Raw genomic sequence first — 53,569 nt, forward strand, 5'->3', positions numbered from 1 at the left:
TTTAGGTCTTTTAATGAAAATTCTATATATGAATGGAATCTAGATACATTGTCCGAATATCAAATTCTTAGCTTATGTAAACAAATGGTTATGGTATCAAATATTTACAAAGAAAGAGCAGGGTTAACAGATGAAGATGCTGCTAAAAATCTTATATTAGGATCCAATGGACAATTGAAAGGTGGTGGGATAATACTATAACACCTGAAGCCAAAAATCAAATTCTTTCTAGTGTTAAAAAAGATCAAGAAGGAAATATCATTAATAATGATGAAGGGAGACCCATTTCTAATGCAATATCTTCTCTAATATATACAATTATTATTTATTTTATAGAAAATCCTCAAATATATCAAGAAAGGAATACAAAATTTTTACAAAATTTAAAATGTAGAAAACTCCATGATTTTAGATGGTATAAAGATGTCTTCTTGTCCAAAATCTATGAAAGAAATGATGCAGATAGTTACTTTTGGAAAGAAAAATTTATTTCGGGATTACCTAAATCATTTGCAGAAAAAGTTCGTGAAAAAATCAAAGAAAAATACGAAAATATTGCATCCCTTTCTTATGGGGAAATTATAAATCATGTTAATTTAGTAGGATTACAATTGTGTAATGATTTTACCCTAAAAGCCCAATTGAAGAAACAAAATCTCACAACTAAAAAAGAATTAGGAAGTTGGTGTGAACAATTTGGATTTCAAAAAATAAGGTCACCATCATCTTCATCAAAGCCAAAAATTATAACAATCATAGACATAGAACAACAAAGAAAACTCCTTTTAAATCTACTAATAAACCCTTTTCTAAACCGAATTTCCAAAAGAAAAGGTATTCTAGTGTCCCTAACTCAGTCATATGTCATAAGTGCCAAAAACCAGGTCATTATGCCAGTAGTTGTAGAATGAGAAAGAAAATTTATGAATTAAGTTTAGGAGAAGAAGTAACAAATCAATTATTAAGAATTCTAGATGAAGAAGACTTAAAAATATTTGAAATTGATAATTCTAGCCTAGAAGAACAACTAGATCAAATTCAAACAGATGAAGGATATTCCTCAGAAGAAGAAGAATCCCAAAACTCTAATTCAGAAAACAATAATGAATGTACCAGTTCTTCACCAGAATTATGTCTTTGTAATAAACAAATAGCTACCTTAACTAACCAATTTTCCTTAATCTTAGACCTTATTGATAAAATCCAAAATCCGGAAGATAAAGAAATTTACCTCCATAAACTTCAAGAATTAATCTCAAACGACAATCCACAGAAAATAAAACCCCCTCCCAAAACAGATTTCTCAGAAATTATGAATATGTTTGATTCTTCCAATTCTAAAGTTTCAATATCTGACCTTAAACATGAAGTTAGACAATTAAAAAAGGAAGTTAAGACTTTAAAAGAAAACCATGATCAATTACAACAGGAAATTTTAATCATAAAACTCCAAAATCAAATTTCCAAAGAAAATTCTAATAAAATATCTCCATCTAAAGTTTCTGAAGAAGAAGAAACATTCGTTAATACAATATCCAGGATTGCTTATCAGAAATGGTATGTAAAAATTAATTTAGTTATTGAAGATTTTAAATTAAATGCTATAGCTTTAATGGATTCAGGAGCAGACATGAATTGTATTCAAGAAGGATTAATCCCCACTAAATATTTTGAAAAAACTAAAGAAAAACTCTCAGCTGCTAATTCAGCTAGTCTTAAAATTAACTTCAAGCTTTCCAAAGCCCATGTGTGCAATGACGGAATTTGTTTCAAAAATAGTTTTGTGTTAGTAAAAGATCTTAATACTCCAATAATTTTAGGAAATCCTTTTCTCCAAATGCTCTATCCAATTAATGTAAGTTCTGAAGGGATTAGAACTAAATCCATGGGAAAAGATATTCTATTTCAATTCCAATTCCCTGTAACCCAAAGAGATATTAAAGTAGTACAAGATACTTTTATATTTCAAGAAATTCAGTAATAAAGAAAAACAAATTCTCTTCCTAAAAGATGAAATTTCTCATAAAAAAATCGAAGAACAAATTTCTGCACCTTTCATTCAAAAGAAAATTCTTGAATTTCAAAATCAAATCCAAAAACAAATCTGTTCAGAACTGCCAAATGCATTTTGGGAAAGAAAAAAACATGTTATTACTCTGCCTTATGAAACAGATTTTGATGAAAGACAAATCCCTACTAAAGCTAGGCCAATACAAATGAACCAAGAATTATTAGAATATTGCAAAAAAGAAATTCAAGATCTTCTTAATAAAAAATTAATTCGCCCCTCAAAGTCCCCTTGGTCTTGTCCAGCTTTTTATGTTCAGAAAAATGCAGAATTGGAAAGAGGGACGCCTAGACTGGTTATAAATTATAAATCCTTGAATAAAGCATTAAGATGGATTAGGTATCCTATACCTAATAAAACAGATCTTCTTAAAAGATTATATAATGCAAAAATATTTTCTAAATTTGATATGAAATCTAGATTCTGGCAAATTCAAATTAATGAAAAAGATAGATATAAAACAGCCTTCACTCTCCCTTTTGGTCAATTTGAGTGGAATGTTATGCCATTTGGGTTAAAAAATGCTCCTTCAGAATTCCAAAAAATTATGAATGATATTTTCACTCCATATACTTCATTTACCATTGTTTATATTGATGATGTTTTAGTCTTCAGTGAAAATATAAAAAAACACTGGAAACATTTACAAATATTTCTTAAACTTATTAAAGACAATGGCTTAGTTGTATCAGCCCCTAAAATAAAACTCTTCCAAACTAATATCAGATTTTTAGGACACCAAATCCATCAGGGAACCATTGTCCCAATTCAAAGATCTCTAACTTTTGGAGAAAATTTCCCAGATCAAATCTTAGACAAAACTCAATTACAAAGATTCTTAGGAAGTCTAAATTATGTTTCAGATTTTTATCAAAATCTTAGACAAATATGTAAACCATTATATGAGAGATTAAAAACTCCACCACCTCCTTGGACCCAAGCCCACACAGATTTAGTGAAAAAATTAAAAATAGAAATTAAAGAAATTCCTTGTTTAAGTATATGTCATCCAAATGCACCAAAAATTGTACAAACAGATGCATCCGAACTAGGATATGGAGGTATTCTTAGTCAAATTATTAACAATAAAGAAACAATAATAAGATATTATTCTGGAGTTTGGAAAACTACAGCTCAGAAAAATTATCCTACAATAAAAAAAAGAAATATTATCTATTGTATTGTGCATTTCTAAATTCCAAGACGATTTGTTAAATCAAAAATTTCTTCTAAAAATTGATTGTCGAGCCGCAAAAGATGTACTTACAAAAGATGTTAAAAATCTAGTTTCAAAATAAATTTTTGCAAGATGGCAAGCTTTACTATCTGTATTTGATTTTAATATTGAATATATTAAAGGAGTTCATAATCACATTCCTGACTACTTGACAAGAGAGTTTTTTGCAGGGATGTCGAAATCAGGAGAAGATTCAAAGCTAAAGGTAAGTCCTTTAGCAAAAACCAACACCCAAATTCTCAAATTATAATACCCTTCTCTAACACCAGAGAAGACCCAATTGAGACCCCAAAATCTTCAAATTTCAAAGCCACAAAACCCACAAAATCCAAAACCATTACGAATTTTACCCCCATCTCTCCAACCAAAAACACAAAGTCTTGCTCAAACAACCCAAAAAACACAAACTGCCATTCAAATTGTCAACAGATTTACCCCGTTAGGAAAGCCAATTCCTTTGGCACCTTCCAAACTTACTCAAACCTATAAAGACATAGCAGGTACTTCTACTGCTAGGCCTATCAGTTCCCAATCAAATTCACCAATTTCCCCATATTTTGAGAAAACAGATTTCCACCTCGATTGCATAATTGAGGATGAGTGGATAAATGACCAAACCCAAGACAATCCTGTTTTAATGGCAACAATGATTCTTGATGAAGATCACAACAGAATTTATGAAGATCCTCAAAAAACCCAACAATTCTATGAAGACATTCTTGTATCTACCAAATCCATCTTTATTCAAAATATGCCTCCCAAAGGAGCCCCAGCCAACTCCTCACAAATTGGCTACCGAAAAATTTTCATAAACTCCATCCTTTCTTTGACAGATTGGGGAAAAAGTCCCTATGAGCTCAAAAACATACCAAATAAAAAATATCCTTTGATATCTTATTGGGACTATATTAAAGCCTTCCAACATTTCCTTTTAAAACAAAATGAGAAAAATACCATGTCCTTTTATTTCCTATTTGGCACCAAAATTTCTCCCGGAAAAATTCCAAACTGGTTTGTCAGATGGTGGTACTATTTTGGCCCAGAACCACATATTCTTCCTAAACCAGTCCAAGATGCATTCCAATTCTTCAAAGAAAATCTCAAAACCAGTATGTTTCCAGGAAAACATCTCCCCAATTTACTCAAGTTCTTTGTCCAATTTAATCTGACCTGGATTCTGAAAATTGAGCCCCAATTCAAGCACATTCAAATTGATGAAGATACAATCATATTTTCCTTAGGGAAAAAATGTTGTGTAAAATGGTGGGACAAAATGAACACAGAAACCTTTGAACAAACAGCAATATTGGAGTGGTTCAAGCAAAATCCTACGATGTGCAAAACTACAACAATTCTTGGTAAAGAATTCAATTCAGAGCAGGAACAATTTTTATTGAAGAAAAACAATTTGTCCGCAAGAATTGCAAAAGCAACAACAACTGAAGAAATGCAAAAAATTCTTGAGGAAATTCAAAGTGACAAGGAAGATTCACCACCACCAATTCACCTTGGAGATGAAAATGAAGATGACTGTTTCGGCATTTTTAGTCCAATTCCGTAAAAGTTCAGTTTAATGTAAAAATTATTATTGTTGTAATAAATTGTTGTAACAACTTTCATTTAGAAAATGATGTAATCATGATGTAAAAAAAAAATCAAAAATCCGAAAATTCATATCAGCTTTTCCAGCCAACTTGCAGCATTATGGAGGTTTGATAGACAGCCACAAACAACAATAATTCAACTATATGATGAAGGCCAAGCATTTCTATAAATGGAGGCATTTGTGGGAAGAAGGATACAACTCATTCTGGAGAACCATTCTCACACTCTTTCTAGCATTTGCTTCATTCAAGTTCTCTCTTGTTCTTCATCTCTTCTTTCAAGTTCTTTCTATCGTACTTCATCTATTTCCTCTTCATTCACTTCTTACAAAATATGATGTCTTGGATGATTAGTATCTTTGTACATCCAACAAAGTTTCTATAGATTCTTTGTAAACAAATTCGGATATCCAAGTAAGTTTTTTTGAACTCATAATTGCCTTAATTTTTACTTCATAAATTTATTCTGTTGTTGTATAATTTCTTACTTTATATAATTTATTGTTATAATTCAATCTTTTTGGATCTTTATATTTCCTTACATAGTTTCAAATATGGTTGTTATATATATATATATATATATATATATATATAATAAAAGGTAGGTGGGGCGGTGGGTGATGGCTCACCCCCAATTTCATTCTTTTCTTTTTTTTTAATTTAATTTAAACTTTTTTAAAATAACCATTACGTTCTTTCTAATTTTCTTAATTAATATAATTCGCTCATAAATATTATAACGAACTTCAATTTAATCTGTTCAAGTTTTAATATTTTTTAATTTCAACCTATAATTTATTTACTAATTAACTAAGTTTCATAAAGATTTATCAATTTATTTTATAATTATGTATCATAATCTTTGGGCCGTCACACATGAATATGATTCCCTTGCTTCTTTGACTTTACAACCAAGTCATCAATGTAATATTCAACATTATTGTGAAGCATGTCATCGAAGATTTTTCGATTAATCATTAATATGTGGTGCCAACGTTCAAGTTCAAAAGGCATAACTCTATAACATTTATGTCTGTAGGAGTATCAGATGTTGTCAATTCTTTATCTGCTGGTGCCGTATGTAATTGGTTATATTTGGATGATCCATATATAAAAATAAGGCTTCATAACTTGTAGTGGTATCTATCATTCATTCAACAATTGGTGATGGGAAGTCATCCTTGGGGCATGAATTATTCAAGTCCCTGAAGTCAACACATGCGTGAATTTGCTCGTTCTTCTTTTTGACAAGGATGATATTGGAAATCCACATAGGATACTTGACCTCTCGAATGAAACTGACTTCGATGAGTTTGTTTTCTTTATCTTCAACCAATGGGATCAACTCAGCTCGAAATCTACATTAGGCTTATTTGATAGGACGATTCCTTTCTTTACTAATAGGTGGTGCACAACTACTTTTGTTTAGTCGAGGCATTTCTTTGTGGGACCATGCAAACATATCTTTAAACTCATGTAGTAGTACAATGTAAGCTTCTTCTTCTTCTAGGGCTAGCGAGCCACTTGTGTAAGTTGGTCAAGGGTTTTCAGTATCACCTAGATTGATTTCCTTCAACTCATTGATGGTGGCCCCCTCAAGTTCTAAAGGAGTTTCTTCGGCATCTCTTCTTCAATCTCGCCATTTTTAATTAAAGCGATATGGTAAGCTTGAACAACATCTTCTTCAACACATTGCTAATATAATCAGACGATGCTATACTTTTCTATCATACTGATTGTCAAATTGAGCTTGCATGAAGATCGTGGTTTGTCCTTTAGCCCTCAAGACTCTGCCACATGATATAATTAAAGTCATGTGGCGTCTCATTCTGGAATGGATCAAGCTTCTAAGCTTTTGTGTACAGAAAGACCTTGTTGTTTTTCTTTGAACGTACGGTCATCTTAAACAAGCCTTTCTTTTGCTACAACCCTCTTATACATGGACCCTATATATGGAAGATAATTGATTGTTGGTCGCCCCATGCACTACTCTTCAATGTGGATCAAGTCTACTCAAGAGAATTCTTCAATGATATGATTATTGTTTGCCCTCCTTATCACGGTATAGATAGGCTTAGGAGGGGTAAAACTGAGGCCTACTCAAGAATCTTGAATTGCATGTTCCTTTTCCTTCAACACCACTTAGGTAGCATTGAGTTGATATAGCTTCTTGCCAGTGGCTTCAGGAGTAAGTTTCCCAAAACTTAATTTCCTTGTGGGTTATACCCATCTTTGACAAGTAGATTAAAGGCTTTGGGATCATATTATTTTCTATCTATGGATAATACCTCACGATCTCTATCTTCTTCTTGGGTTGAGGGTCCAAACCCTTCGATTGGACGTTTACATGATTGCTTCATGTTGATACAGTCAATGGTGCACTTAGATTCTTCAATAATTTACCTTCAATGGTAGATGACTCATTCTTCCTCATGCTTTGATTGTCGTGTCACTTTAGTTTTATCAACAGTGGAACTTCTTTTCATTTTTTAGCATCTTCGATATAGTACTTAGCATTGGTAAAATGCAACTCGACTTCAATAAAAGGTTTGTTGTCACCAAGCATCTTTTCACTATACCATCCTGGCAATATTTAAAGTATTGATGCCATGTAGAGGTGACCACGGAATTTTCACGTAAATATAGAGAGTCGAGAAGCATGTTATAAGAAGTTCTTGAAAGCAAGTGAATCGACCCGGGAATGCGGCGAAAGTTGGGTAAAGCATAAATGAAATAAATTAAACTCGCCAAAGAGGTGTACCCTTAAACATTTCAGGGCAATCGGTGTACAAAATCGTAAAGATACAAAAAAGCTAGATATACGATCTAGACTATGAAAAAAGTAAAAGAAAAAATCGAAAGCATAATAGTAAAATTACCTTTATCAGTTTCCCTTCCGATCAGCTATATGCATTGATTTTCTCTCCAGCGCTCGTCCATGCAAGTTCCATCATAAAAAGCCCTCTAACACCGTCCATACCACACTGAAATATGGAATTTATTCTTGTCCTAGCAAGGAACAAATTCGAAAAGATGGATCCAATAACCACGCTATTGCTTAGTGTATTTTTCAATCTACCTTGTTCTTGACTTGGTTCTAAACCAAGAAGAATTTGAGAGATGAGAGGGACAAACAAGAAAATTTTCAGCCTTTTTGGGAGTGAAAAAGACCTGAGTTAAGGTTTTTGAGTGTTGGAAGAGTTGGAATAAAGTTGGGAGCAAAGGGGAGAAAACCTAATCAACTAGATCACTTTCCTATCTCCACCAACTTTCCATAAACACTCCACTCAAATTTGAATTTTAGCCATAAAATCGAACCCTAGCAGCTGATTTTTACTTTCCAAACAAGGTAAGTTGACCTAAACATGGTCAACATGGACTATGGCTTGTATGAAATTGTTCAGCAAAATAATTGAGTCCAGTAACTTATTCTATTAGGCTCAATTTTTAATCCAATTAAATAAAATATCCAAAAAAGAAAGTCCAAGTGCATATTTAATCCAATTAAATATTCACAAGTCAAAAATGCACTTAATTAATTAAATGCATCAAATCTACTTAATTAGTTAAGCCCAATCAGACATAATTAGTCCAACTAATTATTTCTTGCCCAATTCTAATTAATGAATCCAATCAACAAATTAGACAAGTCCATTTACTACATAGTTATTGAATCCAATCCACTAGTTAATTAGTCCAAGCCTCTTAAATTAATTCAATTAATTTAAAGGCCAAATTCAAAATTCAATTAATCTAATTAACTAAGTTGTGGATCATTCATCCAATGGATGACTCCACTTAAATGGTCCAATCATTTATGCTTTTCAAAGATTAATCTAATCCAATTAAATTAATTCTCCTCTTCTGAATTAATTCCATCACTTTTCAGTGATTTATGTGTGGCTCTAGCAGAATCCTATGTTGAAGAAGGCTTTGTCTTCTTCCCATGGTAGGCTAAACCGGAAAGAGGTGGACTGATAAATCTATTCACTTCTTCTTCTCGAATAAAGGATTTGGAATAAGGGAGGCGCTGACCAATACAATTAATTAAATCAAATTTAATTAATTATTTCTGATTAACCAATAACTAGAAATAGCCCATTAAAATGGATGGCCGTCTAGCAATAGTTCATGGCACTAGAGACTAGGTAAACAGTGATGTAAACATTTAGAGTCTGATTTCTGTACGAGCAAGATTTGTTGCTGCAGTATCCTCTTCAATTGCATAAGTTTGTCCTTCATTATAAAACAGTCTTGTATTCATTATCCAACTAAGCGATGTTATTTGCAGTATTTTGGATCATCCATTCGGCTTCTTCAGGTTACTTCATTTCAAGCAAGTCTATAAGGTTAGCTTCCAACAAGTCATTAAATATCCAGGAGACATCAGAATCAATGAACAGATGTTGTTTGCTTCCATTTTCCTCAAATTTAATTTTGTTTTTGGTTTCTCATGAGCATTATTCTTTGGGATAATATTTTTTTTTACTGTGCTCCTAAGCGTGAAGGCGTGCTACATTTACTACCATTGATTCCTTGCTCGGGCTTTTGAAAAAAGGGTTGCCCCCTTTTTTGCTTCTTGCTTTTCCTTGATTTTGCAAAGTTCCTAAATAGATGGTTCCTCAACTCTACTTGTCATCATACTTAACTCGATAGCATGTGCTCTTATGGTAATTCTTCAACGGATTTGGGTAAGATTCCTTAGAGAATGCATTGAAGTCCCCAATGCATCCTTTGAATGCATATCTCAGTGGCGAAAGCTTCAGATAATCTATCCTTGCAATTGAGGCTCAGATTTCTTCATCTATTGATGACATGCTCGTCTTTTCATTGACGAGAATATATAAGCTAAATCATGCTGACAGTTTGTCTAGTGCTATAAAAGTGATTGAGAAATTCTTGCTCTACTTGTTCCCATTTGTCGACTTAACCATCCTCTACGTCAGTATATCATTCAAACGCATTGCCTTTCACTGATCGGACAAGCCGCTAAACTAGATAATGCCCATATGTTCCACCATTTTTGCACATTTCGATGAAGTGAGCCACATGCTACATAGGATTGCCCTTGCAATCAAATTATTGAAAATATGGTGGTTGATAACCTATTGGTATCATTAAGCTATCAATCCTTCAAGTGTGGGGCTTGGAGTAAATACGGGATGACTTTGAACTTCCCTCAATCTTGCTTTTAACGGATTCTTCAATGTACTCTTTTAGTTGATGCACAGGAATTAAACCACCAAATTAAACCTCTAGCTCTTTTGCAAATTTATCCTTCTCAGTATATTGTTGCTTTGGAGATGCCTCTGTTTCATCATGCTCCTCAACTTATTTTCCCATGATATGGCTCATGTCAACATTATTTGTCTTGTTGATGAAACAATTTGAGCATCTTGCTCTTGGACATACTTAGTAAGTCCCTCAATGGCTCTTGTTAGACTCACAATTTACTCTTCTATGGTCGTAGCACTTGTCACCATGACCGGAGCCACATTTACTGTAAAAGAGTAGCTAGAAGCAAGAAGAAGAAGAAGATGGAAGAGATTTATTGTAACACTCCCTATAACGTTATACTTAATTACCACTAATTATCATACATTCCCTTATTAAAACCCCTATTATAAGACATTTTCAGTTATTAATAATATATATATATATATATATGTAAACGTCTAATGAGATGATAGGCATATTCAAAAGATAGTCTTTACTCTCTCCAGACATCCTCGTTTGCAAAATTTCAAAATAAAATAACACAACAACCAGTTGTACAAGATTTTAAATGCAAAGCGGACTAGAGAATAGCATATTTAATATTCTCTTAACAAAGGTCTCGACTTCAGATGTTATGACTGACCCACCTATTCACAAGAACGATACGATTCAAATACCAATGACTAGTCAGTGTGATCTATCTCCTGAAAAGTACGTGACAAGGTGTATGTTACCTACTCACTAAGTATAGCTAAGCAATCTATATATATATATGTTGCAAGTCAAACATAATACAATCATATCAACTAGCTAATATTCGTCAAATAATACCTGCAGAGATAAGAAATCACAAACACTCACCATCATATATCGGTTTCCGACATAATAGTGACATTTTAGTTTATTTCCTTAGGGCTTTGCTTGATTAAACTGGACTGCATCACCACTGGCTTTACCGGCTATCATTCTCATCTCAATCTCAATATTTCTTATTTTTTACTCTGTATCACACAACACATAGCTCGTATGATACCCTATCAACACTGATACCACACAGCACACAATTCGTATGAAATCCCCATCACCAATCATATCACACAACACACTTCTTGTATGATACGTCAAATAATCTCCACTGATTAATGACAGCACACAGCTCGTCATTCACCGTATCATCATAAGCCATTGCAGTATGCCCCCTCCCAGTTAGGTAAGCCATCTTTTACTCCAATTCACAACAACAATATCATTAACTTCATCGTTCAATTCTATTCAATAATTATCTTCTCATCAATAACTTTCCCATGCAATTTCATTCACCAATCAATTATACGATTGGGTAATCATTTATTTCACGTTCATATATTATAACCGCATATAACACATAATAACAATTTCATCGATATCAAGGTAACCAAACAAATAGTCGACGATTAGATATATAAACAATCAATACACTATTTCCACATATAAAGATATAAATCCAAGTTCACAGTCAAATATATAAGCAACTAATATATATAATACTACACATATAAATATATATATATAAATTAATTAGATGTATTTACCTCAAATCTCCAAAATAACTCTATTAGCACAAAGAACTACTCGCCCTTCTATCTTGTCGTCACATCCTATAATAAGGTATTATATGTATAATTAATATATACAGAATATCATAAACTCTAAATAAAATATTATATAATATTCGTATATTTTTCATCAATCCTTTTAAAATTTCATTTATAATGAAATCCAAACCTCTATTCTATTTTTTTTTTTAAATAACTACACTTTCTAAGCTTTTTAAGTACATATTTAATTTATCAACTAATTCATAAAAACTAATAATCAAACCCCTTATATATTTATAACTATCTTTTTTAATAACATCACTAAATTAGATTATCATAAAAAATATTATTTTTCCTCTTTAATGATATAATATTTCTTAAATATAATTTTTGAAATATTTCTACCAATTTATCGTTACTATATAATTTAATTAAATATCAATACACAGAATCACATATTTGATTAATAAGCCCGATAAAATTACATAAATTAACTATAGTAATATTTAAATCTAACAAACTTAATAGTTTAACCTCTGTTATTTGCCCGGGAGAAGAGTTGCAATTTACCAAATGTGTGTTTGTATACTCAAACACCCACATATATATAATTTAAAAAAAAAAAAAAAAAAAGAGACGGTGGGTGGCACGTGGCTGCTCACTCCTTTTCATATTTTATACATTTTTTAATTAGTTAATTTTTTTTTCAATTATTATTATTATGTTTTTTCTACTTTTCTTAATTAATATAATTTATTCTCAAATATTATAACGAAGTCCAATTTAATTCGTTTAAATTTTATTATATTTAAATTGTGATCTATAATTTATTTATAATTAAATTTAATTTTTTTTAATAATTATCAATTAATTTCTCAATTATGTGTAAAATCATACGAATGTCACATTTATTTCCATTATTTTTACTTTTGTGGCCAGGTAAAACTAGTTCTTCTTTTTTAAGTTTTCTTGACATGCAAGTCATAGTAACACCAACACTCTTGCTGCTAAAACTTAGAAGATTTCGATATGGCAAACTTCGAATTCGCCAACATCAAAACTTTTTTCTTGAGTAACCATTTATGTGCTTCAAATCTTGATGAAGGGCAGAGATGTCCTACTAGATGTCAAAATTTGTAAACGCTAATTTTATCGTGTCTATAAATTAAAATATAAGAAAATTATAGCAAATAGAATATATAAATTCAAAAGAATTTAAAGGACTACAATGTCACAAATAGAATTCTTCTTTTCATAATAACAATTTGCAGACCTGACAAATCCAATGGAAAATTCTTCACCTAGATCTTCTCTGAATATAAATTTGAATTTGTATAATATTAAGGTAAAAGTATTATTTTAGTCCGTTAAATATGCCAAATTGTTATTTTAGTTCGATAACTATGTCCATTTTTGTTTAGGTCCAGTAGCTTACGAAATTGCTTACTTTTAGTCATCTGACAGATTTTCGGACAATTTTACCCCTATGAGTACATATGAACTAAAACTGCCTTTCAAAAGTTGCATAGGGGTAAAATTGTCTGAAAATCTGCTAGAGGACTAAATGTAAGCAATTTCTTAAGTTACTGAACCTAAACAAAAATGCACATAGCTATCGGACTAAAATTAAAATTAGGTATACTTAGCGGACTAAAATAATATTTTTTCCTAATATTAATTTAAAGGCTCACGCCTATAATTCCTGATTAACACTATAATCTTGACTTGCGATTTGAGGATTCAGAAATGGATCTGTCACTTGGATCTTTTTTTAAAATTTATTTAAATATTAATAATATTAATTTGACGTATTAGTGTTTGTAATCCTAAATTAAACCCTATAATTCGAAATCTTATTATAATTTACATGGACACTTTTCTAAAAGCAAAAACTTATAGAAACAGTCTTGAGGTAAAGTACATTAATACCATCTGAGAATGTGTACTCGTAATTTTACCAATACAATTGATCCTTAATTTTTCTTCTTTTTGACAATTTATTTTGTCTAAGACTTTGTTATTGGAATTTGGATGTCGTTGTCCAACTTACCTACCATACATCAATCATCATATTGTGATTGGGTTTAATGTCAATTCCCATCACATCAAACGTCAAACGTTGTACATATTTGAATCAAACGTAGTTGTAATAAATTAATGCCCTCTGTCAATTGCTTTTCACGAAAGAGGGAAATCCACGAAATTTTGTTACATGAATAAATAGTCATACAAGAATGAAGTTGCGATACTTTATATATTTATAGATGAATAGCAATTTATTTCTATAATATTGAAAATAAGTATATAACTATTTTATAAAAAAAAAATAGCAATTTATCTTCTTACACTTTTTAAAATGAAGCAATTTACCTCCTTATACAGGGAGTTAAATTGCTTCATTTTAAAAAACATAGAGAGATAAATTATTTTATTTTAAAAATTACAGAAAAGTAGATCGTTATTTTTTTTTTTTTTTGGCATAAGGGGATAATTTGCTCATTTGCGATATCATAAAAGGGTTGCTTGCATTTTTCCCTATATTTACGTATACGCAAGCATTCATAATTGTCTTTAATTTTAAATTTTATTTCTTGAATTCACATTTCCAAGCTCCCCCTTTTTTTTTTTTATTTTGGTAAAATGTTATTGGATCCAAATCTTAAATCAAAATTAATTAAGGTGTGATGATGAATTCTGAAAGCTTAATTCAATTTATCCTCGTGTGTATATTATAGATGAGTTAATTATCTCACTATAATAAAAAGAAATAGCAATTTATCTCCATATAATTTTTAAAATGAAGCAACATACATTGTTTAAGGAGGTAAATTGCTTCATTTGAAAAAATACAAAGGAGTAAGTTGCTGCATATTAAAAAATAGAGGAAGGTAAACTTTTTTTTTTTTCATATAATAGTAATTTGCTCATTTACAATATCACATATAGGTTGCTTTTATTTTTTCTATTTTGAATATAAATATAACTAACATATTCGGACGAAGTTTCTAAAATTTCATGCCTCATATTGATTATTTGTCCGATCCACTCATTTATATAAATGGAGTCGATTGTGATATATCAACTGTAATATTAAAAAAATTAAAATACTCCCATAAAATCGAAATACCCATGCTGGATAATGATCGCGCCTTAATCGGCACGACCCATGGATCCAAGACTAGGGTTGTGGATCATCTCATACGAAGGAGTTTGAATTCATGCGACGTGGACTCCTATAAGTAGTACAGACACTTAATTCTATAAATACTTCATAATTATTTTGGCTACTGTATATCAGTATTACTTTCACCCCAACATTCTTGATTTCTCTTCCGACCCCACGAACTGATCTAAATATCGAAGGATTTTTTTATCTTTTTTCCCCCCATATTGCCAAACACTTGGGAATCGAACTACCTTTAAGACAACCTTAATTCCTAACCCAAATCAATAATATATTTATCTTACATAATTATGTACTTTTTATTTTTTTTATTACAAGATAAAATAAATACAACTCACACCGTACACATATCACGCGTTTGGGACAATATAAAGGATAAAAATTAAAATCTTAGACAATCCCTAGGGAGCAAAAAGGACCATTTGATGGAAAGAATTTAAATTTATGGGTCCTCTACCTTATCTTTTATTTTATATTTTATTTTTCAAATGTTTAATTGAATTTTCAAGAAAGTATTGAATGTTTGTTGAATGAGAGGGATATATACATAGAATGGGTCCAAAATTAGGCACCGTTTTTGCTGACATGCAGACAAATATGTCTTCTGTCTCTTTTTAGTTGCATGTAAAGTTAGTTCGGTTTGTTTGTGTGTGTGTAGGCTCAATTATTTTAATATTATTAAGAAAATATTCTAAAAATAATTACAAAAAAAATCTTCTTTATTTTACTTTTTACTTTGTAATTTTATAAAATTCATTATTTAGTAATTTGATAATTCAGAATATTTAATTATTCAATTACAAATATATAAAATATTTTTCTTAATTACAATATCGTATAATATTAGGTATTCTTTGTTATATAAACTTTGTGAAGAGATTACTTTTTAAATCTTTATTTAATTAATATATTTTCTAAATATATTTTAGTTTATTTTATTTTTCCTTCTTAAGACTTATTAGTAGAAAATTAGAAACACTAATTATGAAAGGTGAGAAACGAAAGACAAAAAACAATATATATATATATATATATATATATATATATTTACAACATTAACATATATTTTAAATCCAACAATCAAATTATATTTTTATGTACAAATATTAAAAAAAAAACTTCACCTGCGATCCTGAAATATAATCAATATTATTGATAAACTTTATTATTTTATTTTTTACGATCTCGTCTTATCACATTGGTGGAGTTCTTAAAATATGTCGATTGACATCATACAATTTTTTTTTTCCAGTAAAATTAGTATTTATTTTTCTTTTAAACCATTTATACTTCTTTTTATTATTATTCTCACTTTAATTTTATTTAGCGATAGGAAAATAACGAATAGTTGAAATACATTTCTTAACTTTTGTAATTGATAAATTTATATCCATTTATCTTTAGATTCCATTAGAATTTAACAGTAAGAATCATAGTAAGACATATTAAAAAAATAAGGGATTATTTAAAGAATAAAGGACAAAATTATTAGATAAAAAGTAATTAATACGTACGGGGGACTAATATGTATAGGACTTTATTGTATAATTAATTACAACAAATTGCAATAATTAAATGCAATAAATGGTTGGGGAGATGAAAGCACCTTTTTCTGTGAAAGTTTTGCTACTCAAATTCGAGAAGTACTTATATTATGGTACCAAATCCAACTTTTTTCACGAAAATGTACCACATGAAATTCCAAAGTTATGACTTAAAAAGTTAGGTATATCAGTACATTCACACTTAAATATCAATAAATTAAAGGTGAATTACAGCCACACACCTTCTTTTAAGGTTTGTCGTAGCTACAAATACATTATATTTTAATATATGTTTAACAGCGACCCCCATTCCGTTAATCGTTGTTTGATTTTCATCCAAATTTTAAGATGAACGGATCAAAATGACATTTTAATTATATATTATAATTATATATATTTTTCAGAACTTTCTGAAGTATATTACGAAATAAATACGACCATATGGATTATTTATTTTACACATCCTTAAATTTTTTTTTTTTACCTCACCGTCTAGGGGCTACATAATTATTTTTTATTTGAATTGGGTGATTGTAAATTTTCAAATAATGAGAATAATTTTATAATTATGATAAATTTTAAGATTTGTGGCTGTGATTTATCCATAAGTTAAAGATAATTAAACCCTAAACATGTATGTAGTACGTACAATACTCTCTTCTTTTAATTTTCGCAACTCCTAATTAATTAATTAATTAGAACATACTTACATCGTCCTTTTCCAAAAGTTAATTAATTGTTGTTGCTATTATTATAATATTATTTAACATCTATAAATAATATGTTTTATTTTTTTAAAGGAATAATTCCTTTCCCAAAAGTACCATTTTAATTTTCATCTCCTTTCCATTAATATGTGAATTCAACGTCACTACTAGCTAAGAACTATTTTTTAAAATTATCAGTCAATTTAAAGTTCAAATTCCAGATTATAAACGAGCAACAATACTTTTTTAGTCCCACAAAATAGGGATCGAATTTTTTTTGGTACCACAATTATGACAGATATGGCTTCTAGTTCAATAAAATTCATAGTCACGCATTTTTAGTCCTAAAAAATCATGTACATTATGATTTTGAAACTAAAAAGGTGCTTGAGACTAAAAGGCATTGTGGTTTTGGGACTAAAAAGTTCAACAATCACAATTTTTAAAACTTAAAAGGCGTGATTTTAAGCTTTATTGGACTAAAAGCGTCACCTGACATAATTATGGTACAAAAATATTTTTTAGTATTATTTTATTTGAAAAATCACTAATTAACATATCATTTCAGGTCTGACAGCCGCTTCCATGAATGCATCAATGCGGTGGTGCGTGGACACTATCCCCACCAGTGGGCATGTTTGAGGCATGTGCCGATAGAGCACCAACATTTTTGGTTCAAATTTATGAAGGTAATATACCTTAATCTCAATTTGGTATTATATTATAATCTAAATTGTTTAATGAATTTTATTAATAGTTTCTTTAATTTTCTTACTGTACATTACCTACTGGTGGGACTGTGATGATGAATCCATATTTTGGGTCTTCTACATGTGGGCCGACAAATACATTTGGAAAGGGTTTGCCATCGCCCGGGCGAGCCTGATCAAGCCACTTTGGCAGGCCAACGAGGTCTGGCTCTAGCTCCAGGCGTATAGGACTAGCAAGGATTTTTAGAAGGAGTCCACAAAAAATAAGGCGAATCGAGCGGCGAACCCCACGGCGTCCTCTAGTGTGTACCGCAAAGGTTAATTACGCTTTTTTTTTTTTAAGTCTTATCATTATTTTATAAATATTATGCTAACTATTTAATTTTTCTACAGGAGGCAAAGCTCGGTCAGTCGCCCGAGTAGATGAAACTTTTTGCTAAATTCTAAAAGAAGAACGTGGACGGCGGCTGGAGCGGGTAGAGGGTGGCTGAGGTGGCGATAAGTTAAGTAGTCATTTTATTTTTATTTTTAAATTATTTTGATGAAAAGTTCTAATAATTTTGTTTGTTTTGTAGGAGACGCTCTAGAAGATGATGGAGGATCATCAGACTCAATCCACGGCCAAAGACCACGATACCTCGACCGAATCAGAGGCTTCAATGACGATGACCAAACATCAGTTGTGGCAGGCTACAATTGCGGGCAAGAACAAGGGCCCTGTACTCGGCCTTAGTTTTGAGGCCCACGCCTCCAGCCGGACCTACACATGACAGTTGCCACCCCACCGGCACAACCAAACCCGATCATGGAGGACCACATCGGCCGGCTAGAGACGATGATGGTCGACATAATGGCCATGAAGAGGAAAATGAGGGCCACCTCGTCGATTGCGGGACCGTCACAGGTGATCGCCTCCACTAGGTCCAGTACAGCCACTGATAGACCTTCCAACATCAAACGACAATAATATTTTTTTCCATAAATTATTCATATTTCATAATATTTATCACATTCCATTATTTGATGTTTATTATATTAATTAAATTTATAAATTTAAATAACTAAAATTTTATTAAATTAAATTTATTATTTATTAAAATATATAAATTTTATAATTTATTAAAATTTATGTAATATATAACTTAAAATATTTACCAAAAAATTTTATATTAATTAAATTACTTAATAAAATTTAATTAAATATATAAATTAAACTATTAACATAAAATTTATTAAAAAATAAAAAATTAGGAATGAGTTTAGTAATTGTAAATAAAATGTTACAAATACTAAAAAAAACCGTTCCTACACATTCCTAAAATAATTTTGAAGAAGTGTTTCTAAATATGCTTGATAATTCCTAAATGTATTGCAACGTAAACTAATTAAAGCACCAAATTGTGTTCCAAAAATAATTCCTAAAATAATTGTAAGAGACTGTTCCAAACAAAAAAGAAAAAAAAAACGTGCCTAAAGGTATTGCGAATCTGAATCACAATACAATCCCAAATACCATTCCAAACTACATCTCTAGGTCAAATACATACCTTTCCGAAAATCAGGCATTAGTATTACTATTGCCGTTCTAAATAGAACCACGATTACGAAACTAGGAACAGTCATTCGCAGTATGTTACAATATCCGTTCCAGTTTGGAAAGGTCCTTCACCAACTGCTCCAAAACCTTTGTAATGCCGTCTATTATGACGGAAGGTGAGCTGTTCCAAATCATTCTAAAATTCAGTTCATTTAATTCCATCAATTCAAAACCGTTCCAAATGCAAAAGAAACCATTCCTAAACTCACCCCCAAATTCCGCTTTTCTTTTGTAGTGTATATAGCAAATAATTAAAATACATGATTTTTTTTAATTAGAAAGATTATTGAAGTGACGAAATTTTCAATGTTAATCCTCATTAGTGGACTGGTCATCCACCTTACGCTAGATTTTATTAAAATTTAATGGTCAGGGACTATAATAAAAAATATTTAAAAAATGAGGAATTTTTGTCATATTTTTGAGATATGAAGGACCGAAATGAGATGAAAAGTAAATACGAGGGATCGTCTTATAATAAAACTTAATTTGCTATATTAGAAGAAATTGCAAATAAATGTAATAAATGGTTGGGACAAATGAATGCACTTTTGCGTGAAAGTTTTGCTTTTAACTTGAGAACTTATGGTCCCAAATATATCTAACTTTCACGAAAATGTACCACTTGAAATTCCTAAATTATTATTAATTACACTTAAAAAAAAATAGGTATCATCATATATAGTACAGACACATAAAATTCAATAAAAAGATATATAGTAAAAAAACCCAAATATGTATATCATCATCATCATCATCATCATCATATTATTATTATTATTATTATTTAACATCCATATATATATAATATTTAATTTTCAAAATTAAGGGATAATTTAATTAGGGATCGATGGTCTAAAAATTCAATTCTGTATTATGATCAAATATTCATATATATATATATATATATATACGCACAATATAATTACAATAGGTGTTATTTGTGTGTGTGTATATATATATATTATAGGTTAAATGCACTTTACCTCCTTTGATATGTGAAAAATAAGCAAATACCCCCTTATGGAAAAAGAATTAGCAAACTATCCACTTGTGTTTCAAAAAGTGAAGTAAATTACTCCCTACCAATGATTTAGATATATAGGGGGTAATTTGCTTTATTTTTCAAAACACCGGAATAATTTATTATTTTATTTTATAAAGGGTTTTTTTGCGCATTTTTCATATCACATGAGATAAATTGTATTTTTTCTATATATTATTAATAATAATGAAAATATATAGAATAGAATATTTACATAAATTTGGATGATAGTCAAAGTAAATAATTGAATTAGGGAGAAATCTCTGCTGCAGACTCCAACCATATATATATATATAAAAGCATGCAGCAGCAGCAGCAGCTCATCTCCCGAGTGTCTCATCATACTTTGTTTTCCTACACAAGTTGTAAAAATATGGATGAGAAAAGTAGGATAAACCGACAGTACAGAAAATCTGCGGTTCCAAGACTTCGATGGACGCCTGAGCTTCATCGTCACTTTGTCCAATCTGTTCACTCTCTTGGTGGCAAGTTTAGTAAGTTCATTGATATATATATATATATGTATGCTTTGTGTTTAATGTTTTTATGTAAAAACACGGCGTCTTACGTCGACTGCAAATGAAAAGTTTGAATGACTTATAAACCCTAAACGATGTGTCTTTTTAGAGCATAATCCGTGAGACTCGTCAAAACGGATAATATCTCATTATTATGCAACAGAGTATCGATCGAATTGCGATTTCATTATATACCTCGACACAATGAGCTACACAAAACTGTCGTCCGAAATTGAGAAATAAGCGTTATATTAAGAAAAAAGACAACGGTTTTTCTTTTTTGTCATATTATTTGATTGTTATATATAAGTATATATATTAGGGTTGACATTAATTTTGATGTTAATTCATATATATATATGTGTGTGTGTGAGGTCAGGAGCTACTCCGAAGAAGATTTTGCAAATGATGGGTGTGAAAGGGCTTAAGATCACTCACGTTAAGAGCCATCTCCAGGTATTCTGTTCTACATTTTTTTAATTTTCCTGATTTTTTTAGTTTTTTTTTTGACTTAGTTCATCCTTCTCGTCAAGTAAATGCATGTGTCTGTCACGTGATATTTTAAAATTTAGGTTTTTGTTCCTATAGGCACATTTCTGATTGTATTTTTGTTCTTTAAATTTCTAGAGCAGTATTTTTGTCCTATATCTTTTTAATTTTCATGAGCTGATCAGTCCTTTTTTTCGTTAGAGTTCATCATTGGAAAACTGCATGTGCCTGTCGTGCGACAGTTTAAAATTTTAGGCTTTTGTTCCTATTGGCTCTTTTCTGTTAGCATTTTTGTCGTTTAATTTTTCAGGGCGGCAGTCTGGTCCTCTATATATGTTAATAATTTTTGCAACTTTCACCGGAGTTCATAGTACCCCTCTCCCTGGTGGACGTGAACTTCAGTGAACAAAAGGACTGAAATCGGAAAAATTTAAGTGACGTAGAAATAGAACAAAAATGCTACCCTAGAAAGTTAAAGGACAAAAACCCTAAATAACTCGAGTTACGAGACCAAAAATATATTTGATCCTTATCTTTTTATTAATTTTCTGAAAATTATTTGGGATAATATTTACTAAGCCAGTTAATTAGTATGATCTTATTGAAGTAATTAATGTTCAATTACATTATTATTAATCAAGAAAAAAATGTTGTCTTCCCTAATAAAAGTAGCCAATAAGTATAGATGTGTGGCTCATGCAACATATATATGTCGGAAAAATTAAGAACAAGTTCCTTAAAAAATTAAATGAATAGACATATATATGTTGCATGAGCCACACATCTATACTTATTGGCTACTTTTATTAGGGAAGACAACATTTTTTTCTTGATTAATAATAATGTATATATATATATATATATTACCTCGGAACATTAATTAATAGTAGGTATCGTATAATGTAATAATGTAAATATTAATTACGTACAAAGCGAGGTAGCTAGGGTTAGTCATTGCCTAACCTATATAAGTGTACAAAATAAAGTTCAAATTAAAGAGCTGCCTATATATACATATATATAAGTACTTTTATTAATGATGTTTTTAATTACGTACTATTTAATTTGTATCCTATATATGTTGTCTTTTCTCAATGCTTAATTTGTTCAGTCCTACCTAATATTATACAAAATGGGCTTTTTAGAATTGCATTAATTAATATTGCCTAATTATTACTATATATATATATATTTTTTAAATAGAACTGATTATTAAATATATATATATATATATGATCATTGAATCAAAATATCAACCAATATACGGCTTACATAGTGTGTGTGTGTATATATATATATATTGAGTTGCATCTTTTCACATTAACTTCATTCCACTGCTCCCTACGATATTATTTATAGGATAATTACACTTTTCTTTTATAAAATTTGGTATAATTACATATAGATTTTCTGTAATTTGAAAAATTATATCTAGCACCTCTGAAATTCGCTTCCATCTAACAAATAAGTCCCCCCGTTAGACAAAGTTCACCGAATTTGTTGATGTTACCAAAAAAATTGAAAACAAAAAAAAATCTATAGTTACCCCTGATTGGCCTCATGTGATTTGAGAAATTATATCTAGTACCCTAAGGTTTGCTTCCATCTAATAAATAAGTCCCTCCATTGGACAAAGTTCACCAAATTTATTGATGTTAATAAATGAATTGAAAAAAAATCTATATTTATCTCGATTGACTTATTACAGGTCAAATAAATCTTTCTATGACCGAATTACCCTCATACGTCTTCACGCGTTAATGCATGTAAAGAGATATATTTCACTGTTATAAGGTTAGTTAAGTCCAAAAAAAATTATTTGACCTACAATAAATCAATAATAAACCAATCGATGGTAAATATTAACTTTCATTCAGTTTTTCTGTTAATATCAACAAATTTAGTGAATTTTGACTAACGAATGGACTTATTTATTAGACAGAAGCAAACCTCAAGCGTGCTAGATGTAACTCAAATGCAAGGGTTGTACGTGTAATTACACCAAACCTCAGGGCAGGATAGTGTGACTATCCCTATTATAAATAACTATAGTTTAAAAAATTCGGAATGAATCAATACTATCTACCACAATAAAATAAAATTATTAATATGAAACTTTAAGTTATTATCTCGCACGATTGATCAATATTTATCATGATTTTAGTTATACCCCAAAAGATTTGCCATGAATTTTTGCCTCATTCGTAAAAGTAACAATTAGTAATTGTTGCGCAGCTGTTATTAAATAGTATTTGCCATAATTTTTTACTTTTAACCATATAAATTAACCATGACTGAGAAGTCATATTTTTTTAACTGATCTTTCAAATCTTGCCCCATCTTTGAATAATTCCCAGTTAAATTTCTTCGTTGGATATTGTACGTACTATTGGATTTAATTGGAATTAATTATTGATGTAAAAAAATCAGTTTTTGATGTAGCAAATGATATAAAAATTGTTTCTATTAGAAAAATTGTTGCACTATTTCTATATTATATATAATTCGAGATGGCTCTTTTCGTATCTAAAATAATTTTGATTTGTTAATTTTTAAAAATAATAAATTAATTAATCATTTTTAATTTTTTGATCTTTCAAAACTATCTTTTAATAATTCTTTTTATGCACTTTTATCTTATATATATAAATTATTAGGTAATTATTTAGCTCCTAAATAAAATAAACAATAAATTTATACAAATATTTTACTATAAATATTATTTAAAAATTATGCACATACAGAGGATGCATCACACTTAGTAGTATATATTTTTTTGTCGCACGCCCAAATTTATCCTTTTATTCATTTCTACCTTCAAAAGAAAAGAACAAATTGGCCGAATTTCAATATTCTTTTATAAATATCACAACTCCATTGTTTCTCTCTCACTTTACTTCGCCGTATTTTTTTTTCTTTCATATTTTTAATAAATTCACAATTATAATTATTTTTTCCTCAGCTCGCTCCACACGTTTTATTCTTGTTATGGACTTTTTCCCGTTCTCATTCTTTCACACCACGATTGCTTCTTTTAACAATTATTTTTTTCTCTTCATCTCGCACCGCATTATTTTTATATGCTCGCAAAGACGGTGTGTGCAGCGACTACTATATCACATTACACAACAAAGAAGGCAATTTTTGGCCTTAATTTTCTAGCAGAAGAGAAAATATGATTTTTTGTTTCAGTTAATTACTATAATCAAAAGAAGAAAATCGAGGTAAATACAAATCAATTACGACCTAGCAACAGCTATTGGCCGTTGTTTCTGCAAATATAGGCAAAACATTAGCCATGACCAAAATTATGGCAAATATTTTGACTATTGCTAAAAAAAATCATGATGACTATTGACGAATTATGACAAAAGTTTATATTTTTTATTTTATTTAACTGTAATTATTAGTATTAATTTACCGTAATTTTTAAGCTTTAATTATTAATAGTGTAGCGAAATCTCAATTTTTTGTTGAAAGTGTAACTCACGTCATGTGTTATGGATCCGATAATGATCAGATGTATAGAAGCATGAAGGATTCGGACAATTTTTTCTCTCTGCATATGATCAACTACCAACAAGAAAAGAGACCAGATTTCACCACCTGCCGCCTCCCTCTTCTGTAAGTCATTTTCTGCTCTTTTTTTTTTTTTAACTTCTTCATAATTATTTTCTACTATAGTGTGTGACTGTGTGTAAGTAATTATCATGTGAGTTTTAAATTTATCAAAAAACCTCTAAAAAAAACTATCAAATTTATATATTTTAATTTAATGGACATATAAATATGGGACATGATAATTTTTAAAAGGTATAAGATAAGACACGACATATTAGGAAAAATTACAATTTTAGTCCTATAATTGTGTACGAATTGATTCTCGCAAAATTTAGTTCTCCTAATTTTTATAATTTTGACGATTTTAGTCCTTTTCGACTAATTTTGCATGTGACTTAAATTGTAATTTTTTAGTCCTATAAATCAGTTCGTGCAGAACCAAAAATCAACTCCCTTGAGTTACGTACTAGACTAAAAATACCAACGCTCCCTAAATTACAAACTGAAATTGCAAATTTTCTGGCTAATTTGGCCAAAAAAGAATGAAAATTGTCAAAATTGTAAAATTACAGGATTATATTGCAAAATTCAATTTGTGTAGAACAAAAAATGTCATACTCCACAAATTACAGGATTAAAATTATATTTTTTTTCCGACATAATAATTGGGATGTATATATAGTCGTTGTCTTCAACCTCACAAGTAGCCAAGATCCGTTCCTCTCTTATTTGGTCATGCGTACCTATCGGGCCCCGATCCGATTTAACTTTGAATATTTACGGACTTATGATGACATCCAATTATTTTGTGGATCAATGATTTCATGTAAAATCGTACAACCGAGAATATCTATAAATATTAATTCTCCTTGTCGTAATAATCAGTACAACTTTTATCAAGTAAATGTTTTTGCCACCTTCGTATTTCCTCAGCTCTAATAACCTTGCTGATTAAGCATTGAAAGACTATATATAACTAGAAGCATTTCGACGTTGTTATTACGTGTTCATTTCTTACAAATCACATGATCGTACCTAAATATATATATATATATATATATATATGCTTACATGCATAGTGAAAAGTATTCATTATATACTGGGCAGACAAGTTTGGGAAGCTGGATTCAGAGAAGCACCACCTCATCATGCAAAACAAGTTAAATTTCCATCTGCTAAAATTACTCATCAAATGGGTGCAAATCTATTTTACCATCAATATGGTCATCAGGTAAGTCTCCATCTACATCCCCCAATATTACTTCACACACATATTTATTTGGGTAAATTAACAATTAGGCATAATTAGGAATATCTTTTTGTTGTTTGAAAAATTATCAAACACTGTATGATTTTAACGACCGTCTAAAACTTAGCCCATTCCATTAGTCTCCATTAGGTTTTTATCTATTTTGTTTTTGTGAACTGCCCAAAATGCCTTTGTGGACTTATAAGAATTACAATTTTACTTATTTTTTAAATTTTTTTATTGACTAAGTGTATAATTTCTTTTATAATTTTTCATCCACTACGTCCAACTTTTTTACAAAGTTTTGTTTTTTTTTTTTAAAAAAAAAGGGCATAGTTCATTTGTAATTTCATCAAATATCAGGGAGTCATTTGTAATTTTTCATACAACAAGAAAGTATTCGTAATTATATCAAATTTCAGAAAGATCATTGTAATTTACCTTATTTATTTACATACCATACTTTTCATATGTTGGAGAGTCCTAACTGGAGTGGAGTTGCAAAATCAGCATAAATTCCAGCTATTTTAATAATTTCGGCTATTTTATTGTTAATATGTGAAAATTTTAAGTTGCATAATAAAATGATCAAAATAGATCCATTCTTGACTAAATTCGACAATCCTCCATACTTATAGGATCAAAATTGCAACTTTTCATACATATACCCTCTGTGATATTGAAAATGAGCACATTACTCCTCTATAAAAAAATATATATAGCAATTTAACCTTACTTCATTATACAGGGAGGTAAATGACTTCATTTTAAAAATTATAAGGGGGTAAATTGTTCTATTTTAAAAAATATTGAGAAGTAAATCGTTATTTATCTTTTCATAAGGGGTGATTTGCTCATTTGCGATATCAAAAAGCTTACTTGCATTTTTTCATATATATATATATATATATCTATACGCACATGTATGTGTGAGTGTGTGAAAGCAGTGTTTAAAGTTCACACAGTGGCATGCATGTGATGATGCAGGTGGTGGGCACACAAGGCAGCTCAATCAGTGCTGAAATTTCAAAGGAAAATATGAAATTAGGAGGAGTCTCTGAGATAAACTTTCTGGGTTTAGGCCAAACATCTGAATCTAGCACTGTTACATCTCCCATCAATTTAGACCTAACTATGTCATCATATTAACTCATTATTTAATTTATTTCAGAAACTAAATTAATTGTAATTTTAATTCAATTTGTAGCTAGTTCATTCACTAGTCATATGAGATATTAAATAATGGCATTACATTTTTTTTTTTTTTTGTTTTTTAGTCCACCCTCTATTCATTCAATTGCAATTGATTGCATTTACAATCCATTTAGATTTTTAATTTATTTTTCTTGCAATTATAGCCATCTTATTGAGTTGCAATTTGAATAGTTCTAACAATTAGAATACTAGACTACTGGTAAATTGTGTTTAATTTCTGAAAATCAAATTTATTTTTAAATAAATAGAGGTAAATCATTTAATAATGATATCTTAACACGCCCCTTTACGTGCAAATCCTTCTATTTTAAATTGAAGCCATAACATTTTATTTGGTGTGAATCTAATACCATGTTATACAACGACATTCCCAAAGAGATAAATATGTTAAAAAGGAGAATCATTTAGTATTAATTGGTATCTTTTTTTAGAGGAGAACAATGACGTATTTATAGTTGTGGCGGATTTTGGCGTTTATTCTCTATGAGCTGTTGATTATGGTTTTTCCGAAGTCCTCAAAATATCATAAGAAACATTTCCTTCACCTCTGAGTCAAGAGCCGAGTAAACCTACCATATCCAACTCTGGGTAGATTCGTTCTCAACTAAAACAACACACCAAGGTAAATGCGACAAAGATGAAACCTGTTGAGCAAAGGAACAATGCAGCAATACATGCAAAATAGACTCTTCCATCAAACCACACACAGCATACTACATATGGATCCCTGACAGCCATCAAGCCAAATGTTTTGTCGCCACCAATGCCTCCCTACAAACTCTCCAACTAAAAGTCCTCACTTTGGAGGGGTACAACTTTGTCGAACAAGTGACCATTTTGTACAAGAAAAGACACCATATATCGCCATAAGTTGGCTGTGAGAGGATGCCTCCATCATTAATCACCACCTCATCTCTACCTTATACACGCTCTCGATAGAAAAATGCCCGTTCGATGTATAATGCCATATCAATCTATCTGCCTCATGCACACGACCTAGCGGCAAGTCTAAGATAATGTGTCGTCATGGTCAAAGATTTGGTGGACCAGTTCAGCACACCAACTTCCTGACAACATCAATCAGCTCACTGGTCCAATCCGAAATATGTGTGGGGGAGAAAATAGTCAAATTCCATTCCACGTGGTAGCCATTGGTCCTTCAAAATGTTCACCCCTGCCTCAAGAACAATCAACCACCGGCTGCCACTGAGAAAAACAAATAAGCGAAGGTCGTGACCTGACTCCAGCTTCCAAGAATTGGGAATGAGGATGATATTTTGCACAAAATTAACGACTAACCAAGTTGTCTAGTCGAGTTAGTATTCCCCATCCCTACTTCGCCAAAAAGTGCTAAGTTGCCTTCAAATCCTAAAATCCAAGCCATCAACAATCCATTGACCTACATAAGTGACACCAAGCCACCGAATGTACCTTGCGAGCGCCAATATTATGCCACAAGAATCAATCGTCATAGTTTCCAACTCACGAACTAGACAATCGGGTAGCTTAAAACAAGATATAGTATATGTAGAATAGACTGAATGGCATATTTAATAAAGACACTCTTACCCACTTGTGAGAGCAATTTTGAATTCCATCCATGGACTCGACTCCATACTCAATTATGAATAGATTGAAAGAGTGTGCACTCCTCAATTTCTCAGCCACTGTGAGGAGTCCTTAGTATTTGTTATGTTTACATACCAGCTAAACACATGATGGTTGTCTTTTGACCCCATTGTGCCGCATCTATATTCAGACTAACCACCGTACGTGATTTGCCAAGTTGACAACTTGATCGATACCTTGGTAATATAGTTCGAGTATGCACTTAATTGTCCCCATAATATGTGCATTAGCTCACCCAAAGACAATAGTCATTAGCGACTAACAAATGTGACACATGAGGAGCCAATTGACTAATTGTCACACCTTCTAGTTTACCATGTCATTCCGCTACCTACAAGAGAGAGCTGAATACTTTTGCAACAACCAAAAACAAATATGGTGAAAAAAGATCGACCTGACTAATTCCACGTTGAGGCATAAAGTACGTCACGACTGACATTATAAGTGTGACAAAATGCTCCATGTATCCTTAAACCTAAGCAACACTCAACGCAAAAAAGACCACTCAACACGGTCATATGCGTTACTCATGTCAAGTTTCAAAGCAAAGCAACCATTCCTACCATGGGATAGAGTGTTAACTCAATGATTGACCTCGAAAAAAATCAACACATTATCGTAATTAAACAACCAAGAATGAAAGAAAATTATGTAGAGGAAATTACTATATCTGGAATAGGCTTTATACGGTTAACGCGACACTTAAATGCAATTATCATAATAACACTAGATAAAGTAATGGGTCAGAAATGAGCAACCCTCTTAGGATTATCACATTGGAATCATGACAATATGAATGAAGTTCATTTTGTGTAATAATGACATATTATTCAATAGATACAACACAATTTTCATTGCATTAGTGGCAATGATATGCCAAAATATTTTGAAAGAATAACAGGGGCCATACCATTGCAACTTGTGGATTTTAAAGAGGACATACTAAATACTGCAGTTCTTACCTCCAGTGTGGGGGAAACTTGAGTGAGATGTTCATTCATTTTAGTTGTAACCTGTAGTTGTATAGTATTAATGGTCCCTTAAGTTTTGTTGGTTTAGATGACCAAAAGGCCAATTTGGATTGATAGTTTCTTATTCGATGATCTTTATCAAAATGATATTGCAATGACGAATATAGTAAGTATTCAACAAATGGATATTGTGTCTTTTGTGCTTACTACATATGTTGAATGGTATTTCAATGTCAAAACAAAATGCCTACAGACTAAAAAGTTAAACCCTAGAAGTTGGGTTGCATATACGTTTGGCAACCATGAAATCAACTTCTAAAGGTTGGTCTAAAATGTTCCAATTGGAGGACATCGAGACGGGGCATCGAGTGTCCTTTAGAGACTTGAACTAAGTATTGTAGTAGTGTTACGTTGGCAAGAGACGTGAGTCCTATGTGCAATTTTAAGTGGTTGGTTGGCATGGTAGTCAACTGACTGGAATGACTCGCGGGAATCATTCTATGGAAGCCTTGAGGGCTTCATCAGTATAACTGAAATTCCTGATTTAAATAGCACGAGATTAATCCTCGGACTTTAAGAATCATGACAGTTATATGCATACAAAAATGTATCTTAAAAATGATTGTGTCGTGAGGCATGGTCATCATAAGGATTGTTCTGTGCAGTCGGAGTATGCAGCGAGGCTGGTGAGTTCCAAGATGGAATCCGTCTCCTGTCAGTATTATGTCAGTAGTGTCTCCTATACGTTGTGAGATCCGTTTAAATTTATAGCCACAATAACTGAATGAATGGAAAATATTTCTCATGTCAATCAGTGGGGTAAACAAGGACTTGAGTTATAAGTATAGATCTCTAGCCTAGGATGGGAATCGATGCCCAAATTCTATGTCGCCAGGAGATTATTGATGAAAGGACCATACTCGTAAAAAATTTAGAGCCTAAATGTTCACACCATAATTCACTTAGTCTCTAGTGACATGGACTGTTGCTAGACGACCATCCATGATAACGAGTTATTTCAGGTTATTGGTTAATTATAAATAATTAAATAAATTAGATTTAATTAATTATGTTGGCCACACATGTCCAAGTCTAGTTAGGGTGAACCTAAAGAGTCAAATACTAATCCTCAGCATGTGATGAAATTGATTTAGAATTAATTCCAGAAAGAAGAGATTGAGTTAATTCCTTGGAGAGAATAAATGATTGAATCATTTACATAAAAATCCACGGGTTGGATTTTACCAAAGATTAATTACTTGGATTAGCTGATTTTTGGGTTTAGGCTTTTTAAATTAATTGGACTAATTAACAAATTAGAGTTTTAAATTAAAAATTGAGAGTTCGCTCGGGTCGTTTAATTGGATTAAAAGACATGGACCATAAATAATAGACATATAAATTAAATTGGTTTAATTTGAGTCCGTTTGACATGGGCTTGATCTTTCAGAACCTAGTCCATTTAAAATGCAATCTGTGACCAGATTTGATATTGTCTAAGTCAAAAGAAAGCTCTTGAAAAAGGGGAGCGATTTTTTCATCTCCAAGGAGTGCAACAATTGGATATAAGGTCAAGTGATTGAGGGAAATGAGAGTTTGGATAAGCTAGAGTTTTCCTAGTGTGTTGAGACTAGGTCACAACACATATCAACTTTCTTAATCTCTCTAACAACCCTAACTCATGTTTTTTCCTCTCTCAAGCAACAAAAGTCCGTCCCTCTCTCTCTACATACTCTCTCAATGCTTGTTTTTCTTGGTTCTTTTTAATCGAAGAAGGAACACGAAGCGAATCGAAATCGTTAATCTAATAACGTGTATTAGATTCTCCTTTCCCACCTCTTATCTTGCCAGCACAAAATGGAGGTGATCCCCGATGATAGGGGTGGACACCCTTAGAGGGTTTGAATGCTGAAATCTTGAGGTGAATGGATCTGGTTGCAGAGAAATCAACGCAAGAAGCCGATTCAAGAAAATGATGAGGGTAAATGTCTCTTTACGTTTTCGGCCCTCTTGGTTTTCTTGCTTATATTCTAGGCCTGGTTTTATGTTATTTACACACCGAATGCCCAAAAAAGATCAAGAGTACAACTTTTGATCGAGTTTATATACTTGGATTTTCATAGTTTTAGACTTTTTGCGCTTTTGTCGCGCTACTCAAGCCGATTCGCTTCCTACAAGTAGTATTAGAGCCTGAATATGTGTATAAGTCGGGAATCGTACATGTATTACATAGTAAGAGCATGCTTATATGTTTCATTGGCTCAGAAGCATGTGTTAATTGCTTTGATAGCATATCTAGGTCTAGAAGTTTATATGTTTCATTTTGCCTTTAAATTTGGGCATGAGGAATTTTAGAAATTTTATATTTTCAGTAAATTTAATGTTTCTTGTTATTTCAGAATTTACAGAAAATAAAATCCTGGTCATAAGATTGACGATATTCTTTTTTTTCTTATTTATTGAGTTATCTTTTTATAATGTTGACGATAATTTTTATATTTTTTCTGGATAAGGATAACTCATAAGTAAGGATGACAACCGATAAATATGGCTCAATTATTTTAATAATAAATAATATCACAAAAGTAAAATGGATGTGAAACTTTTGAAACCTTGTAGGTTTAGCAGACTGCATGTTGGACCTCCTAATGGGCTGCTCGTCCAGTCCACTAATGTCCGCAAAGTAGTTGGGCTTCTCCCAGTTTTCTTATGGGCCAAAATGATAAGTGGGCTTATACAGAGCAGCTGCTCAGCCCAACTCCGTATCAATATGTATACTTATATATATTTTATCTATTTAAATATGTTTACATATTCATAAATATTATAATTTATTAGACGATTTTTATTACATTGAGTGTACTTCAATCCTTATAGTATATATGTAGAGGTTGTGGTCTACCATAATAAATATTGTACAGGAATTAGAAATATACTTGTACCATATTTTTTTGTATAAATACAACAAGATTTCTATTATAAGAAGTATGCAATATTTATTTTGATAAAAAATAATAATTACATTTTGTATTTATTTAAAAAAAATAGGGTGTATTATTATTTTGAAGCATGGAAGAAAAAAAAGGGTGTATAATGATTGACCTCGAAGAAAATCAACACATTATCGTAATTAAACAACCAAGAATGAAAGAAAATTATGCAGAGGAAATTACTATATCTAGAATAGGCTTCATACTGTTAACGCGACACTTAAATGCAATTATCATAATAACACTAGATAAAGTAATGGGTCAGAAATGAGCAACCCTCTTAGGATTATCACATTGGAATCAAGACAATATGAATGAAGTTCATTTTGTGTAATAATGACATATTATTCAATAGATGCAACACAATTTTCATTACATTAGTGCCAATGATATGCCAAAATATTTTGAAAGAATAACAAGGGCCATACCATTGCAACTTGCGAATTTTAAAGAGGACATACTAAATATTGCAGTTCTTACCTCCAGTGTGGGGGAAACTTGAGTGAGATGTTCATTCATTTTAGTTGTAACCTACAGTTGTATAGTATTAATGGTCCTTTAAGTTTTGTTGGTTTAGATGACCAAAAAACCAATTTGGATTGATAGTTTCTTATTCGATGATCTTTATCAAAATGATATTGCAATGATGAATATAGTAAGTATTCAACAAATGGGAATTGTGTCTTTTGTGCTTACTACATATGTTGAACGGTATTTCAATGTCAAAACAAAATGCCTACAGACCAAAAAGTTAAATCCTAGAAGTTGGGTTGCACATACGTTTGGCAACCATGAAATCAACTTTTGAGAGTTGGTCTGAAACGTTCTAATTGAAGGACCTCGAGACGGGGCATCGAGTGTCCTTTAGAGAATTGAACTAAGTATTGTAGCAGTGTTACGTCGGCAAGAGACGTAAATCCTATGTGCAATTTTAAGTGGTTGGTTGGCATGGTAGTTGACTGACTAGACTAACTCGCAGGAATCATTCTATGGAAGCCTTGAGGGCTTCATCAGTATAACTGAAATTCCTGATTTAAATAGCAAGAGATTAATCCTCGGACTTGCAGAATCATGACAGTCATGTGCATACAAAAATTGTATCTTAAAAATGATTGTGTCGTGAGGCATGGTCATCATAAGCATTGTTCTGTGCAGTTGGAGTATGCAGCGAGAACGGTGAGTTCCAAGATGGAATCTGTCTCCTGTTAGTATTATGTCAGCAGTGTCTCCTATACGTTGTGAGACACGTTTAAGCCCTGATAATCTATATCCACTATAACTGAATGAGTGGAATATATTTCCCGTGCCAATCAGTGGGGTAAACAAGGACTTGAGTTATAAGTATAGATGTCTAGCTTAGGATGAGAATCGATGCCCAATTCTATGCCCTAGACTAAGGCCAGGAAATGGTTAATGAAAGACCATACTCGTACAAAATTTAGAGCCTAAATGTTCACACCATAATTCACCTAGTCTCTAGTGACAAGGACTGTTGCTAGACAGCCATCCATGATAACGGGCTATTTCAGGTTCTTGGTTAATTGCAAATAATTAATTAAATTAGATTTAATTAATTATGTTGGTCACTAGTTAATTGAAAATAATTAATTAAATTAGATTTAATTAATTATGTTGGCCACACATGTTCAAGTCTAGCTAGGGTGAACCTGAAGAGTCAAATTCTAATCCTCAACATGTGATGAAATTGATTTAGAATTAATTCCGGAAGGAAGAGATTGAATTAATTCCTTAGAGAGAATAAATGATTGAATCATTTACATAAAAATCCACGGGTTGGATTTTACCAAAGATTAATTAATTGGATTAGCTGATTTTTGGGTTTAGGCTTTTTAAATTAATTGAATTAATTAACAAATTAGATTTATAAATTAAAAATTGAGAGTTCGCTCGGGTCTTTTAATTAGATTAAAAGACATGGACCTTAAATAATAGACTTATAAATTAAATTGATTTAATTTGAGTCCGTTTGACATGGGCTTGATCTTTCAGAGCCTAGTCCATTTAAAATGAAATCTATGACCAGATTTGACATTGTCTAAGTCAAAAGAAAGCTCTTGAAAAAGGGGAGCGATTTTTTCATCTCCAAGGAGTGCAACAATCGAATATGAGGTCAAGTGATTGAGGGAAATGAGAGTTTGGATAAGCTAGAGTTTTCCTAGTGTGTTGAGACTAGGTCACAACACATATCAACTTTCTTAATCTCTCTAACAACCCTAACTCATGTTTTTTCCTCTCTCAAGCAACAAAAGTCCATCCCTCTCTCTACATACTCTCTCAATGCTTGTTTTTCTTGGTTCTTTTTAATTGAAGAAGGAACAGGAAGAGAATTGAAACCATTAATCTAATAATGTGTATTTGATTCTCCCTTCCCACCTCTTATCTTACCAGCATAAAATGGAGGTGATCCCCGATGATACGGATGGACACCCTTAGAGGGTTTGAATGCTGAAATCTTGAGGTGAATGGATCCGGTTGCAAAGGAATCAACGCAAGAAGCCGATTCAAGAAAATGATGAGGGTAAAGGTCTCTTTACTTTTTCGGCCCTCTTGGTTTTCTTACTTATATTCTAGGCCTGATTTTGTGTTATTTACACACCGAATGCCCGAAAAAGATCAAGAGTACACCTTTCGATCGAGTTTATATACTTTGAATTTCATAGTTTTAGATTTTTTATGCTTTTGTCGCGCTACTCGAGCCGATTCGCTTCCTACAAGTAGTATTAGAGCCTGAATATGTGTATAAGCCGGGAATCGTACATGTATTACATAGTAAGAGCATGCTTACATGTTTCATTGGCTCGGAAGCATGTGTTAATTGCTTCGATAGCATATCTAGGTCTAGTAGTTTGTATGTTTCATTTTGCTTTTAAATTTGGGCATGAGGAATTTTAGAATTTTATATTTTCAGTAAATTTAATGTTTCTTGTTGTTTCAGAATTTACAGAAAATAAAAGTTAAACATCTAACAATTAATAGAAAAATTTCTTTAATAGATTACTAATATTATGTTCAAGTTAAGATTTGGTCTTTAGTCATTAACCTCGCCCACAATTTCTACGAATGCCCATCACTCTCGATGGGGTTTCGAAAAACTATTTTTAGTGGGCTTGGAGTCCACAATCAAAATTCTCCATGCCCCACTTTGACGATTCATATGCTTGTGGAAGGTATTCGATAGCATTCTCATCCTATGAGATACCTGAGATATTTTACCTCACCTCTTCATATATTTTCGGGAACTCCAAGCAAATTATATTAGTTGCCATTAGACCTGTCCCATCAACCAAATCACAATACTATTGTCGCCCCCCACGGTCATGAGACAAGGAAACGGAAGCATATTTACTTTGTTCACAATAATAGCGCAACTTTATTTCAATCCAAATGTGCCACGACTCGTGAGAACATGCTTGGGTGAAATTAACTTCCTCACTATATGTCATGGATAGAAGGTTCAAAAAAATCTACCCTTGTTTTAATTCCATTTTGGGTCTAATATTAAAATTGTTCCAACCATGTGAGAGTTAGGTTTTAACTTTGACCGAAACCTCATCACATACTATTTAGGTTTTGCATGCAAAATATGTCAAATATAATATACACATTAAAAACGCATCACCTGCAAATTATAAGTCTAGCATGCCTCTGTTGGATGATCACAAGCCCAAAATCTAAATGACCCACTAAGCCCATAGTGGATTTATGGTCCATCTAGAGTTAGGCCTACGCTATTACAAGATATATAGCCCATTTAAAGATAATGGGAAAACCTCTTAACCTTCTTGGACTCTCTGTCCTCCATGGGCCAACCTATGGTCTCCTCCGTGAGTTCCATCGCCTTAGACTTACTCCCTCACTTTCTAATTACTCTCATTACATCATAAAAATAGAAAACCCAATCAAAGTTGGGGGAGTACAAAAGGAGGGAGAAAAAAAAGGCTTAATACTAATAAGGCTAAAAACAAGAGAGACAAAGAAGTTAAGAGGCACGCAAATCCTAATCCAACAGAAAAACAAACCATTCATATGGTCTGAGGACTTTGTAATCATCCCATGTTAATCTAATTAACAAAACAAATAGCATGAAAATAATATGACATATAATCATGTTCATAACACATATGATAACCGGTATCATACAAAAACACATATCCAAGTGCTAAAAATACATGTGAAACTTCGTAAATAAATATTGGACATAAGTACAACCCATGCAAAATGATTCTTATGTGAAAATTCTTTTCAAATTAATTTTAGCATATACCAAATTTTAACCAAACACTAAATTCACCAAAAAATTAGTCATTTCAGAAAAATATGTAGAAAAAATATAAAAAAATATATTTTTCCAAAAAAGACAGAAAAAAGACCCAACAGGTCAGCCGGCCGCCCATGCAAGTAGATAGCACGAGGGTGAGACTTCCCTACCTACCACGCGCGCCCAGTCGTGCCTGCTGGCCAATACCAGCCAATAGGGCAGCCATTACAGCTGCTACTTGTTTCCTGGAAAACTCTTTTTTTTTTATTTCTGCAAATTCCAAAACCACAAAAATTATTAAATATAGAAAATAAATTTTTTTTTTAAATTCTCATGTCCAAGATTTATAAACAAAAAGTTAAACATGTACAAACTCTAGCACATAGATATGCAATAAGAGCAATTAACGCATGCTATCCATGCAGATAAAACATGTAAACATGTTCTAAACACGTAATACAAATTAAATTAGGTGTATACACCAAACCTGGCTCTGATACTACTTGTAAGAAGTGGTATTGGCCGTGGAAGCTAGGGGAAAGTGCAAAAAAATCAAAATTCAAAGCATAAAAACATTATCAAAGGTGTACCCTTGATCTATCACGGGTGTTTGGTGTATAAAATAAATAACATAGGCCAAGAATAAACCAAGACAAATCAAGGGGCATCAAATCATAAGGAAACCTTACCCTCGTCGCTTTTCTTCAGTCGGTTTCAAGCATTGTTCTGTTTCAACCCGATCGTCCTCCTTAAGTTTTCAGTATTGAAATTCTCTAAAGGAGTCCACTCCCATCACCGAGGGCTGCCTCCTTCTCGTGCTGGCAAGATAAGAAGCGGGAAGGGAGAATCAAACACACGTTATTGATTAACGACTTTGATTCTCTTCTCATTTCTTCTTTGATTCAAGAGAACCAAGAAGAACAAGATTGGAGAGTGTGATCAGAGAGAAAAGCCGAGTTAGGGGAGAGGAGAGAGACGTGCAAGTGATTAGGAGAAAATGAGAGTTGATTGTATTATGACCTAGTTACAACACACTAGGATAAAACCCTAGCTTATCCAAACCCTCATATCTCTCAACAACAAACTCCTTGGCCAAAAATTCTCTCTAAAACATCTAAAAAAATATGTCGTTCCCTCCTCAAAGAGAAACCACCTTCTCTTTTGACGTAGACTAGGTCAAACGGGTGTATGACTAGGTTTTGAAAGATCAAGCCCATGTCCAACGGATCTTAAATTAAATACAATTTGATTATAAGCCATCACTTTAAAGTCCATTCTTTTAATCCAATTAAAAGACTCAAACCCACTCTCTCTCTCTCTCTCTTTTAATTTATAAATTCAATTCATAAATTAAATCAGGCCCAATTTAAATTAATCCAACTAGATTAAGAGGCATAAATCCAAAATACTAATTTAATTAATTAATCTTTAAAACGATCCAACCCATGGATTTTTTATATAGATGATCCGATCATTTAGTCTCTCCAAAAAGTTAATTTAATCTAGTTAAATTTATCTCTTCCTTTCAGAATGAATTCAAAACTAAGTCCATCTCATTCTAGTGAATAGAGTGTGACCCTTAGTTTCACTCTCAACTAGACTTGGTCGTGTGTGACCAACATAATTAATTATTTATCGATTAACTAATAACAAAAGATAGCCCGTTACCATAGGTGGTCGTAGAGAAACGGTTCATGGCAATAGAGACTAGATAAATATAGGCATGAACATTTAGACTCCAAGTTTCATATGTGTATGGTCTTTCCATCAACCATCTCTTGGCCTTAGTCTGGGATATGGAATTGAGTGTCGATTCTCATCCTATCCAATTCATTCAGGCATCTCTAAGTGTATAGGAGACATTGCTATCACAATATTGATAGGGGATGAATTCTATTTTGGAATCCACTATCCTCACTACATACTTCGACTACAATGGACAAGGCTTATGGGGATCATGCCCCACCACATTGTCACTGTTGGAATGGGTGATCAAAAGCCAATTGGATTGGTTATTAGCCATTCGCCATTCGTTATCGAATAATATTGGATTGATAAATACGGTAACAGTGCATTAAGTTGATAGTGTGTATCGTTGTGCTTAACACTAATGCCGAACGAGTTTTTTAATGTCACAATGAAATGCCCACAAACCGAAAGGTGAAACCTATGTAATTGGGTTGTACATAGGTTTGGCAGCTATGGCACCAACTCCTGAGAGCCGGTTCAAACGTTTCAAATCGAGGATCTCGAGACATGCATCGAGGGTCCTTAGAGACTTATACTAAGTACTGCAACCATATCTCATCGGTATGAGACATAGGTCATCTATGCAATCTTAGTGGATTAATTGTCAAGGTAGTCTACTAACTGAACTAACTAACGGGAATCATCATACAGAAGCCTCTTAAGGCTTGCTTGGTATGATTGCTACTCCGGGTTCCGATAGTACGAGATTAGTCCTCAAATTTGAGGAATCATGATTTTCACGTGCATACAGATACTGGATATGGCGAGCATGACTGTGTCGTGCGAAATGGTCATCATAAGGCTTATTCAATACAGTTGGAGTATGTACAAGGATAGTAGATTCAAAAAGAAGATTTATCCCTTGTCAGTATATGACAGTGAGTTCTCCTATGCGCTTTGAGATGGTTTAGACTCTAAAAATCTTTGGCCAAAGTGATCGATCGATCTGGGATAAGTTTTCTAGATCGGATTAGTAGAGTAAAGGCGTTCGAGTATTAAGCACAGTTGCCTAGTCGAGGATGGGAACCGACGCTAAATTCCATGCCCTAAACTGACGTACGGAGATGGCTAATAATAGGATCGAACTTGTACGAACTCGAAGCCTAAATGTTCACGCCTTATTTCACCTAGTCTCTAGTTCCATGGACTGTTGCTAAAGGACCACCCATGGTAACAAGTTATTTTCGATTAGGGGATAGTTAAAAATAATTAATTAAATTAGATTTAATTAATTGTGTTCACAAGTCTAGCTGAGGGTGAACCTAAAGAATCACACCCTACCAGTATATTGGAATGGAATTAATTTGAGCTTAATTTCAAAAGAGTTGGATTAATCTAATTAGATTAAATTAATTTTAGAGAGAATAAATGATTGGATCATTTATTTAGACCAATCTATTGAATAAATGACTTGAAATATAATTAATTGGATTAATTAGAATTTCAAGTTATCTATTAAAATTAATTGGATTAATTCTATTAGGTTTGTTCCGATTTATAAATTGAATGAGAGATAATAAAAGGCTTGGATCCTTTAATTGGATTAAAGAATATTTTAATATTGGGATTATAAATTAAAACTTGATTTGATTTGAAATCTATTAGACCCGGGCTTTATTTTATTTTAATTCATCAAGACCCAGTCCATTAAAATGCAAGCCCAAGACTTTGGTTAGACCATGGCTAGGTTATGAAGGAGTTAAAACTCCTCCTTGGGTGTGGTGCACCCGAATTGGTGCCCTAGGGTGCACCAAAATCAGTCACAAAGTAGCTAAGAGGTGTTAGATGGTTGTTGGAGTCATGTTAGGTCAAGACTTCTTGGTATCTTGTGACTAGGTTACATATAAAGCCTCTACAACCCTCAAAGCTGACCAGCTGCTGCTGCACACACCATACCCATGAAACTTCTCTCTGTTTTCTCTCCAAAAACCCTCTCAAGATTTTAGAGATTGAAAGAGGAACAAAAGATCAAACAATCAATGACGTTGTTGATTCTTTGTACTTCTGTAGAGATTTTGCTAGCATGAAATCTCCACATCCTTTAGTGTGGTGTATCACTCTATGGAGGATCTCCAGATCGATCTTACCATGGACGGTTTCGAAAATCGAAAGGAATCAATGCTTGTAGCCAAACAAGAAAGACGATGAGGGAAAATTCCATTTACATTTTATATTTCTCATTTTCTTGTATTTTTTATGGCCTTTATTGTTTTAGTTTACACCGAATGCCCGAAAAAAGACCAAAGGTACACCCCTTGATCGGGATTTAATTTGCTATTTTGATCGTTCATTTTTAAATTATTTTTTTACGCTTATGCGCTCTTCTAGGCCGAACTGTTTCCTTCAATCACCGCTCACCATATCTAAGATACAGTCTTTGTATTCACATAACTGCCATGATTCTTCAAGTTTAAGGACTAATTCCATACTATCGGAACTAGGATTTTCAATTTACCTACCAACCCTCAAAGCTTCCATATGATGATTCCTTTGCATCAGTTTAGTCATTCGACTACCTTACCAACTAACCAACTAAAATTGCATAGATGACCTACATCTCCTACTGACGATATATAGCTGCAATGCTTAGTGCAAATCTCTATAAGACTCTCAACCCTCTTGAGGGTCCTCGACTTGGAATGTGTTGGACTGGCCTTTAGAAGTTGGTTTTATAGCTATTAAATCTATACGCAGCCCAACTGCAAGGGTTTAACCTTCAGTCTGTGGTGTTTTGTAGTGATATTGAACCACCATTTAATGTATGTAGTAAGTACAACAAAAACACTGATGCCAATTTTATGAACTCTTACTGTATTCATCATTATAATATTATCTTGATAAAGATTGACAAAAGAAAACAACCAATCCAATTAGCTTTTAGGTCACCTATTCCATACACCGCTCCAAATTTTTACCTGTTCGAATTTTGGAATGGATTAGGGTCGAGTTCTTTGAAATTGAAACGGTTGATGTCAGATTGAAGATTGTCGTTCCAAAATTGGTCCAACACCTGTTACTAGTTTGTATCGTTTTTTTTCCATTCCAAATGTAAAGAACTATTACAAAATATAATGTAACATTAGAATGCCTTCTCTTGTACTGGAAAACCCGTTCCAAAGATTATTCTCTATGCTAACAGCTATATTTTAACAACTATATGTCATTTCAAACCCCGTTCTAAAATTTGTCCTTAAATGGCTATATAATAACAACTAGCAAAATATAATGTAATATTAGAACGCATTCTCTTGCGCTGGAAAACCCGTTCAAAAGATTATTCTCTATGCTAACGGTTATATTTTAACAACTATATGTCATTTCAAAACCCGTTCTAAAATTCGTCCTTAAAGGCTATGTTATAACAGCTAGTTGTCATTCCAAAAGTCATGTCAAAAGTCGCCCCAACAAAGTTTATAAATGCGTGTATGTTCTTTTCATTTCATTACACTAATATCGGCTCTACTGATATCGGTCCTAGTTCATGGTTTGGCGGGAATCCTATAATTATGTGTTTGCTTGTCAGATCATTTTTTTTTTTTTTTTTGTGTAGTGCAAGCTGCAGACCAACTATTGTATAACGGGTGTAATGAATCTCAATTGTCGGTGGTTGTTGGACTGGTAAACATCAACGCCGAGAGCAATATATCCAAGAGAAACTACGATCAGGTGTCCTAGGGGACTGGTCATTTAGTACCATGCATCATATCTTGCCCTCTGATTATTACAATAGGAAGAAATTAATAAGGGATTTGGATTTACCGATCGAAAAGATTGATGCTTGTAAAACTGGTTGCATGTTGTACTAGAAAGACGACATTGATCTAGAGTACTACAAGTTCTATGGTGAAGCTAGCTATAAACTAACTAAGGACCGAAAACCCCCGCTGCAAGAAGTCCTTGTTTGCAAGAAAACCTCCACTTTCTAAGTATTTGCTGCTTACTCCCCTACCATAGGAGTTGTATGCTTCAAGAGTGATAATAGTGCACATGATGGAGCACATGATGTAGAAAGGCGTGGAGGCATTTCGAGCAGACATATCACGATTTTCCACTGGAGCCGAGCAATGTTGGACTGGCGTTGTGCATAGATAGTTTTACGCAGGATAAGTAGTATGGTCAGCCCTACTCATGTTGGCTGGTTATACTTACACCGTATAATCTCCTACTAGGGATGTGAATGAAGTTTGAGTATATGATATTGATGTTGGTGACCCTGGCCCATCTAATCTGAATCGCCTGATCGATGTATACCTCAAGCCATTGATCAAGGAGTTACTGCAGTTATGGTATATAGGTGTATGGATGTATGACAATTTCACGAACTAATTCCATGATGCATGGGGCATTGATGTGGACCATGAGTAACCTATCTGTTTATGGGATCACATCTAGATGGAGTGCCATGGGTGTTATAAGTTGTCCAGTTAGTATAGATGACACACGGGTATTCCATCTGTCGAACTGTAGAAAGTCAGCTACTTTGACCACCACATACAGTTTCTCCTCCCAAACCATCCATACTGGAGGAACAAGAAAACCTATAGTAAAATTTAAGTTGAAAGGAAGATTGCAAGACCGAGGCTCACCAAATATGAGATCCATGGTCGATTGGAACAATTAGTACTTTAGTTGAAGAACCATTGACATTGCCACTGGACTACAGTAAAAACCACAAGTGGATGAAGAAAAGCATTTATTGGGATCTTCCATACTATTATTGTTGCTAAGCGATTTGGAATGTCACATTAATGAGATATATGGGTTGTGTAACTGTGAAGAAGTCATACTATATTACCAGTAAGCCTTTCATTCTACGAATATAGAAGATTGGTATATACACTATTTGTTCTCGGTGAATATATATAACGTTCTTTTGGCAAAAGAGAATTTTTTGAATGAATTGTACGAGAAGTACAACTTGGATGGCCTAGTGATTGATCAAATTGTAGCCACTCATTTTAATGGATGGTTCAAACATGTGTAGATTGAAACTTATTTGCATATTAAATTATTACTATATTTTTTTTATTTTACATGTGAGGTTTAAATTATACTTCAAATTAATGGCAGGTGAAACCCGAATTGAATTACGTGGGCAACGATCTTTTGAAGTGTCATTATTAGGGGCCTAATGCAAAGATTACTTCAAGCTCGTGCTAGACTAATGTGCATAATGTCGGTAAGTCAACTATGAATTGTGGGGTGTATGTGAAAAGCTCTTTATATATAGACACAAACGAAAACTTCTATGGGATACTCAAAGAGATAATTCAGTTGCATTACCCACTTATTCAAGACTTGCACGTCGTTCTATTCAAATGTTGTTGGCTCAATTTAGTGAGAGGTACGAAGGCACACCCCCGTTATCACCTCGTTGATGTTAATTTCAAAAGATGTACCAAAAATATGAACCTTCATACTTGCATAATAAGCATGTCAAGTTTAGTAAACAGATTTTTTAAGTATGAGGAGAGATAAAGCTATTTGGATGGCTGTTTGCAAAATCAATGCTCGGAGTTTATAAAATTTTTAATATATTACTATGAATACTATTATTATAATAAATGTTATATACTTTTTTATATACTTTATACAATGTCATAACATAACATAACAAATTAGATACTTATAATATAGGTTTTAATAAATTATGTAAGTTATACTAAATAAAATATTGTAATTTTGCAAGCAACTTATTATTTATTTTTACTTTTAATTTTATATTACAAATCCATGACGAGTGGGGGTCCGACTCATGGGGGAGGTGGAGGGGGTTATGGATGTGGCTGTAGTCGTTAACCTTCCTTTCCACCACTCCCAAACCATCGGAGTTGGCTCCAACATCTTAGAGCCCGTCAGTAGATTCGGCCCAGGTGGGTACATTTGGGGCGAGGGCTAGCACATCACAGGATGGCCCGTCAATCATCTCACCATTAGTCATCGCATCCCCTAGCCCCTCCTTTCTACCAGCACACCCACCATCACCACCTCCACCTACCACTAGTACCACCACCTACCGGCCAGTGGCAAGTACATTAGCCTTTCCTACGCGAGGTAAGGACGCAAATTTGCTATAATGTTCTTTCGTTATATTTTTATGAACAAATAATAATTAATTATTTTTTCAGCTAAGAGAGCTTTCCACTAAGCCATTAACGCTATGGTATGTGGTCGTTTTTTCAACCTTTGGTCCTGTATAAGGAAAATCCCACTAGAGCACCGGCAATTCTGGTTTGACAATGTAAATGTAAATTTTAATCTTTTGTTTATTTACATCTTAAAATTTAATTTTACAACTTAATTTTTTTTGCCTCTATGTTTTTTTATCTTACTTATTAGTGGGACTGCCCCGATGATGCGATGTTCAAATTATTCAGGATGTTTGTCGAGAAGTTTCTACATCAAATGTTCGCTAACGTTCGCGACAAGCTTATCCAACCATTGTGGCAGCCAACGAGATTTGGCAACAACTGCTGCAGTACTGTGCCAGCCCTAAGTTCAAGGAAAAGGCCGCAAAAAATAAGGCCAATCGGACAACGAATGTGGCATCAGCGGCTATTGTGTATCGCGGGTTTCATCTTTAATTGTGATGCACAAATGAAAATTGGTAATTTTTTCAATATTATGAATATTTAATATTTACTTTAAAATAAGACTATTATATATATTTGCTTTTTCCTTTTTTTCTTTTTTTTCCACAGAGATACAGCTCTATCGGCCGCTAAAGTAGATGGAGCTCTTCTCCAAATGCTACAAGAAGAAGACTGAAGGGAACTGGAGCGGCCCGAGCAGGTGGCGGTAAGTACATACAAAATTCGTTATGATTTTAATTCGTTGCTCTTTATTAACTAATTAATTTTTTTCTTTTTGCAAGAGATCTTTCAGAAGATACTGGAGGACCAACAGGTCCAGGCATCCACCGCTGGCTCACAATACGGCTATGGACCATATAGAGGGTCCCAACACACAAGCATGAAAAGATCATCAGCGAACCCAGATCAAAACAAGGTTTCGCTACAGGATTAGGTCGAGAGGATAGAATAGATGATGATGCATATAGTAACGTATCTACGTATCCCTCTAATGTCGGACCGATACCAGCCTCAGCAGAGAATCCGGCCCCTCAGTACGATGCACATGACGACACTAATGATGAGGACGCCGATTTAGATTAGGCATGCTTTTTTTAAAAAAAAATTATCGTACTGCGATACTCTTTTTAAATTAATGTATACATTATATTCTTAATTATGCTTTTAATATTAATTAATTGTATTTTAATTTTTTAAATATTATTTAAGAGTAAAAAATAATTAAAATTTAAATTAATTATTACAATAAGAAATGTTAAATTTAACATATGAAATTAAAATAAAAATTAATTTAAATTTAAAATAAATATTTAAAAGTTAAAAAGTATTTTTTTAATACAAAAATTCATTTCTGTAACGAATTTAGCAACGGGGATAATAAGTATAGCCGAACCAAAATCGCCACAAAACTAGATATGAAAGCTATTTCAAAAATCAATAACGTCATCGTTACAAATTGTTGTTACAAATGTCATATTAAATTAAAAGAAAATATTACAAAATATGATCAGAATTTTGGTACAAAATTTTCAGACAATCATTTCGAAATTATGTTACAAATTGCATTACAACTTCATTTTGTGATATTTGTATGTCGGATTGTTGTAATGGATTTTCTTACTGTTACAATATCTGTTAAAATTTTGAAATGGCTTTGATCAAGCCGTTACAATTTTTTTTCGACTTTTCTTCTTCTATCTAACACTAGATTGTTACAAATGCCATTCGAAATTTTGACAAAACATTACAAATAAATTAGAAGTTGTTCCAAAATAAATTCTAGAAAGCAGCAACATCACGACGAAAAATTGAGGTGCTATTTTTTAAAATAAAAAAAAAAAGCAACAGCAACATGCTGTCGCTGTTAGAGCCATTGGCAAAGCTAGCAGCTCTAACAAAATTTAAAAAAAAAATTAATTTTGCATGGGTCAAATCAAAATAATGCAAGTGAATTTAGCTCACCCCTTATTTAAGGGTGAGTTGAATTCACTTTGAGGACCACAAAGGTGTCCTCAAAGTTCAAAATCATATTCATTCATAATCTTGTGCTATAAAAAACTATTGTGAGTGAAATTATGGCAAATTTTGGTACAATCGATACAAGTGTTTTGTACAGGCAGGCAAATCATCGATCTGAAGATGTGCTCTTAGCTCCTGATACAACTTTATATGTATGATGCTGTGATATATCTTTTTTTTCGTATCCTTCAACTTGTCCCACATCATGTTCGTGTTCTACAGGTGTTACAGAATATGAGTTTTTTAGGAATTTTACACTGTGGTCACATTGAGATTAATGCACACCTTATTACTGCATTAGAGATGGCATCCCGAACTACATACTTTCCATTTTCTGGAATTAGTGAGGCAACGGTAACACTACAAAATATCGCCATCATTTGGGCCCTTTTGGTGGAAGGGAATCTTATTATCGGAGTAAATACAAAATGGACTACTCAACAGTGGCAAAATTATTTCCATTAATGGTTGGGGTTCCAGCAGATGGAATTTTTTAAACATTCCAGAATAAAACTCACAGCTTTACATGACTGGTTGCTTAACAACATGTGTCACGATGATAACCCGTTCGAGGATGTATTACAAGAGGCATGTATACGTGCTATGTGCATTATTGGTGGGATATTGTGTCCTGATGCTACGGGTAGCACCATGTCGTTATTGTATCTACGACGTATGGAGGACATTCATGAGGAAGGTACCTCAAAGTGGGTAACAGCAGTGTTGGTCTATCTATATCGAGAGTTGTGTACGGCATCACATAAGAAAAAATAAATATCAGTGGTGCCATGTAATTATTACAAATATGGGCATGGTCACGCATCATAACACTTGCACCAATTCCCTCGAATAATACGGTGGATCTGATGCCAACAGTGATTGACCTTGAAAACATTCTACCGATCCCTCCATATGTTGCACAATATGTACACTTTTATTTATAATTATAAATATATCTAGTGATAAATAATTTTGATTTAAGTTGTATTGATGTAACTTTTACTTTTAGGTGATTGTATCATGTGTCAGATGCATACGGATTACAATGCCCTACGTATTGTAAGGAATACGTTGGATCATATGCAAGAAAATGAGGTACATATGGGTGATATTTTTTTTACATATATTATTTTTTATTATATATAGATCCGAATATATTGATTACGTGGTATGATATTGTAGTTTATTTGAACATCGTATGATGGTGACGCACCAGATGTACATTCACTACCACTTTATGCAACTCGCACATCATGGAATGTACGATGCCCGTTGATTATTTGATTGTGGAGATGCATCACCTGAAATGAGTTCTCCAGCAATTTGGCATGGTTCAAGACATTCCTCTGAACCCATTGTAAACCACATTTACATACAATTGATAGGTGGGGATGTCACAATGGGCATAGTTACATAAAAACTATATTACAAAATGGAACGACATGCAATCATTGTCGGTGGTGCGACCAATATTATGAATGGTCGTGGTACCATTTCTGATTATATGAACTAGTATCACCAAATTACTCGGGTTTAAAATTCTCATAATATAGTGTTAACAAACACACTCGGATATCGTCACACGCGTGATTCGAAATATGTGGTAAGCATTCACCCCAAAATAGCAGAATGCCTAAATGGCAGGGGAACAAGGAATTCGATGAGTTCCCCACTCGCCACACGAACACTGATGTTGCTTCAATTTTACTACATAAGTATGGAAGTCCTGACCGGTCAAACTCAATGTTAGCACTGAGGCAGATTGTTGGTCATAGTCAAACTTTTGAACAATGTAATGTACTGCCTCACCTTGTCGAGCCTCGAATAATCTAAAAGCAAAATCAGCCCATGCCTAATTATCATTTATCATGCGATGACAACGCGTTGTGCACTCCAGAAAATATTGTACTGAGCGGGAGAATGTTATTTGTATCGCCATTATGGGTAAGCATCTAACATCTTTTAACACTCCATTTCTACACTCGAACATATTTGTAGTTGGATACCCGTTCACCAACCACCATCATGGGATAATGTCCATTGGGTCTTGTCAGTCCTCCCCACTCCAATTATATGCTTCCTCGTTAAATCCTCTAATCTCTTCCATTATTCGTTCAAATTTATGAGCACTGACCTCTGCACCAGTTCTCAACAAAGATCGTTCAACTAAATGTTGTTGAATTTCTTGTTAAAGTTTGAACACACATGCCAATAGAACCGATGAACCCCACAAGAAAATTTGAATGCCAAAACAAAATTAATAGAATTGATCAAGCCACTGTGATGGTCTGAAATTAGACAAACTCGGTCATCCTCACCAGGCAGTAGATGTTTGGAAAGCATTTCCAAGGATCATCGCCATGATAATAGTGACTCTTCATCCACGAGAGCGTATGCTAACAGAAGTACTTGGCAAATCTTGCATTAACATAGATATATATGTTCCCACTCACCAACAGCCGGGTCATCTGCTATAGTGTTTTCACAATTTTTCTCAATTTCGACAAAAATATCAATAGACACATATCCATTCACCAGATTAAAAAAAAATTACATATCCTGATCCTTCTTAATTGACATCCTTTGTCATGTCTTCATAACAAAATAAAATACATATCAAAATTTTTATTTTTAACAATATTATACTTTGACAGTAAATCTTCAACTTCTTACAACAATAACAAAAAGAAAAAAAATATTTAGTGGAGAAGAAAATGTAGTTGAGAGCAATAAATTTAATGAAAATGGAGCTCAGATGCTATGTACACAAAAAAAACCGCAATAAAATATCACTATTTTATTCAAACGGGAAGCATGCGTCCCATTCGTCCCATCTGAAATGACCATGCATGTAACAATTGCATGCATAGCACGTGCTCATAGCCGCATTTAGTCAATGCGGCTTTGACAAAAGCAGGCTGCTTTACAGTCAATTTTCTTTTTTTAACTTTAAAAGTCACCCCATTTTTATAAAAAATATTAAGCATTTTTTAAATAATTTTCCCTCTTTGATGATCACTTAAATTAAATTCAGTTAGCAACCAAACAAGTTTGACACAATATGTGAAGCTCGATAAAAGTCTAAATGAGTATGAACGATAATATGTTTGACTCGATTATTCTTTTACACCCCTAATCAGGAGAATTATTAGGTCATGTAGGGATAACAATCTATAATCAGATAAAATACTGTAATTCAAAAAATAAATAGAAGAGAGAAAATACAAATAAAAAAAATCAAGTGGGAGATCTAGGGAGAAAGCAAACATTAAATAAGATGGTGAGATAAAAATAAATAGAAAAAAAAATTAGAGTAAATATTACATTTGGTCCCTTAAGTTTTTGTTTAGAATACAGTCCCTTAAGATCATTTCTTGACTTTCGCATCCTTAAATTTTAGTTTTTGTCTTAATTTGGTCCCTTTGACAATTTTTCGACGAAAATATTGCCGAATTTTGACTCTTTGGAGTATAAAATGGTCAATAATGATTTTATCACTTTACTCCCTTAAGTTTATAAAATTATCAAATTAGTCATTTTTTAGGATGAAAAAAAAACTTTTTTATATTTTTTTATGCTGATATGTTGTAATTATCTTATGTGAATAATGAAAACTTTGAACTCCTGTGCACATAATAAGAATACATTATCTAACTTAAAATAAATAGTTTCTTTAAAAGAATCAAAATTATAAATAAATTTTATAAAACGTATCTATTATGAAAATATAATAAAAAAATCTAAGTCATTTTTGTTTTAAGAGTTAAAGTGTGACGTCTGTAGAATTTTTTACGTAATTGAGAGACTAATTGGTAATTATTAAAAATTTAATTAGTAAATAAATTATAAATTGAATTTGGAATATAATAAAATTTGTACGGATTAAATTGGAGTTTGTTATAATATTTGGAAGCAAATTATATTAATTAAAAAAATTAGGAAGGACGTAATAGTAATTATCAAAATAATTTTTTATAAAATAAAAAAAAAAAAGAAAAAAAATGGATGGTGGGCAGTGGCATGTGCTGCCACCGCCTCACAAATCATTAAATATATTATATAAATATATATATATATATATATATATGTATGCTAATTAAAACATACACAACCACTTTATTTCAGAGAATATAAGCATCTTCAGCTGCGGGTTTCGAAACAGGTATAAATTCGCTAATTCAAAATTATTGATTAATTAAGTTATTAATATTATTTAATTAGTTCTTTTATTAAATATAGTTTATATTGAGCGATATATTATTTTATTGGAGTATTTTATCATTTTAGCTATTTAAATTAGTGTCGAATTAAATATCACATCTGCTATAAAAATAATATAGTTGGGTAACTAAAATATTATATTTGTTAGATTTAATTATTATTATAGATAATTTATATAATTTCATCGGAATGATTAACCAAATATCTAATTTTATGTATGTTGCTTAATTAAATTATATTGCAATGATAAATTGGTAGGAAATTCATAGAAATATTTCAGAAATTATATTTAAGAAATATTATGTTATTAAAGGGGGAAAATGAGGTTTCAATAGTAATATAATTTACGGATGTTATTAAAAAAACGATAGTTGTAAATATATAAGGGGTTTGATTAAATAAATTCTTATGAATTATTTGGTAAATTAAATATATTTTTAATGTAGTTATTTAAAGAAAATGGAAGAGGGGTTTGGACCTTAAAATAAATAGAATATTAAAAGATTGGTGAAAAATGTACGAACATTATATAATATTTTATTTAGAGTTTATGATATTCTATATATTGATTATACGTTAATATCCTATTATAGGACGTGACGACAAAGTAGAGGGTTGAGCAGTCCCTCGTGAAATCGTAGCATTTTGGAATATAAGGTAAGTATAGCTAATTGGATTTATATATATGTGTGTAGTATTGTATATATTATATATATTGATTTCTTGGATGCGATCGTGAACTTGGCGTTATATTATTATACGTGGCTTTTGTATATTGATTGTTTATATAATTAGTTGTGGATTATTTGTTAGATTATCCTAATATCGGTGGAATTGTTATTATGTGTCGTATGTGTTTGTAATGGTTGGACGTGAGAGTGGTATGATTACGTGATCGTATAATTGATTGTCGTATGAAATCAAATTGGGAGCTATTATTGAGGAAGTAATTATTATAAAGAAAAGAATGATGATCGTGAATTGAAATAAAAGATGATGCATACTTATTTGGGAACGCAGTCAATGGTTTATGAAAATGTGATTGATGATGAGATATGAAAAATATATGAATTAAGCTAGATACCATGGCGCGTAGGGTACCGGGGTATTCCGGGCAACGGGGAATATCCTGTGCTGTTAGCTACACACTGGTGGTGTGGAGGTACCATGTTTGTTGTGATGTCCTGTGTTGATATTGCTACACAGCTGGAGTAAAAGAGTGTGGAGATATCACATACAACGGGTATCTTGTGCTGTATATGATATGATGATGGCCGGTGAAACCATTGACTGATGTATTCCAACTAGAGTAAGTGGGGTTCTTAACTAATAAACGACAACGTCGAATATTATGTCGTGAATTGATTTATAGTTGTGAGTATGTACTACTGCTTATATCTGATGTTGCTATATGACGAAAGACCGTTAGTCAATGTGACTGCTTGTATGTGAATTGTGCCTATGTATATATATATAGACTAATTAGTTATACTTATTGAGTAGGCAGCTCATTCCTTGCCACGTAATTTTCAGGGAATAAGTCACACTGATTACCCACATTGGACTTTGAGCGGTGCCGTCGTCTTTATTAGGTGGGTCAGCCGTGACATCTGAAGTCGGAGTTTTTGGTTGTTTGGTTGTTAAATATTCTAGTCTCTTATATGTTGATGTTTAAAAGTGTGGTACTACTTTTCTTGAGATTATGTACATGAAGACATTTAGTTAAGGTAAATATAAACTTTCGGAAGTATCTATTACCTTTATGATACATATATATTATATTGATAAATTAGAATTTATTTTACAGGTTGAAAGAGAATTACTTATAAAATGAGTTCTAATTAAAAAAAAGATGAAATAGTGATAATTAGATGTAGCGAGTAGGGGGTGCTACACAAAGATAAGTTTAAAAAAGTTAAACATTAACAATATATATTAAATATTTGGGTTTTCAAATAAAAAGTTGGTAGATTATACTTTTCAACTAGATTCTTGGGTGGATTATATATATATATATATATATATATATATAATTCATTTTTAGAGGTTTTCTAAATATATAGTTTCATTTGATAGAAAAAGTTCTATAAAACCTCT

General features: G+C 32.3%; 1 protein-coding gene and 1 long non-coding RNA gene across 2 annotated transcripts; both read left to right on the forward strand.

Moving 5' to 3' along the window:
• Positions 1 to 20,863: 20,863 nt before the first annotated feature.
• On the forward strand, positions 20,864 to 27,456 carry LOC148784797 (myb-related protein 2-like). The gene is made up of 5 exons (XM_088876518.1): positions 20,864 to 20,984; positions 21,388 to 21,464; positions 25,018 to 25,121; positions 26,166 to 26,289; positions 27,295 to 27,456. The coding sequence occupies exons 1-5, from the start codon at positions 20,864 to 20,866 to the stop codon at positions 27,454 to 27,456; spliced, it is 588 nt and encodes a 195-aa protein (XP_088732644.1).
• A 23,887-nt stretch (positions 27,457 to 51,343) lies between these two features.
• On the forward strand, positions 51,344 to 53,218 carry LOC148784798 (uncharacterized). The gene is made up of 3 exons (XR_016062971.1): positions 51,344 to 51,413; positions 52,066 to 52,129; positions 53,006 to 53,218. It is a non-coding gene; the product is annotated as an uncharacterized LOC148784798 (long non-coding RNA).
• The last annotated feature ends 351 nt before the right edge of the window (positions 53,219 to 53,569 follow it).

This window comes from Sesamum indicum, linkage group LG12 (assembly GCF_026168435.1).
Source record: "Sesamum indicum cultivar Baizhima isolate 11 linkage group LG12, ASM2616843v1, whole genome shotgun sequence".
Taxonomy (NCBI): Eukaryota; Viridiplantae; Streptophyta; class Magnoliopsida; order Lamiales; family Pedaliaceae; genus Sesamum; species Sesamum indicum.

Excerpts from the sequence above, each read along its gene's own strand:
- LOC148784797 (XM_088876518.1), top strand. The coding sequence starts at position 20,864 with ATGGATGAGAAAAGTAGGATAAACCGACAGTACAGAAAATCTGCGGTT. Across the intron at positions 20,985-21,387 it reads CTCTCTTGGTGGCAAGTTTA|GAGCTACTCCGAAGAAGATT; the intron begins GTAAGTTCATTG and ends GTGTGAGGTCAG. Across the intron at positions 26,290-27,294 it reads ACCATCAATATGGTCATCAG|GTGGTGGGCACACAAGGCAG; the intron begins GTAAGTCTCCAT and ends GTGATGATGCAG.